At 40.6% G+C, this 60,730-nt stretch overlaps 2 protein-coding genes across 2 annotated transcripts; both read left to right on the top strand.

Annotated features, from left to right (window-relative positions):
• The first annotated feature begins 4,880 nt into the window (after positions 1-4,880).
• LOC137297710 (O-acyltransferase like protein-like) lies at positions 4,881-14,592 on the top strand. Its single transcript, XM_067829636.1, has 16 exons — positions 4,881-5,528; positions 6,636-6,838; positions 7,387-7,483; positions 7,719-7,812; positions 8,528-8,873; positions 9,123-9,249; positions 9,344-9,520; positions 9,967-10,060; positions 10,286-10,402; positions 11,234-11,399; positions 11,599-11,678; positions 12,263-12,361; positions 12,673-12,796; positions 13,303-13,495; positions 13,801-13,943; positions 14,345-14,592. The coding sequence occupies exons 1-16, from the start codon at positions 5,108-5,110 to the stop codon at positions 14,456-14,458; spliced, it is 2,595 nt and encodes an 864-aa protein (XP_067685737.1). The 5' UTR covers positions 4,881-5,107; the 3' UTR covers positions 14,459-14,592.
• Positions 14,593-35,523: 20,931 nt separating this feature from the next.
• On the top strand, positions 35,524-53,980 carry LOC137297858 (sialin-like). Its single transcript, XM_067829822.1, has 11 exons — positions 35,524-35,981; positions 40,638-40,785; positions 41,452-41,681; positions 43,573-43,806; positions 44,915-45,002; positions 45,339-45,434; positions 48,243-48,376; positions 49,264-49,413; positions 50,184-50,316; positions 50,822-51,063; positions 52,482-53,980. Exons 2-11 carry the CDS (start codon positions 40,647-40,649, stop codon positions 52,758-52,760), a joined length of 1,725 nt encoding a protein of 574 aa, XP_067685923.1. The 5' UTR covers positions 35,524-35,981; positions 40,638-40,646; the 3' UTR covers positions 52,761-53,980.
• The last annotated feature ends 6,750 nt before the right edge of the window (positions 53,981-60,730 follow it).

The following is a 60,730-nucleotide window of genomic DNA, read 5'->3' as shown; positions in this document are numbered from 1 at the left end:
TCATCATCATGCCTTCACAGGTTTGTCATATGGGGATCATATTTATACATAAGATTACATGTATGTATACATGCTGCTTGTATAGAACTATGGAATAAATCTATATTCAGTACTTTTATCTTTGACGTTTGTTACATTGCACGTTCGGTGTCTATTTTTGTTATCGATGATCGATGGTGCGTGCGGAACTGATTAATGACAGAGAAGTTGTATTTCACTTACTTCAGTCAGTTGAAAAATAATGGCATCACAATGCAGTAAATAATGTTTGAATGTGCTGTGTTATTCGCGAAATCAGTATTTGTATTAGTACTGAATTCTAGTACACGAACATTCCAACTTTGAATACGAATCCATCTACTGCACGAGTAAGTTAAAACTTGAAGTCACAGTATTTCAGCCATATCGTGACTATGAAAATCCCATATTAAAACATTTACTGCTTGATGCAGCACACACAGCCACACACACACAAACACACACACACACACACACACACACACACACGGACAGACATTGACTGATTGATTCATTGATTGATTGATGCTGATGGACTGAAGGTTGTAACAGCGGAACACACTGTACATGTAAAGGCGTGCGCTACTTATTGACTTCCGTTATCAACAAGCTGTCGACATCCAGTAGTTCCGTTTCCTACGCCTCATCGGTGACACATACGTTTTTTCGTGCTATTAGCCGCAGTCATGTCTACCATGTAAATACATTTTCATGCAAATGCTTTGGGGTGAAGACGTTTTGTATGAGGATCTTTATAGACCACTGCGAACTCGTTATACCGTCATTGCTTAATTCTGTCTGTCACTTGCAAACGGACACGAAACAGCTCTCCTGCAATATGCGTATTACGATGTTACATAATTACTGCTGAGTAAGACGACAACGGGTGATATATTTCCAAAACCGATATTTAGCACTCAGTAATTTGATTATCTACATGGAACAAAACAAGTAATTTCTCTCCTACACTATATGGACAACCTGTCCGAAATTTGATTATCTACGCGGACTAGTTGAGTGAGTTGGTTTTACGCCGCTTTTAGCAACATTCCAGCAACGTCAAGGTGGGAACACTAGAAATGGGCTTCACATACGCATGGTACGGAGTGACGAGCTAACGCTTTAACTACGAGGCTGCATGTCCGCCCCGCATGGACTATGAATAAAAGGAGCTGTACAATATGTATTGCGTAAATCGGACAGCCCATTCAGATGTAATTCAGGTGACATTTCGGGGAGACAGCAATGCAGCATGAAACAGTATAATGAGAATCCTTTTCTGGCAGGATATATTCACATTTTCACCAACATCTTACCAACATCAATATTCGACAGCTCCCGCTCACAAGATTTTTCGGAATCATCCATTAGATTCTACTTTTACGATAGTTTCTCATGATGATGGAAGTGGACAAACTGCATTCATTCAATAGATTATTTAAGGGAAGACGCTGTATTTTGTCTTCATCAGGAACACTTCCGGATTCCGTTCCGAGTTCCGGTATCCGTTCATGCTTTTATCAGCTCCTTCCTACCAAACATTATGAGACGATTGTTCCCCGAATCTCTGGGGTTAATTATATCTTGTCCGTATTAACACGGTGTTTACACGATATGAGTTCTCGGTAACATCTGGTGGATTTCGTCAGTGCTCTCGAACGGTCGGATCTCAGTGGCCGACTCAGCTTCTGAGAAGTCAAGTGACGTAATCCCGGACGTGTTAGAAGGCAACCATGGAACCAGATGGTACTCACATACTAACAAGTAATCTGTGCTGTGGGGCACGTAATGCTGACCAGTTGGACAGTGTGTATTTCAAGGTTCGTCATATTTGTTCACTTCATATTTCTTCTTATGCAATAATATCTATATTCATCTACAACTCGTTTACTTTTTAGCAACTTTCTAATTATCTAAATCTAGATATTTTTGTGTTTTTTATTTACTTCTTTAAGGGAATTTCGATGATAATGTGGTGAAGAAGAACATTTATATAGGGATCAGCTGATTATATTTCTCTGTTTCAACGTAGAACAAACAAACGAACAAACAAATGTGTCAACACATTGCTTGGGTCAACGTAAATGACTTAATACCTAAACTGTTAAGAATGTTTACATATCTAAAATGCCGAACAGAGAACGTTGCCGCCGTTCCTCTGATATACGTTAGCGTTGTAACTGTTGTATAATTAATAATAATTTTATTATTTTGTTTTCATTTTTGCAAAATATCCACACTATTTGCGCAACATCATTGCAAAACTATCTTCACACATACGACATACTTACGTAAGTATAGTGTAAGACATGAACGTAACGAAGTATATTGTTTGCTACATGTATATCACTTTTTGTTTAAAAAAAAACATGTTTTAAAATAGGACGAACATCGTTCCTAATCGACCTCGTATGTCTTGCAAGAATATTCAGACTAGATTTTCCGCAAGTTTGAAATCTCCAAACTTACTTGGTCAATTTCTAACGCAAACACAGTTATTTGTTTTTGTCCAGATTAGACACCTTCAGACAAGAATGATCATTGTGTGCACAGTTTTATTCCAGAGGTTCCATTTTATTTTGCTGACAAAGAGCTCCTTCCTAGACTGTTTAACGATATGCATACTACAACAAGTAGATGATCTGTCCAGACCACAATCAAACAGTTTCCAAATATACATTGGCAAGTACAAGTGACAGAAATCATTTCAGCTGAAAGAAATAAACTCTTTGGTCTTTTCGACTGAATATATTTCCTTTCAACGCGGATGCATTTCAAATCTCATGTCCTTGTGAAGAACTATTCCTTCACGTAGTAGATACATGCAAAAGTTACAGCTTTAAAGGTTATTATAGTCATTGATTCTTATTTGGAAACATCCAATAGGCGTGGCGAGATGAAGGATAATAAAACGTGTGCCGGAATGGTTATTCTGAAGAACAGACCCAGCTTATTCTCTTTTCATTCACTTTTTTTTTATAAATACCTGATACTAATTGCTTCATATAGGAAGTGACGTCAATACCTGCATCTTTCCTATGACAACCACTGAATGTCTCTGTCATGAGAATTTCATGATAGAAATTCCATTGTAAGCTTCAAATCCAATTTGGGGTCTTTGTGTATGAAAACAGAAGGTACAGAAATACATTAATGAAAATAGTTGATTTCATAAATCGCACCGGGCGAATAATGATAAATATATCTTGACAAACAATCGGAATCCTCATCCGCGCATTTATATGGCATTCGATCCCGAAGTCTGAAACCTGTTTTCATTAAAAAGCAGGTATTTTTAAATTCCGTGATAACAATTACAAGTTTGAATTGAACTGTCATTTAATTAATAACATTATGTGATGTAGTTTTTCGACTATACCTTACCTTTATGAATTGGCTTAAACTGTCCGTCATATCTTTCAGATCATTAACAAGCACTCAAACACTTTCGTGCCTGTCACTCCGGAAATGAAAAGGAATTCCCCAGGACGTGCTGGACGGAGGCTTTCAACCCTGAGGTGACCTTGGTGCTCCCTGTGAGTTATTTTTACCCATCGCAAAGGCAGCATTTGAAGAGGAAACACCGGCAGCGACTGTCTTTACAGAAGTGAGTAATGTGAAATCGTTATTTTTTTATTTGTCTACATAAGGATGGGTGAATTAACATCCTATGTGGTATATATAAGTGATTGGTTTCAGTGACGCGGTGTTTCAAGGCGATTCATTATAAACAGGGATATATGATTAGGTGGGATTCACTTAAGTAAGGTAGCTGGGTAAGTTATGTTGTATTTGTTTGTTGTGTTTAATGCAACACATGTAAGAGTGTTGAGTGAAATTAGTGAAAGTGAGGGAGTAGTGACATTTCATGAGATTTACTGGATAATAACGAGGTCGATCTGTGTGTTTCGTCATGTAAGTAATTGGTTGTCGCTGATCATATATCGTTACACCATCGTCACATAGGCCCACGTATAGATTGAGTTAGCCGCATGGCATGGCAAGATCATGTTACTTCGGTCCTAGTTTTAGGAAATGTATAAATGTATTCATTCATGTTACAGATTACATATACTGTTTCTCAGTAAACGTCAGAGGGCATTTGGTTTCTTTCGTGCACAATGTTTGAGACTCAAATATTTTGTCTCTTATGACTGGACAGCGTCCATAATGATTTAAGGTATGATCCAAACGGTATCAGCTAATATGTGAAAACCCGACAAAGCTTGTGGTGTGAACAATTGAAAAGTTACCTGTACGTAAAGGTATTGCTAAGCGTGAAGACCTCATGAATGACACAATATATGATTAAATGCACAAGTGCATCTTGAGGATTGCACATAAATGTATATGGATATTATACAGGCATGCATACGTTTTGTGATCGACATGTGTCGTAAACAGGCATTCGTCTTGCGGTCTTCACACTTCATATACATGCATACACATGAGACAAGTATATCATGCGAGTATGTACATTGATATACAGTATATAATGAACAAGTATACGTGATGCGGTCGTCATATTTACATATACACAGGTAACACGTGAAATCAACGACCTTCATTATGAAGATGACTGCTTTCCGAAGTAACAAGAAAATGAGAATGACTGTCAGTGTTGGCCATATGGCATCACCAAATACGTCGGCAGCAAAGTCGTAGACCAAACAACGATTAACACGGATCCGAACCCATCACCTCAGTGTTATCTCAACTTACTGGACAACGCCTATCCCGACTCACTTTCGGCGACTAGATCAATACTTTTAAGTTGTATTGCGTTGTGTAAATATACATTTCTTGCTTAAGATATACATACATGCTGGCCATGTGCACATGTGCGTGGTGACGCTGCTACGTACATTGCAAGGTAGACGAAGAATGATCCTGTGCCTCATTTTGTGTTAGTGTATAATTAGGCCCTTAATAATTATTTGAAATGAAAGGATATGGAATTTGACCTCAAAGTGGATATAGCTCTTTGCTCTGTCTTTCAGAGTAGCTGCATTCTGCAACAGAGTTTCTGATTTCATATGTTGGATTAATACGTGCTGTGAACGGCGCGTGAACGTGATTTCACGTCATCATGAAAACAGTGTTAGTGTGGATGTTACTGATTAGTTCTACGTCATGTCACACAACGGACGTGACGAGACCGCTGTCAACTGAGACGACGTCTTTGGACGTTGCCACTGAGACCACTCTTGATGATATGTTCACCAGTTCACCAGTTCACCTGTCACAGAGGCATACAACAGGCAGTGTAACAATGACAGGTCACACTGACCTTGACCCACAAAAAGGTCTTCACCATGATAACCTCAAAGGGAGGACAAGTTCAAGGTCGAGTCACTTGGAGATTTTACCTGTCTTCTTCCCTCATGTATTGCCGGGAATCATTCAGGCTGGTATAGACATCAATAGCTACAACGTCAGTGACGACTGCAGGGTGGAACTTCACCACTATGCCGTCGACCTTCAACTTCGGAAGGACTGGGCCATTAACAGTAAGTTGTATGCTATGGAAGTTAGTGAACCCGCGCAGTATCTCTTCAGCTTAACGTTTGTGACATCATATATTTTGTTTCTACGAAAGGTAGTAAACTTAACGTAACCGCAATAGAATCAATTTACAATATCTCAGACATTGTTTTAGTAAAGATCATGATGTATTGTCATCTTAAGCGATATATAGTGAAAATACAAGCTGAAATATCGTTTATTCGTATTTTCTTGCATAAGAGTTGTTATGAGAAATTATTTATGAGGTATCTTATCATGTGATCGACAGATTTTATTCTGTCTTGGCACTGTACATTGTAGAATAATCTTCATGTTTTAATTGCAGTTTCGAGCGATTACATAAATAGTCTTGGTACGTTATTGCAGGTGAACTGAAGCTGGGCAAACACGCCACACACTCTATTTCATACATGTAAACCTAGTATGCTCTAAGTGTTAAGTGTCTGTCAATGCTGTGTATGCTGTTAAGACGAATAGACAAACAGTTAGTACAGGCTTTGAATGCATTTAGTTAAACTATCTTTCATCCCCCCAAGAACACGTATTTTATATATGACGGTGACCATAACCCACAAAGAATCGATACTGTACTGTTCACTGCAAGGGGGACAGTATCACGTGCGAGTGAAAGGCCGTTCATGTTTTCTTTGACGCGAGTGAAACTTTACATGATTAAATTAACGCTCTTAAATTGGATGGCGTGACTGACTGCTGCAGGCTAACTCTGATGCTTATTTAGAAAATCAGGTAGAGCACCTGAGCACTAAGATATTAGGAATCGTTTCTTAAAACACTATATAGGTCAGCTGTATTTGTCATATATGTAGTAACGGTGTCCATGCACATAATTTGACAGATATGCTATGAGCAGTCGTAACTCGCCCTCGTCAACATTGAAATTCCTTTCCAGACATTACATATAGTACATAGTGTTGAAAACTGCATGGTGGAAACGAGAACGTGTTATAGCCATACGAATTCTCAGTTGTCAGCTTCTGTCATTGGTCCTTCCTGACCGTCTATCGGGCACCTGATGTTATTTTCTGTAATCCATTCATACATATTAATTCATAGTTACCTCTAACTTGTAGTGTATGATGCGACTGGAAAGCAGGGCCCTGGACTAATGAAGGGATCAGTCACGTGGTATGGAAACTACGACCAATGTATAAACGTTCGACACTCATTGACTTCACATGGCACAGGAAGTGACGTCATGAAGGAGATACAGGCGCAATACTGCTCGGCTTCGTTTGATTCCCCGGGATGGCTGGAGGACTATATAGGTGATCAGGTGATTACCCGTGCAAAGCAAACTTCCCTCCCCACCGTATACCTCCCATCCCTGATATTACTTTGGCTGAAGGAAAGAGAGGGATAAAACGCGAAACACACGCTCACTTCACGTGCTAGTATATGATATACATGAGTTATAATTGCTCATGCTACAGAGATTATTTTATGGGTTGCAGTTTCAAGAAGGGTTCTCATATTCATTCTGATGTTACGTCGTCGTAACCTGTGTGTCACGGCGACAGTGTCTATTTATCATAATACAATGTAGGATTGAACACTTTCACCAAAGCTACTAAACGCCAGATAACAACAGAGTCGTCTTAATAAATAGAATCATATTGCAAATAGCCTGACACACAGAGTGAATGAGTGAGTGAGATTATAGCTATGAATGTAGTTATGATGTTCAAGCTGTGACATAATCCCTACACATGGTAAATAATAAGACCACCACACACATATGACCCCCATCATAATACAATGACCAGTTACCAGGACATCCATAGCATATGATGACATTATCCATAATGGCAGTGTTTCCTGCAGCACCTGCCTTTTCTCGTGCACCTGCCGCACCTGACGCTGGACATCTGCATCCCTTCTGGCTGTCTGGAGGACGATCTCACCACCATCATCAACACATGTAGGTCTTCACAGACTTTTCTGTGTGATACGTTTTGGCAGTCTACTTCATTTGGAGGTGCTATCCTCCAATTGCGTGGTTATCGAACGAATGATACAGAAACATTAAGTTATCTCTATAATCACTTGAAGATGTTCCGAACAGAAATCCCGAGTGGAGGCTATAAACGGAATTTCATAGTATGATACGTTGTATACTGTGAGTCACAGTACGTGTGTTAAGTATTTTGTTTCAGATAAAAACCAGTCACAAACCAACATCAGTTTGGTCAGAATCACATGTCTCGAGAACTTGAAACTTGTTGACGACGCTGCGGCCATATTCTCTGTGTGAGTATATTGTGAGACTATACAAGGTGATCGTATCCCCGCCCAACATGTTAGTCAGCTATTCACAATTTATAGACAAATGCATCTTCTGATAAACAACACTGGCGACCTGACGGTGTAGACGTCGCACATCGTTGTGACAGCTTGTTGAGAAGTCAAACATTAAGAATAAACGTATAGATTTTTTTACTACTGGTAAACACATATAAGATGATCCACGACCTGACAAATGACCCCAATTTGCATACTTGGGAACGCCCTACAGAACGATCCACTTGAAACAAGAGGGAGACAGGTTGTCCGATAAATATCTAGAAGTTCATTTTCCCCGTGCGTTTCACACATGAATTGTTAGAGCACAGTTACACAGTAGCGAAACGGGTGTTAATCAGTAGCGGTGTTGATTTCATGTCACGGTTAGCATGTATTGCACGTGCATAATCGTCAAGCTACCTGTAGCTGCCAAGTGTACTCGCCCAATTCGTTGTACCGCCTCTCTTGTCACAAATGCGTTTAGTGCGCAGGATCATCTAATATGTGTCTAGCAGTATATTAATAACTATCATATCATTCAACAACACAATATTACATTGGGTCCACACCCTTAGATATGCAGTTGTAATCACTTCGTTGTGAGATTTGGTCTTACACAGGCGCACCCATTCCACGACTAACGAAAGATCACAGTGAAATACAACCACTTTCATCATTTCAGATGCGTTCTGGTCTCAATAGCAATTTTAGCATTCCTAGGAAGCATGGTAACACTCATTGTAAAACTGACAACACCAAAAGGAGAGGCTACGACAACGACCCTTGTCGGATTCTTCAGCAGCAGGGGAGGCGTCTTCTCGATGGCTCGTCGCAACAGCATTCGCTTCTCACGCTGGGGTAGCACCCACTCAAAACGGGAAAGCAACCACTATCGACTTGATAGTGTTTCTTCAGACTCGCCTTCCACTGTAGGTCAGCCTGATATTGGAGAGCTGTCGACTAACGTGACTGAAACATGCTTCACAGAAGGAGAGGCGACACACGTGACCAGCAGAGAAGAGGGCCATGTACGTTCTCAAACAAGGGACAAAAATGACAGATAAATGCAAAAAAAAACCCCAAAGTTACTGCTATTTTCACTGAAAACGAAGTGTGTGAAAATTACATTTTGACTAAACATGGAATCTTTCACTAAATATTTTAAGAAATATATATTCATCAGATCCCATCGATCATCACTCGGGAGTACCAGACACACCATTTAAACGTGGACTAAAGTATAAATGATTAAACCTTCTAAACATTACGTTTTTCAGAAGAACCAGCTTCAGTATGTCGACGAACTGCCTGTAACGTCAACGTCAATCAGGACGGAGCACCTTGGGCGAAAGCAAAATGCCCAGGCAGAAGAAGCACAATTAAAGGCGGGTAGGCGGAAATTAGGTAAGTATCGTCAATGTTAAACCACATGGTGTCACTTATAATCTCACTGCTTTGATAAGTTCATCCAACTCTGAAGTACAAGTTTTTGGTTCAGGTGGTGTTATCACGGATGTTCTGCTGTGCTTCTCCTTCCCCACCAACGTCACCTCGGTGCTAGGAGAGGGAAACACAAACCTTTTGTTCTGTCTCAGTGGAGTGCGCTTCCTCTCCATCTCCTGGATTGTCATGGGCAACTGCATCAGCTTCATCCATAAAGCTCCTGACAGTGTTGGTAAGGTTGTGAAATTGTGTGAAATTTAGAAAAGGTGCTGTATGAAATTCGGTGGAAACTATTGAAATCGTTGTCAGGCTTTACATATGTTTCTATGAGTCTCACAAGGAAACCAACTGACGCTCAGTTTTGTCGGTTCCAACGAGGGGTGCTGATGCCGTTTATCAACATCTGTACTTTAACTCTTGTTCATTTGTTACATTTGTGGTAATGTGTTTCTTCTGGCATCATGGATAACGATCTAACGATTTTTAGGATACACAAGAACGTCACTTAGTTCATCGATCTCGAATGAAATTATTCACAAATCACCATTACTTTTCCATGGAGTAATTTAGTGATTTCAGTTTGGTTGTTCTATTCACATTCTACAAAATCCCAACCTATAGAAGACGTCACAGCTGGCCCATAAGGGAGTATAAATAGCACAGTTTCTTTGTCTTCAGAAAACAGTGTAACTGGAGTGGAATTAGCACAGAGTTTCTGGTTCCAGGCCGTTATCAACTGCACCTTCGCTGCCGACACTTTCTTTATACTCAGGTGATGGTACAACAATACGTGTCCACGAAATGTCATATAAATTGCTTTGCAAAAGCTTTCAAAACTTACTGAGATTATGCAACCGAAGCAGCAAGTACCAAAAACAACAATTAATATAACATCTTGACATCTGATCTAGTGGAGATTCCTACTGTCAATTTTGACTTTAACACAAAATAGCCACGTTTTGTCCCACTTAGATACGCTTTGTTATTGTTCTCATAGCGGCACATTGCTGTCCTACACTTTTATCAGAGGAATTGAAAAGAAGACTGCTGCAGGGGAGAAATTCAAAGTCACATCAAAGTTCATTATTCTCTTTTATCTTCATCGCGTCATCAGGTAATGAAATTTAATTTATTCTTCTACCAAACTCGTGAAGACAAGGGTTAGAATTGACCTTCAGTATCCCATGCCTGTAGAAAGGGGCGACTAATGGGATCGGGTGGTCAGGCGCACTGACACATGTCATCGTATCCTGATTGCATAGATCGATGCTCGAACTGCTAGATACTGGAGTGTCTGGTTCAGGCTCACGTTTTTAGAGACCGCCGCCATAGCTAGAATGGCTTTAGTGTTAGTGTGGTGTAAAACTAAACTCACTCACTCACTCTTCGAGCAGTATGGTCGTAATACGTGTGATCCCCTGCAACATATAATATGATTCACTTTCAAAATCGTTCCTTAAATGGAAGGACGGTGACGTACACTGAAGTGCCATTAGTTTATCTCGGCGGTATACGACACAATGTCTGAAAGAATTATGTTATTTAGCTCTCCCAAACGAGCATGTGAGCTTACGTCAAAACGCAATGTCAACCGTTCTCACACGGGCACCATTTCTTCATTATTCCGTTGACTTTTACATTCGTCTTGTTGAAATGCATATTTTGCTTTCTGGTCTTTCAGTTGTTCATGTATATCAATTTGATCACAATAGCAATACCGTCAGGGATCATGCATATTTAAAGACTTTCTTTTCATGCAATTGTGCGAAAGGTCATTCCTGCCAAACATACCTCATAAATGTGAATCAGTTCTGGAATGGATGGAATAAGGATACACATTTTGGAGATTGTTTATACGGATATGTGTACAAAATGTGCCAAACTGAAATATAGAACGATTTGGAATCTTCCATTTTTGTTCATCAAAGATGACCATCTTGTTTAGAATATGGCCGTGTTACCTGGTTGTAGTGATGATCTTCACCAACCTCCTGCCCTACATGGGGATCGGACCTCGCTGGCAGTATGCCACTACCGCCATCAGCCAGTGCAAGGACCACTGGTGGGCCAACGTCTTCTTCTTCAGCAACTTCTACAAAGCAGATGAAATGGTGAGAAAATAGGTCTGTTTACCTTGTTAGTAGTCTTTGTTCACCATCTGCTTCTGTTTCATTTGCTTAAGCGTTTGTTCGTTTTTGTTTGTCCGTTAACCGACAAACATCTGTTATTTGATTTTGGGGCCTTGATAATATTGTTCGTTCAGCTACAAACCAGAATAGACGTGTTGTTTTCTTTTTTCCTTTATTGCAGTGTATGAGCTGGACATATTATTTGGTCAACGACTTCCAGTTCTATCTCATATCCCCGGTCATATTGATACCTCTTGTCAGGTAAGAACTTCTGTTACCCAACTTGTTCATGGTCTGCCGATCTTCATGGAAAGAAAGTCAGTTGTTTGACACGTACATAGCCTTCTTTACCCGAAAGGTACAAACTATGTTATGGCAGTGACTAAGGTCATACAAACTCTAAGGGCTTGCTAATTATATCACCCTATGATCATGGCTCATTGTAAGCATTTCGATAAATATATACAGCAAGTATACGGGACAAAAACATTTCCTTGTATCCAATAGTTTGTTACAAATGTTGTCGTTTCGAACGTAGTTTACTGCCTTATATAGTGCGTAGTACATATATCAGATAAACTTCTTTGGTAGGAAAGTTCGCATTGACGCATGTTATGGAAAAGAACTCATGGTCCCCAAAACACTACAGATAGAAACGTATTACTCACCACAAAATTTGCTACAAGAACAAAATTGCTAGCAATATTATGGTGTAATAGTTACATTGCATGGAGTCTGACAACATTAAACCAGTGTTTTGCGTTGACAAACAATTTCAACCTACTATTTGGAACTCCATGCTAGTTTATGTGTTTGAAAGTTCATACCAGTTTATATCTTTTCAGATTACCTCCCCTTGGTTTCACCCTTCTCGTGCTTCTCGTCATCACTCAGGTTGTATCTGTTGGTATACTAAATAACAAGATCAACGGAAACATGCTACGGTGAGCACATTCTCAATGTAAAGAAACGAGAGCTATTGTTAGGATTACTTACACCTTACATAGAACCATCCTGGGGCAATACTTAGGAGGGACCTCTATCTCTTACCACTGTCCGTGACAACGCATACCTGAAGACGCTACTGATGTTACATTCATTATGTTTTTTGAATTTTTTAATACGAATACCACATATATGATTGTATTGTCATTAGATTTAAGTTCGGAATGATTGAGTCCATTTGGCGGATACATGTAATGTTACAAGCTACGTTTGTATTCATTCCCTAACAGAACGTCCCGCTTAATTTCAGAATGGACCATGGCTACTTCTCGGATGTTTACGCCAAGCCGTACTGCCGGGTGGGAGTATTTGCCATTGGGATGATGCTGGGTTATATCTTAAACAAAGTGGGGAGACGGGTGTACCTTAGAAAGGTAACGCAATGAGCATGATGCAACTCTACACCTTTCCACGTTAGGGGAGATAACTCGTGTTCATATAGTAATACTGGACCCTGAAGACCACTAAATATTATCTGTAAAAATCCATACACGTAAGAGTCGATTAACGGGATCAGTCACCCTATCCCAATTGCGTAGATCGATGCTTGTGATGCTGGTCACTGGGATGGCTTGTCCACAGGTCCACGCCATATAGATGGAATATTGCTGAGTGCAGTGCTAAACAACCAACACACCGATTTTGTTTCTCTCAAGGTTTTAACCTTCTTAGACTCTTCTGTTCACCCATCTTAAATGCACTGATATTTCATGTATATTTTGCTAGGACGAGGAATTAAGTAGTCTTTGTTCGTATTATGCTGTAAACGTTCCTCTTTTTTTTCTTTTCCTTTCAAATTTTCTTATACTAATGGAAGGGGTCTTGCTATGCGATGTGATATCGATGTTGTTACTTTTGAATAGTAAGTAATTTGTTCCAGATGCCACTTCTACTTGGGTGGTTGACTTCGATGTGCATCATGACCTTCGTGGTGTATGTGACGTACCTGGAAAACCGAGCAGGAGGTAGTGACTGGACTGCACGACAGAGAGCCCTGTACGAGGCGCTAGCCCGCCCTGCCTGGGGTCTTGCTGTAGCCTGGGTAATATTTGCTTGCTGCATCGGACAAGGAGGTACGGTTGGAACACTTAAATATATACGACAGCTGCTTTAATTAACGATGTAGGAAGAAAGGTCTTTTGGCTCATTGCAAATCTTCATCCTTCTGAGGCAATCTTCATTCCCACAACACTTGTTATACGTTTCTTCTGCTTGCATAAGAATTCCAAAAGGATTAGGCACGTCATCAACTGATTTAGAATTTCAGCTGCTGTACCAGGTGTTGTTTTGTGGTTGAGAATTCCTATAACGAGTGACTGCAACATACGTTAATCTTCGGCGTCATTTGTAATCATGTCCTTTTGTCATATTATTTCAGGATATATTGATAAGTTCCTTTCTTGGAACTTCTTTCTTCCTCTGTGTCGGATCACATATGGAATATATCTTCTCCATCCTCTCGTCATCATTGTCGTCCTTGGCGAAACCCGTAGCCCTCTGTTTCTTTCATCTCTGAATTTGGTACGTTCCATTGGTGGGCACTACATATAGTGTAATTACTGGTGGATGGAGTACTTTCTAAATGGAGTAAGCCTGCATTGCTTTGCGTGTTTTCAATTGTAAGGCGTTCAAGTGCTAACCTTTTTTGTTGATTTTTGCAATTGTTTGTTTCTTCCAGTGTAGGCAGGTAAGTGACTGTTTCTCTTCGACATAACAATGTTTAGACATTTAAATATGTTTGACATGAATGAGTCTGGTTTGGCGCCACTTTTAGCAATATTACAGTGATATCACGGCGGGAACCACCAATCATACCCTTAATCCATTGTATCAATGTGGATAGCTTGACGACCAGGATAACTCTCTGACCAAATGTGTTCAGAAACCTTATGAACTGTAAAAACATTTTGGGTTCTTTCCAGTGGCTGTTCTATGTGTCCATCCTGGTGACGGCAACAACATTGGCCCTGATCCTCATCTCGTGTGTTGAACAACCTTTCATTAGACTAGAAAAGCTTATAAAGACAATTGTTTAACAACATCAGCCAATGTCTGGTCAGTAACAGTTCTCCCTTTTAATTAGCATTGTAAATATGTGCTATTAGTATTTTCAATCTCAAATTTGTACTTCCCACATCAATCAATAAACAGAACGTGTTTGATCATTCCATATTTATCGTCTTTGTCGTCATTCACTGACTGATATATAGATCCTCACTAACAGATCCAATTGCAGGAGAACGATATGATAAATCCACACGTTGAAAAATGTTACATTATGAATATATTTAAAAATCCCACTTCTTCGGTCGTGAGTTCATTGTACGATTCCGACTACAACCAAATAAAAATGTTGAACAAATGTTTATTCACATTATCATTTATGAAGGATCAAGTGTAAAATATTTTCAATTTAATTCTATAATAGATAGCAAGGACTGTGATGAGACACAAATATATAGGACAACAAAAGCACCCATAAACTGTCAACAAGGAAACAACGCATTAATCTACAGTCGTAAATATGTTTGAGTCTGATTTAGAACTTTTGTAATTAATGTTGGCATCATCTTAGACATTCAAAATCTTGACATATGTCTGTGACGGGTTCTGGGACACGATACAACCACCCAATACAATCACTATTGTGATTGTCACTTATATATACAAGCTAGGTATATATTCGGAATTGCGCTACGGTTTTAGCCAATATTTCTTCTAACAGGGGAAATGGTTTTGTCGTCGCTGTTTACTGTCACAAGTGACATTTGCGCGTTGCGTGGTTACTGGGATGTTGATACATGTACATTGATTTATGTCTTTCCGTCCATGTATACCTAATTCAGTAATCCGTTCATGTAATTATCACAGCTAATCTCGATGGATAATCGATGCTTTTCCCTTTGTTTGCGTTTTACATCTTTCAGTTCCTTGTGTTGAAATTGAAAGGTGTGGTACAAAACAGGCTCATGTTTACATGAATCCTTTTGAGACAAGGTAATTGTCCTGTTGAGACAAGAGCCTAATCCTGCTGTGTAAAGCCCAGAAATTATCTTTCATAAAGACTGTTGTTATCATCATCATGAACCTACAAATGGGCACCTGAAGTAAATATATTGTTAAGAAGAATCCGATGGTAAATTGATAATAACGCAATAATTGACAAATTTACCGCGTTGTTAACACTTGTTCATTTATCGGAGACACGTTTTGTACCACGAAGACAAACACTAAGTAATATAACAAAAAACACTGTCGACGGCGTCTGGTTTACTTATAATGGGAGGCATTGTCTCGGTTAATTGAAATAACAGATAAATGGATTCATTGTTTCTTTTAATATGGTGGGTGATACAAGAAGGAAATTGTATAGCCGATTTACTGTATAGTTTGCGAAAAATCATCAGTGCCATGAAAAGTGTCAGATGGCTTTGGAAATTGCGGATACTGCCATCTTCGGAGAGTTACATTAAGAATGCTATTTGGGTACCTCTTGCGATGTATTAATTAATGTTCCAAAATGCAAGAAGTAATTTGAATATCTCTCTGTGTTACAGTACTATGTTGTCTACAATATACGACAAAGGCGAATACTTCTGTATACTTGCTGCTGAGGCTTAAGTGCATGGTAAGATTTGATGAAAACTTGCTGAAAGGTTTTGCTGTCGTCTCAATAATGGTTGCCTTGTAAACTACATTAGATTCTACCTTGAATTTATAGCTACTGAGGAGAGACGTTTTAGCTAAAGAGTCAGGTTCATGGCTGAAAAGGTATGTTCTCTAAACGCTTGTCGGAACGCACATGTCGGCGATCGGTGTTCTGATTGTCCATGTCCGCCGGGTTTTGTAGGTATAAAAATTACTTCATATTGGGCAACCTTTGAAACCTATTTCCAGAGTAAACTTCAATAAAATTCCTACTGCTTAAAGTGACGCAAAACAATACTCAATCAACCAACGTTAGGCGACTCATTGAAGTGTCAGTCATGGATATAATCTTGGGAAATTGGTACTGTGGTAGTAGGATTCATGATGAGTGGAAATTTGAGTTGATGGGTATATGCTACAGTGAATGTGATATATCAGGAAAAGTGTAAAGTTCTTGGAATTGTTAGGACATGTGTACATTACCTGATTCACTCAGTACATTTCCTGAAATGTTCAGAAAAATTACAAATTTCCTGATTTGGGGGCCTAAACTTTTTACACATTTCCTGAGATGATATGGCATTGTCTCGGTTAATTAAAATTAAATCAGTGACATGAAAAGTGTCAAATGGCTCAAATGAAATTTTCAGAAAAAATACAAATTTCCTGATTTGGGGGCCTGAACCTTTTGCACATTTCCTGAGATGATATGGCATTGTCTCGGTTAATTAAAATTAAATCAGTGACATGAAAAGTGTCAAATGGCTCAACTGAAATTTTCAGAAAAAATATAAATTTCCTGATTTGGGGAACTAAACCTTTTACACATTTCTTGAGATGATATGTTTGCTATCTCAAATGATGCAGCTTCAATTTTAAGACAAACGTCGGAAAACGAAACGTGACTACTTGATTCCAGAGTGATGGCTGCTGTTTTTAGTACTTGATACCTTTAGTTCACCCACCAAGGCAAAATACACTCCTTTGGTAAGGAGCACTAATATTTTCTATCATATTCTTTCTTTTCTAGCTGCTGTTGACGAATATTTCACATTTCCAGGATCAAACACTATGTTATTTAAAAAAAAGAAAGAAAGAAAAAGATGGATATCTTTACAAATAAGCAGATGATAACATTCAAAATCCTGTTCATGGCATGTGTGATGGTAATGCGTTTTGGATTAAACTATTTGTGCCTCGCTACTCTGTTGATGCTATGATTTGCTACTGACAATAGTATGGACGAACAGCCGACTCAAACCGTCAATGAGGTCCCACATAATCGATTGGTCGCATTGTATGCTGGGAAACGAATCAATGGCTGAGTAAGGTAACTCTTGTTGTGGTCGCAGTTTTCACCTTGTTGTGATAGGATATTGGAACAGTATGTAACTTTCTTCTGGGACCTGATTGGACACCGATGATACTGAACCTGAACCAGCTGAAGAAAACAGTTCCAACGAGCAGTCATGTTCCACACGCACACCTGGCTTCGTTTCAGACGGTTTGAACTTCCTCAAGAAAACACTGCCCCCTGCCCAGAAGGAGCACATCTACTCACTTCGACATTGACAGGTGAGATTAATATACACATGTCTATCAACACACTGCTTATAGACCAATAATGGACTTATCAAGTGCTGACGCAGAGCAGTTTAAATGTAAATCATTGATTTTAACAGTTTCATCTCTGCTATACTGGGTTGGATGCCTTGACGGTGATGTCATGGTTGAGTGTTAATGTTGGACATTGTGGTGTGCTTGACGAGATGTAAAACATTAAGGGTTGTCGTGACAGGTTGATATTGCATTGCATATGTTGAGTGAGCAATATTCTAGGAATATCAGTGCTTGGGACTACGGAAATGACCTTCATACATTGTGCCCATTTGGGGAATCGAACACGGTAATGGGCGTCTGGAGCGGACGCTTTAACCACTAGGCTAACCCACCGCCCAGTATTAATAGAACATTAGATGAACAGTTTTCATTTTTGGAGGTCCCTAATTAGAAGATAAGAGTGAGTGAGTGAGTTTAGTTTTACGCCGCACTCAGCAATATTACAGCTATATGGCGGCAGTATGTAAATAATCGAGTCTGGACCAGACATTCCAGTGATCAACAACATGAGCATTGATCTGCACAATTGGGAACCGATGACATGTGTCAACCAAGTCAGCGAGCCTGACCACCCGATCCCGTTAGTCGCCTCTTTTAGAAGATAAGACTGTTGTGATGCAAGGTTTGATGTATTGCCTGATCATATTAGATACTGTTATGTGTTTTTTGAAACTGTGCGTTTTTTTTAAATTGTTCTGCAGGAGCCGTCTTGAAATATCTCCTTGACAGTAATAGACTTTAAGAATGACAACCAGAACCTAGATCTGGATAAGCTTGAAAATACTTACCCTTTCTCTTCGCTGTTCATGGCTGCCAAAACAGTCCACCACTGTGACCATGCTATTTGTATATTTTATGATCCAGTGGACGATACCTATATTGAGGGTCGAAGGGGTAGCCTAGCTGTTGAAGCGTTCGCTCGCCATTCCTCTGGAACAGTCTTCCCTTATGGCTCTTAGATCACCAATGGCAAGAACAAACTTCAAATCAGTTCTTAAGTCATACATCTTTCTTCAGGCACAACTAGCCTATCTCCTTGCATTTATGTTCTTCACAACGTGTTGTTGACTTTGGAGTGATGACCAAACCGGTGGATTATTGGTGCTGTAATAAAGCATTCTTATTATATTATTACTGCAATTTCGACACACCACATGGATGCAATATATGTCATATTTGGGATTTTATTTTCTTAGCAAAGTACAAATTCTAGTACTTTTTGGGTTGAGTCCCTTCCGGGATTCGAACCCGCACCCTCAGAGTCAGGCACCTAATCGCCAGCGCATAAAATCACCCGCCTAGCCCGCTCAGCCATAGCGACTTCCACAAAAAATGGAAGTCGGACAACTGGTAGTCTAGACTACGCACTTTGTGCACCCTTGTGATAAGTGTAAACTGGCACGGCTCCCACGGAGAAAAGATGGTAGTGCGATCTAGAATCAGTTTGACACAGAGGGATTCTGGATCACGAATCATCTGGAAGGGGTCATTCCAAGCTCGGGAAGCTGGGGACCCTGCCATCCCAATATTTTCAAGTTCATTGATATGATAAAAGCATGGAAGTCGGACAACTGCTAGTCTAGACTACGCACTTTGTGTACCCCCACGATAAGTGTAAATTGGCACGGCTTCCACGGCCGAAAGCTATGATTACACAATACTATTTTAGAAAGTGGTCAGATGCAACATATGTCATATTTGGGATTTTATTTTCTTAGCAAAGTACAAATTCTAGTACTTTTTGGGTTGAGTCCCTTTCGGGATTCGAACCCGCACCCTCAGAGTCAGGCACCTAATCGCCAGCGCATAAAATCACCCGCCTAGCCCGCTCAGCCATAGCGACTTCCACAAAAAATGGAAGTCGGACAACTGGTAGTCTAGACTACGCACTTTGTGCACCCTTGTGATAAGTGTAAACTGGCACGGCTCCCACGGAGAAAAGATGGTAGTGCGATCTAGAATCAGTTTGACACAGAGGGATTCTGGACCACGAATCATCTGGAAGGGGTCATTCCAAGCTCGGGAAGCTGGGGACCCTGCCATCCCAATATTTTCAAGTTCATTGATATGATCAAGAAAGAAAAGTGTTACACAAAGACCGCGATGCTGCAGTTCCCCCGCCGTGATATTGCACGAATAATGCTAACGCAACCATACTTAGTCATCACCAAAAAAACTTCAACATCAACGTTAACATGGTTTCTACCGCCAAGTACCTACTCACACAACCACTACAAATGATAACAAACTGATTTCCACTATTTTCGACAATGACGGGAGAGAAACTCGTCGGTGTGTTATTGTTACTGATGATAAATGGTCCAGACACAGCTGGTAGTGTGTGATATATTCCATTGTGTGCGATTTGCAAAAGATTCTATCGTGTTATGTAAGCTTTTGTTCTGATATCGAACAGCACTGTATTCTAACTTGTTATTCGCAGTCACAGCCTCATGCATCGATGCCAGTGCTGTCGACAGATAGATTGGTGTGTGTAAATGTCTAATATAGAAAAAGACAGAGAAGGTGATAGCAGTTGGACTAGTCCGCATATACGGCGCTCATATCCATGTACATTGCTTGCTCAGGGAGCTACGTACATTACTATCCTCGTTCATAGGACACTATCGTACATTCCAATTCTCTTTCAAACCCTGCGGATTGTACAGCCATGCCTGCTGAGTGAACTAAACACTCACATTAAGGGTACATCCCCACGATTATCAATGTACAGTTTGATTCAATATCTTGTCCAAGGATACTACGCAAATATGACAACCTCGGAACCCGAACCTAAGTGCCTTCACCGGGGATCGAACCCGGCTCTTCAGCGTGATAAGCAGACGCCTTATCATTGCACCGTTGCGCTCTAAGGCCCAAAAGGATGCACCTTTTTAATCAGTTGTAGCTTTTGTGTTGGACATATAATCGACAATACAACCCATGTGAGAATTTATAGAAAACCGTACTGTTTAACTTAACGGAACTGTATATTTATACTAGGGGCGACACAAAAGATGTCGGTCTAACTCTCTTATCGATGTCGAATGTCTGAAATGCTCCCTTTGTATTTTCATGGAATCATTGGCAAACCCATATCCAAAATTCACACATGTGGGTAATGTGCTTAACGAGACATTTGTCATTACAACACATTCGGGTATAATGGTTTCTCGTCATAATCAACCGTCAGAGATTTGATATAAATTTATATAGCTCTAGACTGGGGCTGTTTTTTTCTATTTTCATTTACACGTATTTCACATTGTGTCCTGATATTTAAGATGGCACCGTTTACAACACATCGAGTGCTGACACACCTTTCAGTATTTAGTCTGTACCCTTGGCATCACGTATGAATAAGTGAAAATATTAGAAAGCATGAATGGGGTAGGATGGGCTGGCAGTTAACAATCGAATTGTAGTTTCAGACTCTTACCTATCGCAACTACACAAGGTATTTCTTGCTTACTTTGTTTCCTGAAATTTGTGATGCAATTATTGCAGATATTACAAACAAACTTGTTCAGAGGCAAACAGCGTACTTATAATAATCCTGTCATTTCAAAACATAGTGTTGCTGACTGAAGACAAAATCAGAACATTGATCTTATTTCTGAAGGTAACAACGGTCACAATTTCTTGAAAAGAGTCTTCAGGAAATTATATCAGTCACACGTCTCTTCCGTTTTAGGGGCATTGGTGTTGAAGTGTGTCTAAAACGTTCGCTCCTCTCGCTGAACACATTAGTTCCCTCAGTCATATGGGTACAATATGTGAAGCTGATTTATGGAACTACCCATCCCATTGTCTCTCATTAATCTTTAACAAGCATTTTAGTATCTCTTCAACCCCCATATATCGTGTGAAGGGAAAGTTGCAAAACGTATTCAGCAGAGATATATCTATGGAACCATTAATAGATTTTACAAACAGTTCCTGTTGTCAGCTCGTTTTGACGTGCTAGTTACTTTCTGTATTTCCCCAGAGTTCTGCCAATAGCCCCATCCACACATCAACAACAGTAAATCGATTATTGTGTGATTACCACGAGAGTGTCTGTTAGAATGCCCTATCTAGTTTGTATAATTTGGCTATGTTATAGTGATTCATAAGTATTCAGTATCATGCAATGTGGACAATGAACGCTAGTTACGGATATCACATCTACCTGACCATGGGGAATATTTAATCGATATGTTTAACCCACCTTTTTGGGTATTCATACATGATACCAGACTGCACAAGCCCGTGCATGTCATTCGTACGTGTTTGTATTGTTGAACTTCAACACACCTATTTCTAAGGCGTTTATGTGATTATTTTAAACGCCAGTAATCACGTGCGGATACAGTTCTGCAGAGAGTCCCAGAGTCCCATTTTTACACATATTTTGTCAGTAAATGAATGCGGAAATAGGGCATAGTCAAAAATTAGTCAAGAACTCTGCTGCATTGAATAATGTACGGATGCGGATTATCTGGCATTTAGTCATTTTGTCGTCGGTTTCATAGGATTCATATTTTGGAAAAGACTTAATATTTTGGATATGTTTAAAAAAAACTATCAAATGCAGTTTTTACAGAAGTTATTGAGGAAATCTTTGTTTACTAATAGTGATAACAGAATTTTAAAACTGATGTTATATTATGTAATAAGGCCCTCAATATCGGAGGCAGCCCTTGTAGTCTTAAGAATGAACCTTACTATATCAAGAGTTATATGCCATGGAGGTACATGGTTCCTTTGTTGACATGACAGATTTGACAGCCTAAGTAAAAGGAACAAAAGATGTATCTGGCAGACATGACATTCCTCTGTCAGTAATCAGAACTTTGAAGATCATTCAGTCAGGAGTTGGGTGTTAGCACAAGGCAGGTACAGGTAGGCCAAAGATGTTCCGTACCACGGATCCATGGAGACTTTGTCAGAAAGTAGGGGAAAACTTAAACGCGTTGAAAAGTCCTCGGATATGTAATGAAACCATTAGAAAAGAATTACTAAGATTTATCTGGGCGAACAAACGCAGAATTCCCTCGTCCTTGTTGAAGGATGCAAGGATCACGAACGTTAAGACTAGGATAATGTTTTATTTTCAGAAGAAAGTTTTGTCTGTCTTTCTCCGACCCGTGTAAACGTGAGTTATAAAGTTAGCGCAAATGCATAACAATCTACCTTGGATCCCATTACTAATCATATGTCTCAGCAGAACTGACAATCAATTGACTGAACCTACCCAGCTGATGGCCTGATGGAAACGTGCCCTTTTCCATGACCCACTCTGCTTAGCAATATCTTTATCTGCAAAATCTGTATGAGGCAGTCTGAGACTTGATGACAAGTTGTTATCACTTGTTCAAATGAAACAATGTGATTTTAAACATTGCACAGTGATTTTAAACCAGGAGCAAAACCTTTATTATCAATCTGTCGGAACATTTGTTTGTTTCATGGCCATTTTAATCCATGTCCATAGGATTTCCTGCAAGGCCATGGTAATCACATCTGATATTGACTTACATGTCAAGAGTCACAAAGTGTTCGACTTCCTTTTGAAGTCTCTGCAGATTATACACATCTGACCCTGACAAGCATGAACATTGATCCTTTTAGAACATGCTTTGTATAAACATTAGAATTCGTATTTATTTCTCAGTATACGTAACATTGTCAACAATTTAAGAGTAATTCATTGAAACCGTCACGTCGAATTCAATACAATTCAATTCATGTATTTATGTGAAGAATCTTGACATGACAACGGAAATTGGTATCTTGTAATATGGAAAGGTCATACAAAGGTTCAGAGAGGTTCTACGTTCATTGTAAGAATGTTAATTCAATATCAATTATGAATGTTGAATTTTTTAAATTACACACCAATCAATGTATCTGCGATATTAATGTTCCCAACTCAAAAACAATTCGTATACGTGGATTGTTTTGGTCTTCGGACTAAATGTGTTTAGAATAGTAGCGCTCAGTCGTGCTGTATGGTAACATTAAGCAGTTGTTATCAAATAGAATGCTATATTCAAGTTATTATTGTGAGACTCACACAACAGACAGAACTAGCCGCAAATAAAAAGTAACTGCATGCAAGGACACGTTTTAATATTGGTTGATCGACTGATTTTATATTGATTAACGCCACAATCTGCATTATACCACCCGATCTGTAAATAATCGAGTCTGGACGAGACAATCCAATACGTACTTCCTCATCACCTGATGACATTTACTCCTTTACGAGCTAATGAACACCATTGCCTAAGGGAGAGTATTTACGAATGTTAATTCTTTTTTATATTGAACAGTATTTCTGACAATATGCTTACACCTTAATTAGGTAATGGCGGTGTCGTCATATATCCTGAAGCGCTGTGCTCCAAATATTGTAGAATGCGGAATCCACCATTATCGTTTATACAATTATATATTTACCCCAGGCAATGTTATATACAAGTATTTGTAACATAACAGAACAAATGACACGAATATTCTATTTGTATGTGATACACTGCTTAATGGCGTCAGGCATGACTTATACATACAAATACTGTTCTGTTGCGTAGCAACAGGAACGTCCGAGCACATGTCAAATAATGTGCTGAACTTAATTTCAAACATATTATTAAATATGGATCACAACTGATCAAACACGGATACCTTGTTCAAGTTAACCTTCGTATGACATATCTAGATTCACTTTGTGCGATATTTCTATACTGAGACCAACATCGAAGAGAGTTTTACAATGGAACAATTTCAAAACGATAGTGACCAAAGGTATATCAAGGATGATTTTGTTGGGTGTGTAAAGAAGCACGAATAAATGGAACTACTATACATTAACAACAAACAATATTGATCATGGCTCCAATTGTCTCGGCTTAGGCTATTGACAAATGGACTCTGATTTCAATGGAGGTAAGTTATGTTTATCGAAATATTGTCCACACCTATTTACTGTAGGAGTATTCATGCCGGAGATATTGTCAGTTTTAAGCTGTAACGGCAATTTATTATTTATCAGTGGGTCTACGTTAATATTTACTTGTATTGTTTTGAAAAAAATCTAAAACTTGATAACGTTTCTGGACAATGTATAAAGAATATGTAGTGAGTGAGTGAGTTTAGTTTTACGCCGCACTCAGCAATATTACAGCTATATGGCGGTGGTCTGTAAATAATCGAATCTGGACCAGACAATCCAGTGATCAACAACATGAGCATCGATCTGCGCCATTGGGAAACGATGACATGTGGCAACCAAGTCAGCGAGCCTGACCACCCGATCCCGTTAGTCGCCTCTTACGACAAGCTGAGTCGCCTTTCATGGCAAGCATGGGTTGCTGAAGGCCTATTCTACCCCGGGACCTTCACGGGTAAAAGAATATGTATGAAATCCTTGAACGACGTTGCGAATGTACTCAGAACACTTGATGTAGCTTGGGATGTTAGCGAGTGAGTTTATCGCCCCACTCAGAAATATCGCAACAATATGATGTCGGTCTGTAAGCAATTGAGTCTGAACCAGACAATGCAGCGATCAAAAGCATGAGCATCGATCTACTTCATTGGGATACGATGACACGTGTCAACCAGGAGAGCGAGCCTGACCACCCAGTCCCGTTTGATGCCTCTTAAGACAAGCATGGTTACGAGACACATGAGTTGTAATGTCAGTAGCTGTTAAGTCCAGTTATTTGGGCAACAGGAAGGCATTTTAGAACCATTCTATCCACGTACACTTAAATAAAAATTATCGTTGTTTGTTCCAGCTGCCCTGACAGATCCAGAGGTAAACCATGGATGACTTCAGTCTTCAGTTTAGCAACGTCACAACGGTAGTCGTGGGATTGATGGAAAATGTCAGCAGAGACCTCAGGGATGAAAACAACTCCGAGGAGGATCTCCAAGAAGAGGACTCTTATGATGACATTGGATGGGAGATACCGTCCGTCCCATACGTGACCTGTATTGACCTTACTGCTGGTCTTGGAATAATTGGAAACATCCTCATCATCATCCTGATGACGTCACCAGCACAACGACGCTTCTCCTATGCTGTCTACATGATGTTTCTCGCTGTCTCGGACTCATTGGTATTGCTGATTATTGCGATCGAAGACACCACCGATAACATATTTCATGTTTTTTTAAAGATGATTGGCTCTCATGTTGCTGTCTGCAAGGTCTGGTACACACTGCAGTCATCCTTCACAATTATCTCCCCCTGGCTTCTCGTTGTCATGACCTTTGACCGATACATCGCTGTGGTATTTCCATTGTCCAAATCACGTTATTGTCAAGTGAAGTACGCTATAATTATTTCACTTTCTGTATGCCTTATAGCTTTCTGCATAAACACGCCTTTTCTGCATTTTCTAGAATTGATTCAGTATCATGATGAATTAGAATGTGGTTCGGATAACATGAACTTTGCGAATTTCGCATTAGCAACGTCAACGTTAATGGATTCGGTCCTGCCGGTGACGTTACTGTTGATCCTGAACATTCACACAGGAGTTGTTCTTCGTAGAGTTGTTAAATCCGGACCAAGAAGGGCGAATTCGCGCAGAAATTTAAATGAATCCAACATTTTGAAAATTACAACAAGCCTAATTGTTGTTTCGGTTTTATCTGCTGTTGCATTGGTACCTTTTGCTGTTAATGCTTTAGTTGAATCTGTCGTCTTAGCAACCGGCGGTGATCCAATTGTCCTCCAAACGACGGGCAGAATTTGGAAGATTTTGAATGTTGTGCGTTTACTGAATTATGCCATGAATTTTTATGTGTTGATGGCATCTTCTCAACACTACAGACATTTGCTGAGGAAGAAGTTTCGGTGCCCACGTTGTCATGTTAGAAAACCGGGAACTAAATCTCATGTACAGTTTGACGACCTTAGTTCTGAAAGAAAAATATCCACCATCACCACATCGAATGTTTCCCTGTAGACGTATTATCATCAATATTCGTTTTTGAAGGTTAAGTATTTTGGATATGATAATTTGAATATGAATTTTATAGGTTCCCGAAATGTTTCTATTTTTGTTAATTCAAATTGACATCTTGGATGATCCGGGCTAGAAGTGGCCTTCAGGAACCTGCAAAAGGCGAGTAGCGAGATCAGATGGTCAGAATCGATGACTTGGTTGACCTATGCCATTGTATCCCAACTCTCAGTGCAAATTCTTAATTACCGATGAAATACAAAGCACAAAATTTGTTGAAACATCAAACAACAGTGGTTTCATGTACTTCAAATGAATACAAAGGAATGTTTATGCGATGTCTACACAGCCTTGTACTACCACTACTGAGGGGACCGGGGGGGGGGGGGGGGGGGGGGGGGGGGGCGTTAGAACCAGAACTGTATGTCAAGGCCGATATTTTGTGTTAAAAGAATGTCAACAAAGTATACGAAAAATTCAATAACTGTCAATGGTGTTCTTTAAAACTAGCCCGGGAACAATTGTAAACTGTAGTTCAGAACATTCATCATGAAAACAACATCAGTGTCATACACAGAACACTACACCAATGGTGACTGTGTATGGTCTATATGTCAGGGGGCACGTATTATTCTTTTCTCACACGTCTTAACATCGTGCATTAATTTTCATTTTAAGCACCAATCTAATTTTGTCTTATCTCACGACCGCAACTGGTCATTAATAAATACAACGATACCGATTGACAAATTGTTTCCCCGATCTAGGTGAATTGTCTACACACGATCATGACAGAAAAAATAGAAAAGATCAACGAACGCTCTAACTTCACTCGACACTGCCGGGGGTGAATTCGACGAACACGCCTAAGTAATGCCCCATAGTCTGACCTCAGGTCATCAACATGGAACAGCCAATCATGGACTAGGAACTGAATGCCACAGACGTTTGATACCAGATATCTGAAATACGGGAGCATGGTGTGTGCTCAATTTAACACTTTTATCAGACTGTAATATACGGTGTATGAAGTTTTATTACATCGTTGTATGAAATACATCATCATTCAGTTATTGTGCAAAATTGAAACGTCATTTCTACCTCAGTGAGTTACAGGTCGACCGATCTGTGATACAATGATGGGTAATATCACCAAACATTTAGCAACACGTTACTTCAGGTAGAATAATTGTTTGAATATTTGTATTCTTAAGTATTTATGTACATATGCATCGTTATTTATTGTGCATAACTTCTTGAACAGCTTTGTAAATATATTGTGATTCACAGTATCAGTTGTTATGTAGACAGATGCTCTTTATCGCATAGTCTGATGCAGAATGTACTTTGTACACTATGACTTTTCAGCTTTGTGTTGATATGGAATAACATATTGATTTTACGTCTAAGTTCAATGTTTCAGCAATGTTTCATGGTATAAAGGGCTGCCTTTTATTACCGAATTCACCAGGGTTTATTTTAAAGAGAATAAAGCCAATCAACGATAAAAGACTTTTACTCATTCATCTATGAGAATTTACTTCAATATTTTTGGAGTGTTTCTGAAAGTATCAACGTAAACATATGCGTACCGGCTTTTAAGCGGCCATCTCACGGCAAACTAACGTTAGATAAGACATGTTGTCAAACTCGAGTTTGACGGTGTGAACATTCCAACAATTTGCCACTAATAGCAATTTCAGATTTGCCAAAATGTTCTTGAAATTTTAAAAGTTGTCAACCTCGCGCTTTCACACGTCAAACATGTTTGTTTCGTGTCATGTCAGCGCCACGTCCCTATCGGTACGATCACGTGACAGTTTCGGTGACTGCGATTGGTCGTTCCTGACAACACGCGTTTTACACGTCAGACCTCAAACTCGAGTTGGACAACACCGAAAGTTTGATGGAAAGTCGGTGAGAATAGAGAGCGAACCTATTTCTGGACAACATTTTGATAGCTCTGAAACTGATGTTTAGTTTGGCAACACTTAAGCGGCTTGCACACAACAAACTAGTGCTGTGCAGAAACAAACAGTCGGCGAAAATGTAACGTGACTGCACCGATAGAGACATCACGCTCACGTGACACGAAGGTTTGACAAAATGTGTTTGACGCTTGAAAGCGAGAGTTTTTTAAAATTCCAACAACATCTTTTGTCAAAGTTTAGTTTGTCCTGTGAAGGCGGCTTAAAGTTTAGAAATCTGTGTAAGCGACTGAATGTTTAGAAATCTGTGTAAGCAAATACGTCATGGTGTCGTGTGGACAGTTCCGTTGGGCTTTAGTCGTCGACCACGCCTCCTCACATTTGTGGTGATTGAGTGAGTATAGTTTTACGCCACTTTTAGCAGTATTCCAGCAATATCACGGCGGGGGACACCAGAAATGGACTTCACATATTGTACCCACGTGAGGAATCGAACCCAGGTCTTCAGCTTTAACCAGCGCTTCAGCATAGTGGTAAGTGCCTAGACCTCCCAAATCAAGCTGACACGACGCGATAGAAGTGAAACAGTCTTAAACTCAAATTGTATTCCGCTCGCATACTTATTCGACAAAGCGGACGTACAATCATGATCGCATCATTTGACTCCACTTTCGCGGACACTACGAACATTCACATCCGAATTGCAAGAATAACAATTCAGCGATTCAATGTGTCACTTTTTCTTTAATGCAAAAAAGTCAACGTATCAGTCCCAATAAACTTTTGCAAAGGCCAGTCAGGTGTTCAAATATATATATCATCGTTAAATATATATCGGTGACAAGCCGTATTAGGGCGGGTTTAGTTTTATGCCGCTTTTAGCAATATTCCAACAGTATCATGGTAGGCACCAGTGGTTTCACACAGTGTATAAATGTAGGCAATGGAACCCGGGTCGGCGTGACAAGCGAACACTTTAAACTCTAAGCTTCCCTATCGCCCCCAAACGGTGACGGAAGTACGTCGTTGAGAAATCTGATTACAGTACTGCAGAGACCTGTTCTGGGAAAATCTTCTCGACTGAAAATCGAAATATCAAACGTGAGATCGTTATACTTATGTTCTTATCACTGTGACAAGAATGTAACGACGCAAACCGAAACTGTGGTTTGGAATCCCAGTACATCCTCATTATATTGCGAGGTTTATTAATTAGTTCATAGTTATGACCAAAGTGGAGACCTACATCACTGCGGGCTCTCCTGTCATTATAGACTTACTCATACAACATGGGCGCATACAACTATTTGAGAAAGGGGGAGTGGATTTCACGAAATTGAGAAAAGGCGGGGTGCACTTTTCATTTTACACCCCAGTTTCAATGGTTATTTACCAAGAGGCGCACCCCTGCATTCCCCTACCCACTCCCTCTCTGGATCTGCACATGTGAACCGTGATATAACTGGAATATCTTTAAAAGCCTCATATACATGTAGAATATGGATGTAGATTAATATGGAATCAATAGCATGAATGTTGCAATAATGCTTCGCACATGTACACCCTGTACAGCATCTTACCGTGACAGCACAACCCGCAAACATCCTATATGTGACCTTCACGCTATCTGAAAATGTTATTTATTAACCTAAACGAAATCATATGTAATCCTGCATCACACCAAGTCACTACATACTGCATGTGACCTAACATTACAACTCCAGGTTACTACAAGCAGGTCACTACATACACACTGCATGTGATGTTACATCACACCATCATGTCACTGCGTATACTGGAAAAAAATAGTTAGGGATATATGTATATTTTGAATTTATGAATAATGATCTATTTATACATCGACAATCTGATGAAATATCACTCATAAAAGTACCAAAATCCCTAAATTATTTTGTCTAGTACATCTACAACATGTGGCCATACGTAACTACGTTAAGGCATTAGGTACATACCACATGTGACCTTACACCACATGTCATGTCAGTTCGTTCAAACTGCACGTGACCTAACATCACACTGCCATGCCATAACAAAACTAGCGTCCAAACATATATTTTTCTCGTCTAAAAAATAAGCAAAAGGTGGTAACATTAAATGGTAATATATTTTATTGTAAAAAGTAATCATTCAGCAACAACTATTAATGGATAACAAGAAGGAAAACGACGTAGCCCGCTCTATTCCATGGATGACACTCTGGTCCAGTATTTAATCACCAATGCAGAATCGACTGGGAGTTTTTACAATTTCTGGGCAGCACATAGTGTTCAGTACCGGGTGTGGCCACCACGAGCAGAGATGTAGAACTGAGCCAGACGTCGAACTGAGTAGGTGAGTCTTCTTGCTTCTTGACTAGGGATCTCAAAACATTGCTTATGCGTGATAGCTGCCAAAGCGTTCCTCGTCAATGGCTGATTTCGACGTTTCCGAATACGACGTCCCAGTTATTCCCAAAGGTGCTCTATTGGGGTCAAGTGAACCCCTTCACTCTTCGCAAGTTTCGCTGTAACCACTGTGTCAAAGTCCTTGTGCATCTCAGTCTGGCTTGTCGGTGCTGGGACGTCAAAGTCATTCCCTTGGAAGGTCGACTGGCACGGAGACCAAGATTGCGGAGTCGTCAGGCCACAGTCTGTCTGCTGACTGGATGTCCAATACTGTTAGCGGTTGATGATGTCACACTGACGCATCGGTTCCTTAAGTGAGACACCCGTAAATACCCGTCTTCTTTCTGAGTGGTGACCTTAGTTCTACCACACTTTGGTCTGTCTGCTTTGCTGACGGTCTATCGTAGACGTGGGACAAATCTTCCGATGGTGGATTTGCAGCATCCCATGGTCTTAGCCACATGCTCTTGTGTCTGTTCCGTCTGTAAAATACCGATTGCTCTGGAGTTAAACAAGGCATGTTCCTGGTTGTAAATCGATTAAAATGATGCAAGAGAATAAACCAGGTTAGATTTTTTACCCTAATTTCATACGGGTAACGTTGTGCACAATTGCTGTTGTATTCGTGTACATTCTTGTTTTCACAAAATGCGAAATTCAAGTGCAAATCATCCACTGGGAATAGACAAGTTGTGCTCCAGGTATTAGATATTGTGTTCCAGTGTGTTTAGCTACTTTCAAACACTGAGAATATTTGGACAGTTTACAGTCGTTTTATTTTGCGGGCGTTTCTTTTGGCCTCTAGTATATATACTGCATGTGACTTTGCATCACACTGCCATGTCAATGCGTATAATATGCATGTGACCCTTTACTTCATAATACTGCATGTGATCTTAAATCACATCGATCTGTCACTACGTACACACTGGATGTGACCTTACATCACACTCATGTCACTACGTACACACTGCATGTGACCTTACATCACACTGTCATGTCACTACGCACATACTGCATGTGACCTTTTATTACACTGTCAGGTCACAAGGAACACCCTGCATATGACCTTACATCACACTGTCATGTCACAAGGAACACCCTGCATGTGTCCTTACATCACATTGTCATGTCACTGCGTACATACTGCATGTGACTTTACATCACACTGGCATGTCACTACGTACATACTGCATGTGACCTTTCATCACATTGTTCAGTTCCTACGTTCACACTTCATGTAACAATACATCACACTCATGTCACTACGTACATGCTGCAGGTGACCATAGATCACACCGTCATGTCACTACATATTCACTGTATATACCATATATATATATATATACCGTAGGTGACCCTGCCTCAAACTGGCATGTGGTGTTCAAATTCGCAATCAACAATTTTACATTTCTTGCAAGTACCTATAAAATACTGTTCACAATCTACTGCCACGACACAACTCATATACAGACTATGTCTTCCTACATACTGTATGTGACCAAACGTCTCACCATCATGTCACTTGGTACATATATGACCTTACATAATACCGTCGGGTCACTACATACTGTCCGTGACTTAACATAACACCACCACGTTACCTCCTATACATACTGTGACCTAACATAACACCACCATGTTACCTCCTGTGCATACTGTGACTTTCCATCTCACAACCATGTCACCACATACATAATGTGTGTGACATCACGCCACATTTTCATCTCACTACATAATACTATAGGAGACCATACATCACAGTGGGGCAGTGGAGTAAAGCATTGGCTACTAACGCCGTGGGTCTGGTTCGATTTCCCACATGGGTACAATGTGTGAAGCCAATTTCTGGTGTCGATCGACGTGATTTTACCGGCAACCAAACTCACCCTAATACCGCTTGTCCTCGATGTTTTTTTAAACTTCGTCACAAGGTGTCGCAGAATATCGCACTTGGACTGCACAATCAGAAAGACGCAAAGATTGCTGATTTCACCATGTCACTAATGAATTACTTGAAACCAATTACCCACAGACTTCTCTATATTGGGAGAAAAGCGAACTGTGGAACCTAAGTTTGGTGTTTTGGACACTAAAATAGAGACGAATACGCCTTAATCAAATATTCAGTCATATAGGTTAATGTCGACTCTCCAACGGAAATACTTGACCTCCAGAGAAAACAGGTTCTTGAACTACAGAACTACTTGACTTCCAACAATGGAAAGGTACTCAGCCTTAACCAGATAATCCTGAGAAAATTAGTCATTCACAGAGACTTTTTTCTGTTTTGAACTTTACACCCTGATGTGCTAACACCGTATACAGAATGTGGGTATACCACTTCTCTAGGGAGGACAGAGAAACAGCGGTTTAGTATTCACGGCAACTATCAGAGAAATACATCATCCAGTCAACAGTCGGAGAGCAAGTGACCTCGTGGTGCAGGACATACATTGCCGAGTGCAGCCGGAATGAGGGCTGTTTCAGCTGTGGATTCTAGGCGTCGAACGTCACACCCTTGAATGAGTCGCGTTCAGTGAGAGATAAATCAAATATTATGAATGTAAATGCTTGTAAACATGGAGGTAGGGAGAGTGTAATGAGTCTTCATGCAACCAGTTTTAAAAGTGTTACATTACTTTTAAGGGTTCTAAAAGATTTCGAAATGTTTCTGACAAACGTAATGTGCGTGTCTTTGGGTATACAAGATACTATTTGCTAACTTATAGGCGGTCGCGAGTGTAAGGTTATAACATGAATAAGTCAGGATGGGTTATCCGTATTGAACATCGGATGGTCTCACACACACTCACGCGCAAACGCACAAAGAGAGGGAGAGAGAGAGAGAAAGAGAGAGAGTAAGGGAGAGAGAGAGACAGACAGGCAGACACACACACACGCAACACATAGTTTATTCAATAGATTACACATATATAATCACATCCACAACGCAAAAATATTGCTTACATTTATGTTCAGTTTAATAGAAAATGACACCTTCGTGATATCAATGAAAATGTGATACTCTGTTATAGGTTTTAGATAACACACACACATTTGTCTTATAAAGCTTCGTAGTAAATGACACCCATAATGAAGGCATTTAATAAAGTCTTTCAATTCCTCAGTTATTTGTGACAGCTATGAACACAATTTGCGCATTTGCATTCAGAAAAAGATCCCAAAGGCTGAATAGAATTCTGTTTTTTGGATTCGGTCCCTTTCAAAAGGAAGTTATTCACTGAAATATCTGACAACAAAAACATATTACACTCAGTGCACGAATGCTAAGTATGTGAGGATGGCGCGAGCCTCCTTGGACGTTAATAACTTTCGTATGTGTGCTATTGCGAATAAATCATCTTCACAGGCTCGGAGCAGCTGTCTATTTTCAACTAAGGAATGATAAGTAGGCACAAAAGGTGTTTGACGTTATTGATGTTTAAATGCAGATTTTCTTTTGACGTAAAATTTTGCATTGTCCTTATGACGTAGTATATGTATGTTGGATATTGGAGGGTGCTACTCTGTATACCGGTTTTGTATTGACGTACCATTTTATACGGTCCTTACGACGAAATATGTAAGACTTAGCTGAATATTTAAGTGTGTTACTCCATGTGCAGGTTTTGCTATGACGTACAGCTACGTCCTTAGGACGTAAAATGTAGTGTGGATATTTGAGTGTTTTACTTTATATGCCATTTTACGCAGACATATAAATATATTGACATTCCATTTGACATTGCCCTAATGGCGTAATATGTAAAGTAGATATTTGATGGTGTTGCACTCTATGCGGTATTTGTTCGACGGACAATTTTACGTTGTCCTTGTGACGAAATATGTAAGGCGGATATTTGAGTGTTCCTCTTATGGGGACTTTGTTTTTGACGTACTATTTTACATTGTCCTTACATGGCGTAAAATGTTGGTTGGATATTTGAGGGTGATACTCTGTACTGCGGTTTTGTTTTTATATAGTATTAAAATCTTACGCTGTCCTTATGTCGTAAAATGTACGGTGGATATAAAGTGTGTTCTCGGGCGTAATATGTAGGGTGGATATTTGAGGGTGTTACGTTATATGCAGGTTTAGTTTAAACGTACTATTTTACACTGTCCTTATGACGTAATGTGCAAGTTGAATATTTGCGTGGGTTACTCCATGTGTCGATCTTGTTTTCACGTACAATTTTACCCTGTCCTTATGACGTAATATGTAAGGTGAATATTTGAGGGAGGTACTCAAACAGGTCGATGAACAGTTCTCTTGAACATAACACACGTTGCCAAAACTCATATGAGGATGTCAGGCTTCACCAACTCCATACAAGTCTAATTATAAACTAGGCGAAACAATTGTGACATCCCGTCTATCCGGCCACCACTTCCTCGGCAGTTACTATATAGAGCGTTACATCTAGGGATGTAATTAGCCAGTACCCTCACGTGTCAATATGTGCCGTTACAAGTTTGAAGTTTCCGCGTTACAGGACTCAACACGTTGGTTATTACTGCCTGTATATGTACTAATAGTCCAACCCAACAGGTTTTGTGACCAGTCAAACGTAGTCAAGCACGAGTCCCCTTTCCTCCAACAACACGCGCTGACGACGAAGTGGGCGGGACGAGTGCGTCACCGCACGTTCAATGACGTCACGGAGCATGGCGCGTGCCGATTGTGAGCACCGCAAGGCCGAGTGACAAACACATTTCCTCCCCTTGATAACACTACAGTCAAACGAATCGGGCAAACCGACCTCAATTGTCCGATGCGCACAAGGATATTTGCGGCATGCTTGAACAAACATCGCGCGTCTAATTCCTGTTGTAAGCTGTAGGGTTGTTGCGCGAGTACCGCACGCAACACAACCCACAATTGCCTCATGGTATCTGTTGGCGTTTGAAGCTGATAAGAGTCTCCAACTCCTTAATGAAGAAGCAATACATTTCCTTTGATTGTCTACCCATGGTGTCAGTATTGTGAATAAGGTAAGACAACCTTTCTCCTTTATTTACCTGTGGACAGGTTGAAGTGTTTCCCCATTTCAAGACTGGACAGGTGTTAAGCTTTCACCTGTGCTTAATGTTTATCAGGCCGTGGAGAATGTGTTTCTACACTTAGGACAAATCGTTACACCGGTGCTGTGTATTTGAACGGTTTGGTTCGAGACGACAGGTAGGCTATGCGCACTTCAGCGTATAGCAATGACCCGATATGCAAACAACGTTATGGGAGGTCAGGGGAATTCCGCGATCAATATTATCAATCTCGTTATAGCGCGGGTGCAGCTTCAAGTCTACTAACCTATATTCGCGAGGGCTGCACATGGAGTGTTTTAAGCCAGTGTTAGACACATGAATGTATATATTTCAGGGCGAAAGTGATGATTGCTAGGACGTGTGGAAAAGAAAGCGAGGTCCATTCGCCTCCAGAGCACATTGCTTGAGCAAGTACGCTAACATTTACCCTCCTGTTGTTGCTGGCGTTTCGGGACGATAGACATGACCCGAGCGAAACATCAGCATTATGGTAGTGGGTTGCTGAAAAGTGTTGAACGTAGTGTTCTCTGAACAAGTTACGACTTTGTAACACTTCTTCCTGAACTGTATGATATATGTTGTATGACAAGGGTGACATGTCTAGTGTAGACTCGACCCTGGAAGAGCTGTCGGTGTATTTTTGGTTGAAATGGTGGGCAGAATGTGCACTAACGTGACCATTAGTTCTTATTAATTATTCGACGGAGAAGGAATAGACAAAACGAACACTTTTTTCTGTGTATGTGTGCGTGCGTGCGTGCGTCTGTGTCTCACTGTGTGTCTGTGTTTCACAATGTGTGTTTGTGTTCTATTTCGTGTGCCTGTGTTGCACTGTGTGTCTGTGTCTCACTGTGTGTCTGTCTCGCTCAGCTTCTGTCTCACTGTGTGTCTGTGTGCTTGTCTCTCCCTCTCTCCCCCTCTCTCTCTGTGTCTCTGTCTCTCTCTCTCTATGTATAGATCTAAATATGTGACACACCGTGTTCAGATTTACACAGACATACACAGAGGCAGGTGTATGTGCTTGTCCAACAGGATCGGGAAGTCTTGGTCGGCGACCAGCTGTGTCATCCTATCCCCACTGTGTAGATCGATCCCCAGGATGTATATCACTGGTTTATTTACGGAACGAGGTCATATAGCTGCGTATTGCTCATCGGGGCGTTAAACAACAAACTTACATTGAAACAGACGATCAGTCGTAGTGACACTGACAATAGCGACTCAATACTCCGTACACCGTATCGTAAACACTAAAGTCTCTCAAGCACCTGACGGAGTACTCACAATGACTATATAGCAGAACAATACTCAGTACACCGTACCGTAAACACTAGTCTTTCAAGCACCATACGGACGTACAAACAACTATTTAGGAGAACAATGCTCCGTACACCGTTCTGTAAACGCTAGTCTCGCAAGCACCATGTATCATTATTTTTCAGATATACAATACCATCTGCATCAGTGCTGAAATGTATATTTGTATCGCATCTATTGCATTTTAACATTAGCTTTCACCGGTGTTCTAATGTTGTGTTACAATATACTTGTATGGTATTCGTCTCACGTTTGTGATTTATGACATTTTGGGCACATTGCCATGTTTTTTTCTACGATAACTAACTACATTATACAGTTTGTGCTTGAATGACAGTTACCTTAGTACCTACGAAGACTAGAATCGGTTTACCTGCCATCTGTAGCTTTGGTGTGAATGCTAAATGCATCACAATATATGTATATTCCTTCATAGACTTGCGCAACTCTCTAAAGTAATAATTAATAGTGCAAAGGATAATTTCTGTTACAAAATACATATATAACAGACTGATATACGGAGGTCCTTATTTGCCCATTATCTAGACGTGCCTCAGGATAGAAAACTATACATATATGGGCCCAGCACTCAGTACAGCCTTGGAGTAAAGTGTACTTCACGCTTTGCAGACTGGCTTGTGGGACAAGGAAGTTTCTCTGAGAGATGTACTCCCTTCCTTGTCACTGTGTCATGCGTTTTGCTGTTAACTGATATTTTGATATACGATGTTGACATGTGAATAAGTTGTAAGACTAATGCTCGCGTAGACAAGTCTAGTACAGAGAGGGAGACCTCGAGAGTATTGGCATCCGAATCAGTAAGTTACGGTTATTACGAACACAAGGGGACCATTAATCGCAATTCGTTGTAACGAGGTTAGTGATTTTTTATAGGATCATTTCGCACATATCTCATCCTCTCCGACATGTTAAGTTATCATGCACTTTTAAATCATTCAAGGTGATGGTCTGATAAGAATGTGCAATACATTAGTGCAGCTTAATGATAGAAACCTGTGTCTACATGTATTCAGATTTCGGGCAAGTGAAGTCTTTTGTGGGCAGCTAACTTTCAGACATATGGCTAGCCCGACTGGGTGGCAAAATTTGGAAACTATTTCGCACGACTGCCATTTGAGATGAGACTTCAAAACCTTCTACAAAAACCGCACCCTACATCTAACCTAAATCTTCAGCCACTTTATTCGTTTATGCAATGAAAACTGTTTTGCGCTCTGAGCAAACATTATGTATGGCGCGATGTTGTCACACATATTAATATGATTAATCGTGTGTTCGTTCTAAACGCGATTTACGTCTATCAAAAATGTTAAATGTGGTCACGATTTTTCATGTTACGTGTTTGTTCCATAGAGACAATGGAAACAACACTGTGTATATCAACTTGCTTGGTGAGTTTATAAACGTCAAAGCACATATTACCGGTACATGTGATCTATGTGGCAGACTAAGTGTTAAATATTACTAATTTCCTTCCGCCTTGTATCTGTGATAATCTAGGCGGAACACAGTGTTGTATTTCCTCAGTGGCTATCCTGTTTGGAGTGCAAGAAGTAGACATGATATACTGTAGCAGTGTGAATTTAGCAGATTGCTGGTGTAATGCAACCCGACGTCAGTTAATCACCAATCCCAACCCCGTGTCTTGCAAATGGTTCAGAGGAAGAGAGATGGAGTGAGTTTAGTTTTACACCGCATTCAGAAATATTGCAGCTAAATGGAGTCGGTCTGTGAGTCTGCCCCAGACAACCCAGTGATCAACAGCATGAGCATCGAACTACGCTGTTTGGATACGATGACGTGTCAACCACGTTAGCGAGCCTGACCACCAGATGCCGTTAGTCGCCTCTTACCATATGGCCAAGTGCGGCGTAAAATGAAACTCTTTTGCCCCTCTCTTTAAAACTAGAAACATGTTAGAAGACCATAAATAGTATAAACAGAGTTTGCCTATCCGTCTTCACATAAAACCTTGTTCCAAAGCCTCCTTTGATTTACATTCAGAAAGTGGCAGTACAAGGCTGTGTAGACATCGCATAAACACTCCTTTGTATTCATTTGAAGGACGTGAACCTGAAACCGTGTTCGACGTGAAAAAAACCCAACAAAAAACAACTGCTGTTTGATGATTCATCACGTTTTGTGTTGTGTATTATATCGACAGGTAATAATCTGCACTCAGTCTTGACTTGTCTTTGCATGTGTTTTTGACTGGTGTGCCTGTGAGGGAGGCTTCACGCGGGTCAAACCGACCCCCACACCCCAAATGTCATTCCGTTCGCGGGTCAGTCAGTGGGTACCCGATAGGATCAGATAGTGTTGCGACCTTTGACAAGGGCATGCAAACATCAACAGGAACCCATAACTCGACACAAGCGACGACTTCGCGTGGTATAAACTATGCGCACTATGACCATTAGAAGGAAATATTCTAATATGACATCCCGATTTCTCCCTGCTTTTGAAATGTATAAATACAACATGACACAATTCCCGAATCCAGACACATTATCTGCATGTGATTATTATTTCATGTTATACAATGATATTATTTCAGTTAATGTAATGTGGTTCTTATCTTGTCTACCCTACCATATATTTCCAGGGTCAGTCGGGGGATAGGTCTTGTAAACTGCGTTAACCAATAATTGTATGCGAGATTCTATTTAGAATATGAGCTTTGCTCAAAACTGTCGTTTCGTATTCGTCACCACTCAAGATTTTCCGTTACCTTTCGGCTTGTGTCGGAATGACCCGACTAGGAATGATTTGCCCTTGACACAAATTTAAAGCGCTTTCGTGTCATATTACACCATCATATCGCTTGTCGGGTCGTTCTTCATAATATCAATCACTTGGTTCCCTGAACTAGACTTTGATATTGACAGATTAGCTTAAATATAGAGCCATGACTCATCTACTACCAAAATACGTAGCTGGGACAGTATATCACTATCACATTCGCATGTATGTTACGTTGTAAATTATCAGTATATATCCAGTATATCTTCCGCGATGGTATACACGTCTGTATGTAAGGGATCGAGTTTAACGTACTGAGGCAGACTGAAGCAGATGTTTCCATATGTAGTACGCCAGTCTGTGGAGGTAGTATTTGTCCGTTTTATGTACGTTAAGGTATGATATTTCTGACCTGCAAATCGTATGTCATTTTGTATATCAAGTACTCTCTGGAATACCCATATGTGCCCACCCAATGTATACCCTGTGTACTATTATAAAGCATATTAAATGGATCTGTTCCAGAATTCAACGATGCTTCAGGAAGATGAAGAAATTCCAGCTAGGACAGTGTTTTTGCGCCAGTCAAGCTGGGACCTACATCATTACAATCAAAGACCCGTGTCAGTAGACCAAGAGAGTATCAAGTCGGCGGGAATAGACCCCAAACAAGGTCAGTCTGCCCCATGCATTCAGTCAACAATGCGCGGTGATCAACAGCGCTCACATGCGAACGCACACATAGACAAACACACTGACACATGCGCACTCACAGACTTGCTCACGCACAGAGCGACGCACAGGCACATACGCACGCACGCACGCACGCACGAACACATACGCACTGTCTTTCCCGAGTGACTGAGTTTGTGGTTCAGTGAGTGAGTGGTTTAAAATTGAAATACAAGTAGTTGTGGAGCCCATAAAGAAACCCATGTGGTTGAGTACTGGCTTGCAGTCCTACACTTCTCTACACACCGAAATACACTGCCGCCTTGCTCTTTTATGGCAGTTAATATGAAAATGTACCGATCACATGTTCCGTAACATGGCAACGTGAGGTATAGTTAACAGAGATATTTGAAGTATCTCATGAATAACTAGAACAGTGGTCTTGACATATTTAACCCATATTTGGAATCGAGTCCACGTCGGGCGAACGGTTAATCCAGCAGGGGGCTATTATATCACGTTCTCAGGTGTGAAATAAATTAAATTATGCAGCTATAATTATATAGGTACAATGTGTGGAGTCCATTTCCGGTGTCCCTCATCATGATATTGCTGGAATATTGCTAAAAGCTAAGTAAAACTAAACTCACTCACTCTTACGTTTCAGTTCCATGGTGGACGTCGAAGCGCTTCCGTTTATCAGTGTTGTGTTTCTGTGGCTTTGCCTGTCTGTATGCTCTCAGGGTGAATCTCAGTATAGCAATGGTGTGCATGGTCAAGGATGACCGTCACAACTCAACACATGCCTTATCACCAAACAGTAATAACACCACAAGTCATTACTCGGTAACAGCTGACGCACAACAGTGTCCTGTCCAAGCTTCATCACATTCGGAGGTATTTGATTCATTTACTATGATGCATTTATGATATTCATAATCTTAATATTATATAATACCTTCGTACATATTTATCGTATTCAGATTAGATACGGAAAAAGTTTCAATGAATTCGATGCTGCAAGTTTCTAAATGTTCGTAATTTTCTCTGCTTTTTTGCTCTTTGTCCAGAGGAATCTGTTCCGTCCGGTAGTCGAGACTGGGTACTCTCTGATGTTACATTGATGTTTTGTTATTGTTTTGAATGGTTCAGCTTGTTTGGGCTGACGCAATGATATGACTGTGAGTTCGACTATAATTACTGCGCTGCCTAACCACCTGACGAAACAGGTTTACCCTTGTTTGTTGTCTTATGTCGACTGCTGCCAAATTCTTGCAACGTGACAACGAACATAACGAATGTAACGACCCTTGATTAGAAAAATCTTGGGTTGACATAAGCATAGATCTGTGATTGGGACACGATGACATGTGTCAACCAAGTCAGCGAGCCAGACTACGCGATCCGTTCAGTCACCTTTTACGACAAACATGATTTTATGATGGCCAGTTCTAATCCGGATCTTCTAGAACGTACAAGGGACATGGTACATGTTCGAGTTAAGAACATACTCGGAAAATATGCCATAGTGGGAGGATGATGGAAGTTGTGTTGTAACACAGAATCAGACAGACTGAGATCAATACTTAAAACTTCATTGATCCTACAGAGTATCACACGTTTTATTCAGTCCTTATGTTGTGTGTTTACCACGGGAATCAATGCACGCCCTAACTCGACGACAGATGGTGTCGGACCTCTGACCACAAGAAATGGTATTCGGCGCCATTCGTCTCCATGGGCCCAAATACAAGTGGACTGTTAAGGTGGTCATGGGTACGGCGGTCGTGCTCGCCAAGGCAAGACTTTATGTTGATATTGTTCATGAAATCACTGACAGTACCGGCTGCGTGGAGCTTTGTGCTAACTTGTTACAGGGTTCTGTTGAAAAAAGGACCACAGAACGTGGTCAGTGTTAGTGTCCGGTAATATGTCCTTCCTAAATTTACCAGATCCTTGACTTCACCAGTTATGCCGCCCCAAACCACATAGTTACCTTCGTTCTGTTCCATCTATTGAACACAAGATATTGTCGTAGACACAAACTCTTCAATGTACTTTAAAAACTGGAATCGTCTGTGAACAATTCAACATGAAATTTGGCAGTTCGCGTCTTGCCAGTATGGCACTGTTCTAACAAATCGCGGTCCACGTCGTTTGTGTTGTACCTCGTGATGGTCCTAAGTTGGTCTTTAAGCGTATGGCCGGTGAGTGGCGCACAAATGACAGATGCCTTAGAGAGGGTGTACAGATAAGAAGCAATGAACAGGGTGGCAGTAACAGTAGGTGCTCTTGTTGTCAAGTCCACCATGTGAACGTATAACGGGTCAGTCATAGTCTTGGTGATGGCTACTCTCCTGCACCCAATGGTCCTTAAGAGATGGTCATCTGTTGCTTCTTGGCCAATCGTACAAACGTTTTGTTCCTGTATCGAAAACCTTAGTGTCTCTGAACCATGTTTTGTGCTCTTTAGGTGAACGTATTTGTGCTGTTTGGAACTCTTCACGTACGCGTGGAACAACATTTTCACTGCTAACTGACTGATTTCTACTGATATTGTTGCAGGGGCACTAATCGGTTAGTTCTTTGTCTTTTGAACATTGATTCAGAACTGTTTTCTTCAGCTACTAGGGACTTGGAACTAAATTTGGTGATGTACCTTTTCGCATGTGGCTAAGTCTGTCAGTACACGTAACGTCTTGTAAGACATGGTTTAGGATAAGTGTGTTTTGAAAGTTTTTGGGTGTTTTCTAACCATTTTAGTTCAACATGCTTCCTTCTTTTTCAGGCAGGAGAGTTTCTGTGGGACAAGCAGCTGCAAGGATTGCTGTTAGGTGCGTTTTTCTGGGGATATTTAGTTCTACAGGTACCTGGTGGAATGCTGAGTGAGAGATTCGGTGCAAAGAAAGTGATTGCTGCCGGCATGTTCCCTGTGGCCGTGCTGAATATGTTGACTCCACTAGCTGCACGTGCAAATCCGTATCTCCTTCTGGCAGTCCGTGTAATAGTGGGCGTTGGAGAGGTAAGTCCACTCCCAGGAATAATTACGGTATCCAAATTTGACGATATGCATGCTTGTCGTAAGACGCGATTAGCGGGATCTGGTGGTCAGGATCGGTGACTTGGTTGACACATGTCATCGTATCCCAACTAAGCAGATCGATGCTCATGCTGTTGACCACTGGTTTGTCTGATCCGGACGTATTCCCAGACTAACCTATGGCTAGAATATTGGTGAGTGTGGCGTTGAACAACCAACTAACAGAACGAAACCGATGTGCCCAAAGGACAGATTTTAGCTATGCTACGGGTGACATTAAGCACCATAAACTGATGGATCATTGCACATGGTCATGTTCATTCTTGTTTTAGGTGAATATGTTAGTCTTACGTGATCTCAACAATATATTCTTAATTATTTTTTTCAACTGATAGTCCAAACAGGTATTCACAAGTGACACTTTAGTATTATTTGATGTAAAGGAATTTTACAGCGTGGGTTCTGAACACTAAGTGGTTGGTGTCATGGCCTAATGCTTCAAGTGTCCACTCGTCATTCCGAAGACCCAAGTTCGATTTCCCGTACGTCAACAATATGTGAACCCTATTTCGGGTGTCCACCGCCGTCATACTGCCGGAATATTGCCGCAAGTGGCGTAAAGCCATGCTCTTTCAATCACTCAATGATCATAAAGTCGTGTCTGTCAAATTCATATATGATGTGGGAAAAGAGAAAGAACGCTCTGTTCATGGTGGGTATGTTGTTTATTTAGACTTTGCAACAAAATACCGGCATTAAACCACACCATTTTCCATATTCCTTCGACAGCACGAAATTGGTTTCACACACCGTACACAATTTGGGAAATGAACCCGAGTCGGAACCGTTTTAACCACTTGGCTACTCTACCGCTCCTTAGACTTGATAAGAGAGAGCCTGTTAGCGTGTGGTACTCGTGATGCTAAAACCACGTTATCAGGCATTGGTTTCATCCTCATGAGCAACACACATTGCCTCAATGTACATTATGCGTTCTGGGAGTATGGACTCCTGGTGATAACCATTAACCCAAGTATGTCTGGTTTGTTAGTAATGCCAGAGCTCTCAACATTCAATCTTTCTCTCACAGTCAGTTATGTATCCAGCCGCACAAGCGCTCTGGGCGAACTGGGCTCCACCTTGGGAACGTAGCAGACTCATCGGTATATCATTGTCAGGTAAAACAATGCTGCATTTTCAACAGAACTAATCACTTGTGTGAAAAAGATTGGAGGTCCCTTGTTATCGTCTTTGCTTTTCATTCTGGAGCGTGTGAAGCGTGTTCATACTGTACAAACGGTTCAGAGCACGTCATTGTATCCCAGTTGCTTAGAACGATGTTCATGGTGCTGATCACTTGATTATCTGATTCCATTATTTACTCCCCGTTACCATTTAACTGGAACATGACTGAATGCTGCCTCAAATTATACCTACTTACTTTAGAGAGCAAACCTTGAAAACGTAACAACAAGAGAATATATTTTGTATTGATATTGTGTTATCTGCTTCAGGTGGACAGTTTGGTAACGCTTTAATATTCCCCGTGGGAGGCCTGCTCTGCAGCTACGGATTTGACGGTGGATGGGCGTCTATTTTTTATGTCATAGGTAACTTTAAAGTTTTCCTTACCTTTGTATGTGTTTGTGACGATTGTGTGCCATTGCTTCGTGTAGTGATTCGGATATCCATGATGATGTAGCCCGAATCGTACTATAAGGCCTGTTTTCAGAACAACCAATAGGCCAATGCGTGTAAAAGCTTCTGATAAAGTCAGGCAACGAGACACCTTTACTATACGCTCTGTTTTCAGAGCAACCAATAGGCCATTGCGTGCAAAAGCTTCTGATAAAGTCAGGCAACGAGACACCTTTACTATACGCTCTGTTTTCAGAACAACCAATAGGCCAATGCGTGTAAAAGCTTCTGATAAAGTCAGGTAACGAGACACCTTTACTATACGCTCTGTTTTCAGAACAACCAATAGGCCAATGCGTGTAAAAGCTTCTGATAAAGTCAGGCAACGAGACACCTTTACTATACGCTCTGTTTTCAGAACAACCAATAGGCCAATGCGTGTAGAAGCTTCTGATAAAGTCAGGCAACGAGACACCTTTACTATACGCTCTGTTTTCAGAACAACCAATAGGCCAATGCGTGTAAAAGCTTCTGATAAAGTCAGGCAACGAGACACCTTTACTATACGCTCTGTTTTCAGAACAACCAATAGGCCATTGCGTGCAAAAGCTTCTGATAAAGTCAGGCAACGAGACACCTTTACTATACGCTCTGTTTTCAGAACAACCAATAGGCCAATGCGTGTAAAAGCTTCTGATAAAGTCAGGCAACGAGACACCTTTACTATACGCTCTGTTTTCAGAACAACCAATAGGCCAATGCGTGTAAAAGCTTCTGATAAAGTCAGGCAACGAGACACCTTCACTATACGCTCTGTTTTCAGAACAACCAATAGGCCAATGCGTGTAGAAGCTTCTGATAAAGTCAGGCAACGAGACACCTTTACTATACGCTCTGTTTTCAGAACAACCAATAGGCCAATGCGTGTAAAAGCTTCTGATAAAGTCAGGCAACGAGACACCTTTACTATACGCTCTGTTTTCAGAACAACCAATAGGCCAATGCGTGTAAAAGCTTCTGATAAAGTCAGGCAACGAGACACCTTTACTATACGCTCTGTTTTCAGAACAACCAATAGGCCAATGCGTGTAGAAGCTTCTGATAAAGTCAGGCAACGAGACACCTTTACTATACGCTCTGTTTTCAGAACAACCAATAGGCCAATGCGTGTAAAAGCTTCTGATAAAGTCAGGCAACGAGACACCTTTACTATACGCTCTGTTTTCAGAACAACCAATAGGCCATTGCGTGCAAAAGCTTCTGATAAAGTCAGGCAACGAGACACCTTTACTATACGCTCTGTTTTCAGAACAACCAATAGGCCAATGCGTGTAAAAGCTTCTGATAAAGTCAGGCAACGAGACACCTTTACTATACGCTCTGTTTTCAGAACAACCAATAGGCCAATGCGTGTAAAAGCTTCTGATAAAGTCAGGCAACGAGACACCTTCACTATACGCTCTGTTTTCAGAACAACCAATAGGCCAATGCGTGTAGAAGCTTCTGATAAAGTCAGGCAACGAGACACCTTTACTATACGCTCTGTTTTCAGAACAACCAATAGGCCAATGCGTGCAAAAGCTTCTGATAAAGTCAGGCAACGAGACACCTTTACTATACGCTCTGTTTTCAGAACAACCAATAGGCCATTGCGTGCAAAAGCTTCTGATAAAGTCAGGCAACGAGACACCTTTACTATACGCTCTGTTTTCAGAACAACCAATAGGCCAATGCGTGTAAAAGCTTCTGATAAAGTCAGGCAACGAGACACCTTTACTATACGCTCTGTTTTCAGAACAACCAATAGGCCAATGCGTGTAAAAGCTTCTGATAAAGTCAGGCAACGAGACACCTTTACTATACGCTCTGTTTTCAGAACAACCAATAGGCCAATGCGTGTAGAAGCTTCTGATAAAGTCAGGCAACGAGACACCTTTACTATACGCTCTGTTTTCAGAACAACCAATAGGCCAATGCGTGTAAAAGCTTCTGATAAAGTCAGGCAACGAGACACCTTTACTATACGCTCTGTTTTCAGAACAACCAATAGGCCAATGCGTGTAAAAGCTTCTGATAAAGTCAGGCAACGAGACACCTTCACTATACGCTCTGTTTTCAGAACAACCAATAGGTCATTGCGTTTAAAAGCTTCTAATAAAGTCAGGTAACGAGACACCTTTACTATACGCTCTGTTTTCAGAACAACCAATAGGCCATTGCGTGTAGAAGCTTCTAATAAAGTCAGGCAACGAGACACCTTTACTATACGCTCTGTTTTCAGAACAACCAATAGGCCATTGCGTGTAAAAGCTTCTAATAAAGTCAGGCAACGAGACACGTTTACTATACGCTCTGTTTTCAGAGCGACCAGTAGGCCAATGCGCGCAACAGCTTCTAATAAAGTCAGGCAACGAGACACCTTTACTATACGCTCTGTTTTCAGAGCGACCAATAGGCCATTGCGTGCAAAGGCTTAAAGTCAGGCAACGAGACACCTTCACCTCAACAGCATTTAACGTCCATATTTTCACGAGATGGTCACATTAAATCAACACGTTCAATATGCATGTCCTTGGTTCGGCTTTGAAACAACACCATCTTCCAGATTGAGTTCATTCTGTTACAGTATTCCACTTTCAACGACATTTCATTGTATTTCATCGGCAATGAGACGTTAAATCGAGACAAAACGAAATCTGGATTTTATGTCCTCGATCATAGGACACACTAACTGAATTGCGTGAGTGCATAATATTACATGCTACATTGTTTTCTTTCAGGAAGCTTAGGACTTTTTTGGTGTGTTATTTGGACGATATTTGCTCACGACCGGCCAGAATCGACCCCCGGAATATCGGATTTAGAGAGGAAGTACATCTCAAAAAGCCTCGAAGAGAGCAAGAAACAGCCAAAGGTAGTGTCATATATCATATTGCTCACAAACGGCTACAACAGGGTGATGAATATTATTGTCAGTAGTGTCGTACTCAAGTCATAAAACATCCACATAATGTAGGGGCGGTAGGGACGACTAGTGGTTAAAGAGTTCGCTCCTCACGCGGATTACCCGGGTTCAATTCCTCACATGGGTACAGTGCGTGAAGCCCATTTCTGGTATCCCCCGCTGTGGTGGAATATTGCTAAAGGCGGCGTAAACCTATACTCACTCACTCACTCCACTCAGAGAGTGGTCAGACTTCATAGTTTCTAACTGACACGTTCACATCAGTTGACATATATTCCCTTAGGCGAGAGAAGGGTAGTATGACCTCGAAACGTCCATGCGTTGTGACTTTAATGTGTTCTTGAGGTGCCCTAATCACTCTCTGACGTTCCACATTCCTGAGAAAAGCCCGAGGCAAACAGAAGTGTTGTTTGTGGTCGTGCACACTTGGACCGAGTATTTGAAAACGTGTCTGCAATGGGATACATTGCGATAAAATGCTACGCAATGCTCACATGGCATGCAAATGCGGATGTAGCACAATCCTACGCTGATAAGGAAAACGTTTCAACATAATCTTTGCATCTAAACAGCACTGGAAGATACTGTTTATTTGTAGTGTAACGCCATACTCGGCAGTATGACGACGGTCTGCAAATAATTGAATCTGACCCTGACAATCCAGTGATTGACATCATGACCAACTGGATCAAAATGACTTGCGTCCACCAAGTCAGCGAGTCAAGTTACGAAGAAATTGGATTGCTGAAGATAATTTCTAATCCGGATCTACCCGGTCCGCACACGGAAGGAGTCATATAATAAAACCAATTGTCCATTTGTGCCTCATATTTCAGGCTCGAACAACTCCCTGGCGGGCAATGTTATCTTCAGGACCTGTATGGGCCATCATCATCGCTCACACCTGTGGCAACTACGGGATATACATGCTGTTGACACAGATTCCCACGTACATGAAGGAGGTGCTCAAATTTGACATCAAACAGGTTCGTGAATACTGGCGGGTCGATGTAATACTAATATATAGTACATTTATATTTTTAAACTACTTTCATAATTTATCGCTTATTACGAATTATGGTTTGGTTTGTTGTTTAACGTCGCACTCAGCAATGTAATGGCTTTATGGCGGCGGTCTGTTGATTATCTGGACCAGACATTCCAGTGATCATGAGCATGGAACAAAGCAATTAGGATGCGATGACGTGTGAACCAAGTCAGCAAGTCTGGCCAGCCGATCGCGGTAGTTTCCTCTTAGATAAGCTTGGGTTACTAACCCGGATTTTCACGGGTTCACCCGGCAGAGGCAGTTCCTGATGTGTCATTACAATGTCATTACGGATCTTCACGTGTTCACCCGACTGAGGCAGTTCCTGATGTGACATTACAATGTCATTACGGATCTTCACGGGTTCACCCGGTTGAGGCAGTTCCTGATGTATCATTACGAATTGTGAATATAAAGCACTTTTGTTATCTTTCGACCACTTGATGTATATGTTTGTGGGAATACGTGCAACGAACTCTTGGAATTCATTATAATAGTTGATAACCTAATTACATTGTTTTGTACGATTGATTGCTAACACCTACAGTAAATCAACAGTAAGAAAACTGTCACGATCATCGTGATTTAAAACATTTCTGAAGAAATGTTATCAGCATTGAGAGATCTTTTCAAAATTGAAATAAAATTCTAATTTGTGATTGTGTCCTTATGAGTAAATCCATTGCCTCAACACGTTTTTTCTTTCAGAACGGTGTGTACTCTATGCTTCCATACTTGTGTTTTTGGGCCTGTATCTCTATATCGGGAGTGTTTGCGGACTTTCTCATATTACGGAAAATACTCTCCGTTACGTGGACACGGAAAGTTTTGTCTCTCATAGGTAGGTGACGTGATTATTTATTATTTGATTTTTTATGTAATTATTCTTATTTTGAGAGAGAGAGAGAGAGAGAGAGAGAGAGAGAGAGAGAGAGAGAGAGAGAGAGAGAGAGAGAGCAAAGGTTCTGCGCATAAATTAAAAACGTAGAGAGTAACATACTCTTATGCTTTACGTAACGAGATTAGCCATTCTATTTTGGTTTACACCTTAAGTCTCACTATATTTTTTGAATGATGCGATTTGCTTTTATGTCAGTATCTACCTGAAAAATATTTACATTTTGTTAATGTCACAATTATCCATGTAGGTTTGAACGCCAACTGCGAGAAGCAGCTGCAATAAAAATCCTAGACCTTGGTACATCCAGAATTGAAAAAGATTCATTATGCGGCCAAACTCTATGCTAATGCATTACACGGTAACACGTGATACGATAGAGGATGTAGTCAAGTGCCCCCTCTGTCCCTCTGTGAGCTTTCAAAGTATTTCACATCGTGTCACACAGGAATGGTGGGTCCGGCCGTGTCGTTGATAGGCGTGGCCTACATGGACTGCACGCAGCATGTAGGGGCCGTTATTCTGCTTTGTGGTGCTGTTGGCTTGTGTGGTTTTCACTTCTCCGGTTACTTCATCAACCATGGCGACATCGCCCCCAACTTCGCCGGCACTCTGTTCGGCATCACCAACACTGCTGCAACTGTGCCTGGAATCTTGGCTCCTTACATCGTCGCTGCTGTAACTCCTAATGTAAGCGGTAGTTTGAGATATAGGTAGAAACGTATATCTTTTTACACTATTTCTCTGGAGTAAAACACGCCCAATCTGCAAATCAGAATTCTGTTTATGGATGCAAGGTAAACTTGTCAAACACGTATGCAGAAAAAGACAGTCACTGATGTGCATATAGCTCGAACATGAATCATTCATGAACCATTCTCCTTGGTACCATTGTGACACGCATTTTTTTAAAAGAAAGCATCTTTTGAAGATGACTTATGATCATATTGAAGGGTATTTTTTGGAGCCAGTGGGGGATTGCCCCTGTACCTCCTCCTTTCAAAATTCCTGGATCTGTCCATGGATAGTGACCGATTGTTTACCAACGTTGGTTGATCACGCAGCTAAATGTACATTCGGAACAAGTCGAAACCTTGTGTCTGTCCTACCTGGCCATGCATACGAAAAAATGTTTCCTTGTTCATGTACTAAAAGCAGAGTCTGTATCACATGCATGTGTTTATAAGTCGCGCTTAGATGTGACACCACTAACCGGTGACACGCGCAGAGGCAGGCCAATGGTTTACCTGGGAAATGTATGTACATGAACATTTTGTATCACTGATTACAGGGACTCACATCCAATAAAATTCTGACCTGTGACCTACTCGTAATAACTCGTGCTAACTTGCGTGTCTGCGATATGCTATTAATAAGACAGGGTCAAATAAGCTCGCAGTTGTGGAGGGTCGTGATTGACTCACGATGGGTGTGACATTACTGTAGCAGTAACTTACAAAGGGTGTGTACCTCATCAAAATCACAGGATCCTAGTGATGTCATACGTTTCCACTTTTAGCTGAGTGAGTGAGTGAGTTTAGTTTGACGCCACATTCAGCAATGTTCCAGCTATATGACGGCGGTCTGTAGATAATCGAGTCTGGACAAGAAAATCCAGTGATCAACAACATGAGCATCGATCTGCGCAATTGGGAACCGATGACATGTGTCAACCAAGTCAGCGAGCCTGACCACCCGATCCCGTTAGTCGCCTCTAACGACAAGCACAGTCATCTTGTATGGCAAGCATGGGTTGCTGAAGGCCTATTCTATCCCGTGACTTTCACGGCTGACAAATAGCTGAAATATGATTAACTGAATCAACAATCGCTCTGTGTTGGTGGTTGATATACAAAGGGATTAAACACGCTCTAAAGAGTTGTGTCCCTTTAGCCTTTCGGAAACTGTTCGGAAGGCACCTCCTCGGCGTTTACAACCTCATGATATAATGTCGGTTGATATCATAATTATGGAAGAAATTGTGTCCTCAATCAGTGCTGCAAAATGTGAACACACAATGCGTCTAGCATAATAAATGGTCATTCCTCGAAGAACATTAACGTAGTTAAACTAGCTCCCTTTTGCAAAAAGTGACATTTCTGTTTCAGAAAAGCCAAGAAGAGTGGCAAACGGCCTTCTATATATGTGCCGGAGTTTACATATTCGGTGCCCTTGTGTACCTGGTGTTTGGTTCCGGGAAACAGAGGCACTGGGCCAAAGTTATTGACAGAATGGAGGATGAGAAAGTATCACTTAGGAAACCAATAGTAAATGGACACCGTAAATCAAGGACGAGTCAGCGAGGTACCTACTTTGATAATGAGGAGAGTCATGTGACTATTGAATGTGACCCCGCTGAAAGCTATGCCGAATCCGCCATCGTATAGACATCCTTCAGACCAATACACACATGACCAAATGAAGAATATATTTTTCCTTGCAGCCATGAACGGAGTCCTTGCCTTGCAACATATTGCACCATGAAATATCGTATATTTTATTTTGTTATTATCATATACTAAGGTTACTGAACATTCTTTTACCATGGATGTTATCATGCACATTATTCGGACTATTTTACGGAATAGTTTATTTTTCCACTGAAAATGAATCAATGTCTTAAAATGTATCATATTGTTGCGCGTCTTCTACACAATGTATGTTTTTGAAATGCTGAAGATTGTATAAGTGAAAGAGGACGCGATACAGGTCGCCTGTAGCTCTATAAGTGTTTTGTGTCTGTGCTTTACAAAGTCGTGGAGCTGCAACGCCTCAACCCTCACAGACTAGACAACTGTAGAGCTCCATTTGAATGTCCGGCGACATCCCAGTTTGATCATGTAGCCTGTATCAGTATTATGTATAACAACTTCCAACCAATACTTACATGGCAATAATGATATCATGAGCCTCTCCATTAGGCAAGACAGCTGGACAGAAGTTCACGTGTTGCTGTTTCCAAATGCATGTGTACAAACAGGTTAGGCTCCATAGATTCACCAATTGTGAACACTATATTGTTTCATGTTGATCTATGACCATGCGCTTTCTGTACAGATATTGCTAGTGGATCCATTTTGCCTTTAAAACAAACAGGACGGAGTGTCTCACATGTCTGTGTAATTCTCCTATGCACAATAATTATTGAGATTATGAATGTCGTGCCTAATTGCAGTCCAACTGCTTAGTATTCCTATTTAATATGCGATAGTCAAGCTCTCATAATGCTTACTTTAAATGAAATAGCTCCTCTAAGTGGCATTTAGAAGCTGGTACAATGAGCAGGATGAATGTTATGGATCGGCAATATGTTCATTGCAATCGATGCAACGTTTCGGGGCCTTCTATTGCAATAAAGAAGTTGCTTATTATGCAAATGGTCCTTTACTATTAAATTGTAAGAAGTATTTGCAAGCATTGACACTCCTTTGAAGTCTAGCCTTGTGTATATGATGCCTTGTATTGGATAGGTGCTATCTGTCTAAGAAACCTTTCTTTTTGTATTGCTCCATGAGCGAATGTGTGGTGTGACTGGTGTTGTATATTTTAGATATGAGTGTTTTGAACACCGATACTTGAAATTAAAAAATATTTTCTTGAAGAATTATTTTTCTTTTTATCACAACAGCAAAACAACAGCAACTACAAAAATGACAACTGCATTTACGTGATGGACAATGTCACAAGGTCACGTTAGACAGGATTACGATATAGAAGATGTCCACAGTTCAGATGGTATGCCCCGGTGACCTAAGTAGAGACCTAACGAAACTGGTGCTCATCATATCATTCGCTCGTTTGTCTGGACTGGACTGGCATTTAGCCGCAAATTGGAACAGAACAAAACAACACAAAGTCATATTAACAGGTTGTTTGGTGTTTGCAAACACCGATGATCTACATATGTCATTGTCAAAATTGTTCTCCAAGTTTGAAAGTTACGTTCTTAAGTAAGGAAAATCGTTGGCAAAGCTAACATCAACAAGTCTCAATGAATGACATGAATGACTTCCACTGACTGAGTAGGCCAGGTGTAAAATGGTGATGGTTCCCTACCACATGGGAAGAAACACATGCAAAGACATGTCAATGACCTGAATACTCAGGTATAATATCATGGTACAATCAAAAACGCATCAAAATGGTTAAAGTTATATAAACAGGTTACTGGAGAAGATGACAAGTTCACGCTAAACTTGTAAGCATGTCTTGCACAAACCAACAAATTGCTTCCGGAAACCGAACAGACGATAGAAGAGAACCCATGACCTCGTACAAAGACATTCCAAGTTAAATGCTGCTATACTCTTTACAGCTTGCGCAGAGGTCTGGTCATGACGTCGAGCTGGGATGCCATGGTTTTCCCTGCCGCACGTATGTGACCGTGCCGTCCTTTACGAGCTGGCTGTTGTGTGCGTGTAGTGGGAACTTCATATTAAATGTGCATGTAATGGGTGTTCGGCAATGATTATGATGGACAAAGTTTGTCCGTTAAAACCTGACAAACAGGTTGAATGCTGACGTTTGGAATCCCTATGGTTCGTCGCTATCGGCGTCATCTTGCAGCCACGGAAAAGAATAATTTCCATATTTTTGACTTGAACTTCACCCTCTATCAGCTGTTCCTTCCTGGGACAGCGACAATGCAACGCAAGCACCGTTGCCGTTATATTCCGCGACAACGGAATAGAATGAATGTGTTGCACGATTTGGTCGCGGTTCTTCACATACGAAAACATCCACCTTGCCCATTTGTTTTACAAAAGAGGTCAGTTGGTTTGGTTCACAATGTGCAATTTCTTTCCCACAGCTAAGTGTCATATTTTTAATGTCCTGTATGATTGCTAGTAATACTTGTATTTGCTGTTTTACAAGAAACGCAAACCATAAAAAGCATCACACAAACGGTATCACATATGTGACATATCATTACCATTCACCGTCATAATGTGATTGCATCATCGTTCTCTAATCAAGGTCCAGTATCTGCTTGCGTACCCGACATTTACACATATAGATAAATAACAACACCTACAACAGCCAAGACTCGCGAATTGTGACATAAATCTGTGAGATATTGTATATGTTTCGTTGTTCATATTCAACACGGAAAATAGGTTTGGGACAACACAAGGTGATATCTATCAGACACATATTCAAGGCAACAATATCTCATATATCTGATGTAATCGCAAATGAATATACTGAGGGAAACAAACACCACTTAATGGCACTGTTCCTTTATTTATTCTCAGCGCTATTTACAGCTGGTGATGAACACTGTAACATATCAAAGGATCATTTGAATTGAGTTAATTTATTTGATTCCCAAAGTATATAATTATGTAACTTAGTTATGTAGTCGAATATTACATCTGTCGTCCGCATAATCGTCATTAAGACTGAAAGCATTTCCTCAAAGATCACAAAGCATCTTCTTTGCGATCCTCTGAGATTGTCCACAACGGTTGCACCATGGGCGCGGTGCGCGAGCTGGTTAAAGCGCCAGGCTAGTGATCCAGCGAGAATGAGGTGACGGGATCGATCCCACCTATGACCGGGTGTAACAATGTATACAGACTCTTTCAGTGTTGTCACAACCCCTAGTGTATAGTACACAACCCTGTGCACTAAAAACCCATGAATCCGTTGGTATATGGCCCGATGGTGGCCACATGAATACGTACATACACCTAGCTGCGGATACAGCAACGTGCCGTAAACTTGGACAAGTGCTGTGACTATGTGTCCTAGTCCACCCAGCTGTGAATACTCCTCAGGAAGTTGAGACTTATAATGCGATGTGACGTTGACATTGACTTCCAATGATCGAGGGAACCATATGCCAGCGCCTCCAGCAAGCATTAGGTGCATGGATATGTGCGCTGTATAAATATCCTGTAATAATAATCTTCAGTAGGAGGGAGAGCCAAGGGTTGTGGGGCGGGTAGAGAACATGAAGGCAGACTGCTGTTCACTTTGGGAGCCCTGTAGAAACATTAGAAACAAAATAATTTTGTTGAAGGACACATTCACCATTCCATTGCCATGCATGTTGATAAATGTACAATTAATGTCACATGATGTTTGATAATACTGTATTGGATCCAGGTTCCATGCTAGCTACTGAAAGTATGTACAATCAAATTCCTTTCTTAGCCACCTGAAAATGGCATAACACACAGGAAACAGAAGACAAATTTCCAGTCAGGATTTGGAAGATACTTCAATATCTCGCAATACGGCTGCTAGACTATTGTCAAGTTGTGTGAGTACATGCGAAAAAATACCTCTTGCACAAATGAAATGCTCAGTATCCATGAATATATCTTCTAGATTATCAAAGATTTTATTTAGATGATGATAGATTTCATGAAACAAATTAGATTTTGAGTCAATTTCATGCAGAATGAATCACGATTAGACATTTATGCCACTTGATATTGACATTTAATGTACAGTCAGACAGTTAATGTACATGACGCACAAACTATCTGCTATTGTTACATATGTCATATTTGAAATTAAATTACACTTTCTCAGTAAAGCACAAATTCTAATACTATTTTGGGTTGAGTCCCATCTGGGATTCCAACCGCAGGCTCAGAGTCAGGCACCTAATCGCCAGCACACAAAGTCAGTCGCCTAGCCCGCTCAGCCATCGCGACCACAAAAATGGAAGTCGAACAACTAGTCAGTCTCATATCCCTAAACCACATTATTTTGCCTACTGCCAAGCATTCTCTGCAGTGCTAAAGCCTTAAATGAAGCAAGTCTAGATTTCCTCAGGTTCATGAATTCTGAATCTCTGGTCTCCATGACCTTTTCAGTTAAAATGGGTTTGTTTTGTTACTATCAAAACTTTAAACACTCAGAGACTAAACCAAAGTCTATTTCACAACTGGTAGTCTAGACTGCGTACTCTGTGTGTCCCTCTGATAAGTGTAATTATATCTGCTATTGTTACACGTCATCAGTAGTAAACAGGTAAAACTTTTGTCCTACGACCTGAAAAGACACAAAGCCCGATGTGCAACCCATTGGTTTTTCAAGCTCAAAATGTTCCATAAATGGGACGTTGGAATACTTACTGTTGGAGTGAGCATTGGCACTACATATGACGTCACTATCCCGGGTATACTGGCAATGGTGTTAGACAGTACGAAAAGAGTGGCCGAATGGACAAGAGCGATTTCCACAAACGCTGCCAGGAATCCTCCGGACAAGGGAAAACCATTCAGTGCTTCAGCTAAACATAGGAATACTACTGCAGGTCTCTGATTTCTTTAGTCTAGCTGGGCCAGGATGATCATCAAGACTGCATGTGCTCCGCTCCCTACATACAAACACTTATGATGTGTGGTTAAAACTTATGTATGAGTGAGGGTTGTGGTACAAGTAAGTATGCCATGCTTCTTTTCACCATTATATAAGAAGACTTTGTAAGGTAGATCTGTTTCTTCAGTCAAATCGATGAAACTCCCATCAACAGGGATTTTGCCGGTATACAGCGTAGCTCACATGGACTTCCGGCATTTACTTTCATAGTTCTCACATCATTTGACAAGTTCGTTGTTTGCATAATTTTGTTTAGTCATTTGTGTGTTTCTTGTTTAAGGCTCCACGCAGCAATATTCCAGCCAAAAGACTGTTGAGGTTTCGAAGAGGCAAGTCCAAAATAATGACAACCGGTCTGCGACATTTGGATACGATGGCATATGTCAACCAAGTCAGCAAGCCTGAAACCCCGATCCCGCCAGGCGCCTCTTTCGACAAGACTCCTGAATACCAATTCTAACTGGGATCGTCACGGGTCATATTTGTATAAACAATTGAACGACGTGCATTCTTATAGCTTCACTATATTCTCATAATGATTTTTGTGGATTGGGGTATTTCTGTTTGCGAATCACTGTTATTGGAGCTAAACAGTATTTGTGAATGCCATCTCAAACACGCTTCTTCTTCTGTCGGAAGCACTCGTACAATGTGATATGGTGCCATCAAGAACATCCGAATGGCAAATAAAATTTCTCAATACGCCGATGCTTCAAGAATATTTCTGTACACGCCATCGGTCCAAAGACATTTCAGAACCTGTAACTTGCACTTTAGTAACAGATTCAGGTATGACCCATCGTCTTCTCAGCTTTATTGATTTCCATTCACATGTGCTTGTCATAAGAGGGGACTGACGGGATCAACTGGTCAGGCTCGCTGACGTGGTTGACACGTGACATCACACTGCGCGCAGCTGCGTAGATAGATGCTCATAATGCTCACCTTTCCAGATGGCACGGATAACCGACTGAATGTTGAAATACATGACTTCATTGACGTTACTTGGAAGTAACGTGAAGTAACATGTAGTAGGGGTAGTTGTACAAAATGCATGTGTCTGAAACCTCCTGCGACCACTGTATCCAATCTACTGAGTCACATCTGTTTCAAGTTTGAAATGCATAATGTGTATACATAACTTTTTCGATCAATCAATCAATTGTGAGTTACAATGATCGACACATCGGCAAGATTTCAGCCATAACGTGACATCGAAGGACTAGAATATCACAATATCAAGAGAAAAAAACTAGCATTTATCTCTAAATCATGACATCAGATTAGGACAGTACAATATAAAAGGGGTTTGAGGATCGCTAACAACTGAAAGTATAAACCACTCTCGGGACAATGGGGACCTACAGTACTTTGGCTTCCTACATGGACCCTAGCTTGATTTATACCATCCATTCAGCCATAGGCCATTGTACTGATAGTTAGCCACAAAAGGACAACAAATATTCTACGATAAAATGTGGTGTGGAGCTAACTAGACTTTGAAAGCTTTGGGACTTACGTACTCTCTCAGGGGGACAATATTCCTGATACTAATCTAACCTACTAATCATTGAAATGCATCTACATGCAAAACATATTATTCAGAATTCACCAGTGAAAACATTCAGTAATTAAATGAGTGGTAATTAGATCCTAACAGTGATATATCGGTCCTCAACTGTTTTTACAGTGACATATGTATCCCTTATGATGGAAATCAATCACACTATGGGCGTCATGTAAAGAAGTCGTTATGCTCAGTTAATTCAAACTACGATCTTGTTTCAGGGAAACAGGGGGTGCCAGGAATAGTGAGTTCTCAGAGGAATATATCTGGTGCAATACCAACAATTACCCATAGTTTACACGTTGTTTCGACATTTGGTACACAAAAGACAATAGACTTCCGTGAGTTGGTTACTTCGTAAAACGTCTCCAGCCTATCTAAACCTGGTCTCTTATAACACTTCACATTGTAACAGATAATTCTTCTCATTTAGGAAAATCTTTTGTCCTGTTGCTTGTATCATGGATAATGTACGTGCCCCATGCCATTATTTGACGAATTTACTAACCACTCATTGATAAAGTATTTCATAACATTACAGTAACTTGGGTTCCTATGACAGGATCAAGGTGAAATTTGATAGTACATTCCAAAGCTGCTTTGGACTTTTCGGTTGTGTATACGCCTTAGTACACGGTCCTCGGAACAGCCACACATTTAAAGTGTCCAAAATAAAAAGGTTGCGGTTTTAGGGCAAGTTTCTAGAAAGTTTCCACCAGCTAGTTGTACATGTTTGAACCTAGCATGTTTCTTGTGTCGCACTGATGATACAGCCCTATGGACCACCCTGCACTTCACATCACTATAATGATCGTGATATTACTTAAAAACGACACCGATGAAGATGATGACGGCATGGACAAGTACCGTTGATCAAATACTGAGCATTGCTGTCGATAAACTTGAGTTTGTTTGTTACCTGACATACCTCACTGGGTACTCTTTTAAACGAGAAGTTCCGTTAAATCCATACATAATCTACATTTCAAGTTTGCTGCATGACGAAAGACAAGTCGATGCCATTTGAAAAGGACTCGACTCGTTATTTTCGGTGAGTGGACTCCATGGGTTAACAGTCGTCCATGTAACACTGATGAGTAGGTGTTGTGAATCTGTGCTGATGAGGTCAGGGATGATAACCCTCCCCTTGATTATGAAAAACGTTTATCGAATTAAGTGACAGACAGAAACGCAAAGGACTAAATGCATCGCCTCGGAATGTCTTTTTCTAATGAAGCATCACACGCGCAACAGCTAATATCGTGCAAAGTAAATTCTGCATTGACAGTGATAGAAAGAGTATAATTCAATATATTAGTTTTATTCTTTGGAGAAGGCGTGTTATATTTTACGTTGCACCTCCGCCTTTAAATCGGTAATTCGCACATTTGACTACTAAATGACTTGAACGACTATACACAGGCACATCAGACCAATCATTAATAGACAACG

This window comes from Haliotis asinina, chromosome 10 (assembly GCF_037392515.1).
Source record: "Haliotis asinina isolate JCU_RB_2024 chromosome 10, JCU_Hal_asi_v2, whole genome shotgun sequence".
Lineage (NCBI taxonomy): Eukaryota > Metazoa > Mollusca > Gastropoda > Lepetellida > Haliotidae > Haliotis > Haliotis asinina.
This window is presented reverse-complemented; position numbering and strand designations above follow the sequence as displayed.

Bases quoted from the DNA above. Each gene is read 5' to 3' on its own strand.
- LOC137297710 (XM_067829636.1), top strand. From the start codon at position 5,108: ATGAAAACAGTGTTAGTGTGGATGTTACTGATTAGTTCTACGTCATGT. The intron at 5,529-6,635 runs GTAAGTTGTATG...TCTAACTTGTAG, and splicing joins GAAGGACTGGGCCATTAACA to TGTATGATGCGACTGGAAAG. The intron at 9,250-9,343 runs GTAAGTATCGTC...TTTTTGGTTCAG, and splicing joins GGCGGGTAGGCGGAAATTAG to GTGGTGTTATCACGGATGTT.
- LOC137297858 (XM_067829822.1), top strand. From the start codon at position 40,647: ATGCTTCAGGAAGATGAAGAAATTCCAGCTAGGACAGTGTTTTTGCGC. The intron at 41,682-43,572 runs GTATTTGATTCA...CTTCTTTTTCAG, and splicing joins AAGCTTCATCACATTCGGAG to GCAGGAGAGTTTCTGTGGGA. The intron at 49,414-50,183 runs GTTCGTGAATAC...TTTTTCTTTCAG, and splicing joins TCAAATTTGACATCAAACAG to AACGGTGTGTACTCTATGCT.